We start from the raw sequence: 68,129 nt of genomic DNA, 5'->3' as shown, positions 1-68,129 counted from the left end.
AATTCTGCTCTGCACATCCTCCCACTCTAAGATCGTGAAAAGGGGCTTACCCTTGCCCATTCTAGGCTCGGCCTTGAAAAAATTGTTTTCATACCGTGAAGGCCAGTTGTCGATCTTAACTTGAACTCCTTAAGACATCCGGTTACCCTCACGCAGCTCTAACAGAGGTGATGGGGTCTTTGTTAAAGAAGGTTAAAGTAGCAGAAGGCAAAATATACAATAGAAGCACCCGGTCGTAGTCTCATATTTGCATAAATTGTCTCACAATTTAAAACAAATCGCTAGCAGGTATGATGTTCCCGTGGTGTTTTCGGCCCCCTAAAGGTTAGCAAAGATCTGTGCAAATGTGGATTTCGTCCTTGACAGTCGTTTACCAGCCGCATGCCACAAGACGCACAAGAATAAGTTCGTTACCTGCACGGACGGTGTGGTCTCCGAGATCTCTCTGACGTGTGGTCGATGCTATATAGGACAGACTGAACGATACGTCAACGACCGGCTTAGAGAACATTTCTATACACTTCCAAGCTACGGTAGGCGGGTGCCTGCCTACACACTGTCGCTCCTGCCAGTGCACACCGACTTTTGGTGAAACAACTGTTCTTGGAAGATTTCAAGACTGGACAACTCGAAAGATCTACGAGGCCTTTCAAATTCAGAAAATAGGACAGCAATGCGTCAGCCATCCGTCCCTGTCGCTGAGTGCTAAGGATGTGTCTTTTTTTGGCCAACGCCTTTGCGCAGTAACTTTGGCAGGCCAGGAGTGAAAGTGCCGCTTTCTACCTTTTTCTTTTAGAATACATTTTAGCGCTCAAAAAACAGGGACAAAGAGGCGAGAAACAGACAGCACAGTGCGCTACTAACAACTGATTTTATTACGTGAAACAACACTTTTATACCATCCGAGTTTCTGATTTTGCTCCACCACTAGCCAACCCGGTGCCAGGCCGCGTCATTGAGGAACGCACGCTCCTTGTCCAGTAAATCAATTGAGGCCACGCTGACACATGCTGCACCACCCTTCCTAATCTCATCTGCCTCGATTATCTCCCTCACAGTTTTTTCCTTGTCCCGTGCCAGAATCTTGCTCTCGGATTTTTTCAGTAGAGTCGATTGTTTTTTTTTTTTTCAGTAGAGTCGATTTTCAGTAGAGTCGATCCGAGAGCAAGATTCTGGCACGGCACAAGGAAAAAACTGTGAGGGAGATAATCGAGGCAGATGAGATTAGGAAGGGTGGTGCAGCATGTGTCAGCGTGGCCTCAATTGATTTACTGGACAAGGAGCGTGCGTTCCTCAATGACGCGGCCTGGCACCGGGTTGGCTAGTGGTGGAGCAAAATCAGAAACTCGGATGGTATAAAAGTGTTGTTTCACGTAATAAAATCAGTTGCTAGTAGCGCACTGTGCTGTCTGTTTCTCGCCTCTTTGTCCCTGTTTTTTGAGCGCTAAAATGTATTCCAAATTCCAAAACCAACTAGCCCAACAATCGACTCTACTGAAATTTTTTTCTTTTATTTGTCTTTTTTCTTCTTTTTTCCTTTTTTTCCTTTTTTAATTTTTTTTCTTCCTTCTTTCGTTCTTTTTTTTTCTCTTTTTCCTTTTTTCTCTTCTTTTATATTTCTTTAATTTTAAATTTTTCATTCTCTGGAGCCCTTCAGAGTTCTTGCTCCTTTCCCTTCTTCACTTAAATCTAACAATCGTGTCTGCACATATTTTCTTCCCTTTACTTTTTTTTTCTTTATTTTTTCTTCAGGTCCCGTGGGGTTGCATTTTCGTGGCTTCTTTTTTCTCATTCCCTCCTCTTCCTGAATAAATCAGTTGGGAGGCAGCGCTCTTTCGTTGAACTGCCCTTCCCTCTTCCTCCGACGTTTTGTGCGCTGTTCAATCTTAGTGATGCACCAAATAGCTCAAATTACCACTTTACTGCGGCCCGGCAGCCACGTGACCCCAATCCAGCAATTGGAAGCACTGAAATCTGGGCGCAAATACTAAGCAAAAGTATTTTAAGCAGGCACGAAACACAAGCAGTCGACGTCATTTTTTGTTTTCACGTCTTCTTGATACTCTAGAGCGATACAACTTTCACTGACATTTTTTAACCCTGGAGAGCGAGGAGACAAAAAGACAGGACAACTTGGAGATTTTTGTTGTTTTGTCCTTCTGTTTCCCAAAGCTCCGGGACTAAAAAATACAAGTTCTTAATCAGCTCTCCTGCATTATTGCATAAACAACTTTAACAAAGGGCTCGTGCTTGAACTGAGCGACAAAAAAGACCAATAACATACACCGCTATGTTCTACTAATTAAAGTGGCCCTGCTGCTGCCCGTCAACGTATACTAAACGTGTGAAACGTCGGGCTTAATCTGCCGGCGCTGAAATCCTTTTTCTGGCACAGGAATTTTTAGCTATAACCTGTAAGTCGCCGAGCCCCTCTATTCATGCATCGAAAAACTTGGATGATTTTTTGTTTCTATTCTTATGAGATATAAAGGAAACCCTTATAAAAGTGCTTCTGAGTTGGATACCTTGCCTTATAAAAGTGACTGTCTCCGAGGAAACCATGCGCACATCTCTCACCCGCGGACAGCCCTGTATATCTAAGATGTTTCACCAAAAACTGAAATAAACATACTTATTCGTTCGTGATGTCTTCATTGACCGCAGAGGATGTTAGGTTACGCGTTTGAACTGATAATCACTGAATTACTTATCTAGAACTAATGAATTACTCTTCTGAATGTTTGCTTAGGCTGGCACATTCCAAATAAAAACGTGTTGAATGTAATAAAAATATGCAATTCCTTATGATAAAATTCGCACAATCAATATCAACTAAACGTTATTCTCTCAAATTTAGGCTTTCTATACTTTACTTAATCTTAACTTTTAGCAGGGCGAATAGCTAGTTGCAACACAAGCACAAACGTGCAAAACCCTGTATAAAAAGCTACCGTGATTAAACATTTTCAGTCGTGCTCCTTTCGTCGAGGAATGTGGTATTACGCTTCTTGTTGTCTTAATACTTTTCAAGAGCTCAAATTATCTGCGATTACTGTCAGTATGATTTGTATAAATATACACTCAGGAGCGCGAATCATGCGAACAGAAGCCTAGGTATCCTTCAAGTAGTGATCATACCACACCAACTAATTGTCTTGAACTTCGGAATACTGACACGGTTGGTGTTCACGAAGACAATGGAGAACACGGTTTGATGATTCTGTTGCTGTAATTTTTTTACTCTTTTCTTTATTAATGGAAATTTGAATGTCCTCCGATAATATTCATAAAAATAGAAAAACGTCGCAGTTTTTTTTTCTATAGAAAGAATTTTATTACCTATCAACGACGTCGCGCAGACTGCTTATAATAAAAAGGTCAACTTTTCTGCTTCAAAATATCAACCTTCAACATTGTCATTTCCTGTGGCGAGTGTTCCCAGATGATACGTATGGCACTACGAAGGACATCATTTTCGTTTAATGGCCAAGTGTGCTTCGCTCGAAACCACTACCTTTTCAACAAAAGCGTGCGGTTAAAAACAATCTGAGAGATAAAGAAAACATCAATTTTGGTTGGGGGGAGCTTGGCAGCTGTGGAAACGGTAACAATACTTAAAAACAAGCTAGCTGGTGGTGATTCATGGTAATAAAACCCGAGACTCAAAAACACAGAAGAGGACGAACACAACACAGCATGCCACCTGTAAAGTCTATATGAAAAAAAAAAAAAAAAAACTATTTTTGGTACGAAATTATCAGCGCACACATTTTAAAGAACCACACAGGGCCGCTATTTAATTTATTGTTTTTGTTAAGTCCTGGTACATAGAGAAAGTACTTTTTTTGATACATGAATGAGCATTTTGTGACCACCCACTTAAAGGTCAAAATTAACTTAACACACTTAAATACATTTCGAAAATAAGTTTCACAATCTTGGACACTAATTTACACAAGAGTGTGGCTAGGTGGTGGATTTGTCTTGAGTACGTTAATCAAAAGTTATAAAAAAAAAAAAAAGTGGAAGGCGTTTACAACTCCGTGTAACGCCAAATTAGAGCGCAGCACTTGAGGAGGAAGATGGAAGGGTACTGAGAGGAGGGTATACCCCTCCTTCCTCCTTATCCTCCTCCTCCTCTCAATCTTTCATCTTTCCCGGGGGGTGGGTGACGTGACCTCGGGGGGTCACGGTACCTGGGGGGGGGGGAGTCAAGTGACCTGGGAAAGGGGAGTCAGGTGACGTCGGGGGGGGGGGGGGGGGTCACGTGACCTCGAGGGGTAGGGTCACGTAACCCCCCGGTCACGTTACCCCAGAGGGGGGGGGGGGGCTCGCGCGGTGCATTATGGGACATTTCCCATAATGCACCGCGCGGTAACGCCGACGGCGACGGCGACGCCGCTCAAGCCGGAAACGGACGCCTAAGAGCTGCGCCCCAAAAAGGAAACAGAGGATAACAACAGAGCGTCGCGGGCGTTGAAGTCGTCGTAAGATCAGGGTCGAACGCTGCGGCGAGACTGACCCTAGACCGCCACGCGGAGCACCTTTCGTACCCTCGTGGGTTTCTGGAATACTCCGCGCAGAACATTCGGCGCGTAGAAAATTCGTCACTCGACCAGACGAGAAGGTTTACGAGCTTACGAGAATGTCGAGTTGGAAGAATAAATCAAAGAGGATTCCGCTCACTGGAATCGAACCCGGAGCCTCCGCGTGAGAGCCAAGCGCGGAAGCCATTCGGCCACGCGCTCGCTCGGCAAAACCCGCGGCAATATGGCGTGTCGATAATACCTCAGAACTTAATCTTCTCATCGCTTTTTTTTTTTAACGGGCTAGAAAAGTAGAAGTTGTCAAGTATATAACTGCGTAATGTTATGGCGTTTCAAGTTCTAATTATATCCATTTTTTGACGTACCTACTGTAAACTAAACGAGGTAACATTTTTTTCAGTATTATTCTATTCTCACGCCTTTTAAGATGGCAGGTAACAAACACGCAACCGCAGACACATATTTTTTGTTTCGCGGCGGACTGCATTTAGCACGGTGCGGTTATCATTCCAAACAGTGTGTGCGGCAACAGGATCAAACAATTTTTCACCCGAGCCATCAGCACACACATTCCGGTAATTGCGACTTCAAAATTCTTTTATCTACTTCACTATATGGTCACCGAGAGCTTAAAAAGACGCAGAGCGCGGTGAGTCCCGACAATCTACTTATCGCTCCGCAGCAAAATGAGACTACGGCATGGGACAATAAGAACGCCGCAGAGCGAATAGTGAAGCAAGATGTGGGAGCATTTTATGCACCGCTCGGCCCTTCTATAAACTTTAGTGACTATAGTATCTTCCAGACTTGGGAATTAATCCGGTACAAGTACCGGATACCAATTGTAATCCGTTACTTTTTGAAGTAATTTTGTGATTGCCACGTTATTTTTTTTTTCGAAAGTAATTTGTAATGTAAATTTGTTAAACAATATGGGTAACGGATTACTTTAATTACTCGTTACCTTTTTTTAAAAAAATATGAGCATAATACAGTACCTAGAGCAATACGAGCAGAATATTCAGCAGCATAAAAAGAGCAAGTTCAACCAAATAGAAAACATCAAGAAGGGGAGAATAACCGTAAAGAGAACAGGATTTGTTTGTATGTCCGGCCATTAGAACCACTGGAAAAACGGGCAAGGCCTGTAAAAATATACGAAAAACAAATATCAAGTATGACAACGCCGAGTAGGCTCTTCGTCGCCTTCCATCGTGTTTTTCTTCTTCTCCCGGGAAGGAGAAAGTTCTTCGTGTTTATTTGATTTTTGTCCTTTAAACCGTTTCACCCTTTCCAACTTCTTCGACGTCTGCCGCCACCTGCACAGACATCAAACGTGGGCCGTACCCCCTCGATTTGCGGGTTCACAACTCGCGTAACAGAGGATGCAGCCTGGCGCGAGAGAGTCGAGTTCTCTTTGTCTCTGATGTGCGCTACTGTATTCTAGCACGCTCATGAGGCACGGCTGAAAAGCGCCCTGCGCGAGGCTAAGAGTATCGTCTTCGAGGATATGAACGATCCTTATTCTGGTTTACTTGTCTGAGCGTGGTAGTCGAGTCCATTCCTCACTTTACAGTCAACTGTGAACATAACGGGCTGGGGGTTAGGCCATCTAAGGTAACCTGACAGAGAGAGAGAGAGAGATTGAACGCCAAAAAGTGGTGTGATCCTCTATTGTTTTGTGAAACCGATGGCCACCGCTGCCCTCGCTCTCTCTGCCCTCCCTCCCCTGGCCTCCACGAATATTAGTATGAAAGTGAGAACCGATGACCGATCGATAACCCGTTACCGCCACTTTTTCTTTGACTGGTCGAGTTTTCAGTCATGGCCTTTAAAAGATGGCCACGTCTCCATGGCCATCTCTTAATGAGATGTTCAAAATTCAGTGGATTAAGAAGAACGGTAACCTAGAGTTTCACTGCATACTTTGCTTGCCGAAAAACCCATGCACAAATTGTAATCAGCAAGAACAACAAACTCTAATCTAGGGAAACTCATCAAGGTAAGCTGGGACACCTGTATTATGCCTTGGCTCTAATTGTATCGTTTGAACTGTTTTTTCTTTTCTTGTGAATAACAAAAGCGAAACACCCGAGTCAAAAGCGAGCTTTCGTAGATCGCTTCTTTAGCTCCGCACCTCGTAGCACAGGAAGACGCTGTAGCTGAGCATGCGCACCGATAGCTGCACAATTTCAGGGATCGTTTCCGGAGGCCGTAAGCTAGCACGATGGCGGGTGTGGTTGCAGCTTTCGGTGCCTAGTCAGCTTAGATGGTGAACGAAGTGCACCTACACTCTTTGCCATAAATACAATATTTTATTTTTACAAGGACTAACACAATACGGGCGTATAAGAAATGAAAAGTACTTTCGCAGAATATCTTTAAAAACTGACGAAATTGTTTCTATTATTTGCTGGACAAGTTAACGAAAAAAGTAATGTGAAAGTAATTTGTAACGTAACGAGTAAAGTAATCAGTTATTTTCCAGCAAAAGTAATTTGTAAACGTAATCCATTATATTTGAGGCTCGATAATTTGTAATTGTAATCCATTACATTTTTCAAGTAACGAGCACAAGTCTGGTATCTTCCAAAATTAGAACTTTAGGAAGCCCCGCTTACAAAAGAGAATGTCATCCTATTTGTTCAATTCACCAGAGTAGTACAGAGTTGGTACCAAAATGATCAGACAAAAAGCCGTTTAAGATTCAGGTCAGGCGAATGAAGCACTCAATTTTTAGATTTCACGAATCGAGTGACAGCCGTCATCATCATTGCTTCCCTATCGGGGGTGGCTAGATGTATTTTATTTAAACTAAATATGGTTTATATATGTTATAATCGCTAATAAAGATGTAACTGTTTTGAAGCTCTGAATAAGCTTAACTATTTCTGATAAAAAAGTATTTAGTTACTCCTTTCCCTTTTGCTTTCTGACTCATCGTGTGCCGTGGCGCCAACTGGTGCCGGCGCGTCGCCACGCCGGGAGCTATAATGAACATTTGAACTGTTGCGCGCGAGCGGGCAGTTTTGTCATGTTTGTCTGCTGCAGAGGAGAGCCTCGTGATCGGCCGGTGTCTCAGGGGTTTTGTGCCCCAAGGAAACTTGCCTATGTTTGGAATACTCTTTAAAAACAAATACTTCTCGTCGCCAAACCGCCTGCGGTGCCAAGTGGAAACGGTAATTCTTAGAAATGTGCGGTCAACTTTTGGATACCCGAACGAAAGGTAAGGTTCGGTTCTTTGATGTTTAAGTTAAAAGGCAGTAAAAAGATAGGATGACAAAGGGCGATCATTGCCGCAGGGAATTAAAAGCAGCTCATTTCTTTGAACAAGATATATAATACCGTCATGTCAAAAATATATTGCTATGCACCTTTACGCTTTTCTGTACATCGACAATTTTAAGATAGAAAAAACTTTTCAGTGGCGGTATTGCGAGACATTTCTTTTTATTGAATACTGAGCAGATAAACTTATCGTTATCGTTGACTCGTTGCAACATGAGATCTTAATTCGGTTCTATTTTCAAATTTACTCCGCTTCGTTTGGCATAGCCATGCCTGTTTGGGCAGTAGAACACGAACGAAAGACTTGGAAACCTCGCTTTTCACACTAATTGTTTGATTTCTTAACGTTTCCTGTAGTAACTCGTAAGACGCGTGACACATTCTGCAGTGATCACTGCTGTCAGCCGTGGAATTATTTGACTTGCTAGAAGTTATCGATACGAAAGCGTGGGGCACGGAAAGCTCATTACCTTTGTCAGCTGCTCGTTGATTAGCTAAGGGAGACTAGCGATGACTGACGATCATGACTTTTTTTTTATGTTGACAGAATTTGACGTAAAAAGTAAAATGTCATTTTTCTACAATTGAATTAGAATCTAATGTCGGTTCGTGTTTACAAAACTTAAGATAATTCAGATTAGTTAGCTGGCTGATATAGACACAATTTGCAGGCTCCTCACGAATTGCAGTCTGATGAACCGAGGTGATTTGCTTCTTTGGCAAGCTTGTGAAGGCAGCGACTGCTCAACCAAGACTGTGAAGACAGCGGCTTCACTCAGCCAAGCTCAACACATTGCAGAAGAATGGACCACGCTGAAAATAACACAGAAGATTTTGGAGAGTCACTGTACCAACACCCTGTCTAATAAAAGAAGCGCAAAATAACAACGATCGCGCCTTTCGTGCGTGCGAAGAAACGAAGAGCGAAACTGCATGAGCCTGGAAAACCCAGCAGCGAGCGGAACCGGGGGAAAGGGGGGGAGGGGGGGGAGGTGGATTAAAAGCATCCTGTTCAATATGGCGGCGCCCTACCTACTGGGCCCGTCGCAGGCCCAAACAAGATGGCGCCGCCCTATGGTTTCGGTGGGCCGCCGTCTTGATGTTAGCGCCGCCGCCGAACCTCAGGGGATTCAGTTGGTGCTGCGAACCACCATTTAATGACCCACAGGTCGTATAAAAAAATGCACTTCTCCGTTCAGTTCGTGTCCGCGGCACGCACCAGCCACTCGACCTTGTATGCCGGTCACGTAGGTTCCGGTGCGGTCCGACATCGTGACGTCATAGGGTGAAGCCTCGGTGCCTTTTTTTTTTTATTTCGCAAATTTAGGTGGGTCCGGTAATGCCAATTAGTCTTCAGGGTCCGAATTTGCACATGGCCACCGTCCTAGATTTGCGGGTGGAGCCACATACGCGTCAGGTGGTCTTTTGGTACTAAACTTTCGAGTGGGCAGCAAGCTAGGGGTGCCTATAGATGGGGGGTGCCCACATGACCATTTGACGTCTGGTCACGTGGTGTGCACTTCCTTGGAGAAACAAGTGGCGGTACATCGGTTGGAATCAAACAAGGGACGTTGAGATCAAAGGGAGGCATCTTTGCAACATGCAAACGGCATGCTGGTCCCGTAGCCAGTATACGTGTGACCTGAATCCTGTGGTTTGCTGAGCATTTCTGTTGCTATGGGTGGCATCTCGCCTTGCCATCTGTAAGTGCGAGCGTTACGCCATCCGTTGGTAAATAGTTTAAGTATGCGCCCAGGGTTGTCTTTTTTGTTATTACTTGGCTAAAAAGGATAACCGTAGAGTTTACGTGTGAGAAAGACTCGCAGGTACGGAGTGGTGATGCATTTACACGCTAGATACTCATATAAAAACAAAAGTAAAAATATATTTCTATTTTTTTATTTTTAGATAATTTTATGCTATATCACTCTTAATCCTGGTAAACCAAATTTTTTTTTCTTTTCAAAATAATTAACTACATCTTACCTAATTCTGGCGAGGAACGAGGTGACTACAGATGATTCCACCCTTTCCTTTTATAGCAAAAAAAGCTATCACCCTTTCCCTTCTGGTGAAGAAGGAAGAGCAGCGAAGCTGTACTATGGTGGGAATAAAGTAATGGCCGGCCGCAAGTTGGCAAGCCAGAGTAGAAGGGCTGGAAAGGTTGCCGCCGTCGCTTATAGATGGCGGTAGCTGTCCGGAGTTTTTTGTCGACATTTGTTTGACTCCGAATACGATACTGGGGAAACTAGCCCTTAACAGCTCCGATGGAAAAAGCTTCGTTGGTTTCAGGACCACCGAGCAACCGACATAACTGGACTGCATGCTAGGAGCGGGTTGGAATACAAGATTTATGTTCCAGAATAATTTCTTTTACATCTTGAAACTGTAGAGGTGCATACACAGTGCTCCCACTGTGAGAATAAAAGAAAAAGACGTGACCTATAATAGTCCTTCCTACATTTCTCTTGGTGTCCACCAGAAATAAAAAGGCAAACAATAATAATAGTTAGTCTTCAACACTTTTTCAGCAAAAGAAGACTGTATGGCCTTTTACAAAATTACTTTTCCCATACTGATGGGGAAGCGAGCCATGGTATCACTGATTGGAATCTTAGGCTAAAATAATTGTGGCTTTGAATGGAACATGTGCCTATGAATAAAGGTGATATTATAATACAGCATTGTTCCCTAGAACTGGCACACAGTTTAAGGTAATTTCAACGCTTAGCTTAGCTGCCAACAGTTACAACTTAAATTATAATATCAGCTTGGAGCAGGTGAGGGTGTTTAGTGAGCTTTGGGTAGGATATTTACTTTGTGATACTCGGGAAAATGTAATTTGGTATTTCAGCTCAAATCGTGAAGAAAAAATGATGGGTCATCAAATAATTCTGGAAAAAATATATGTTGGTGTAAAATGTGCGACTAGAACAAAATTGCTAATTAAAACTGCAGATATATGTATATATTTTTGTTTTTGTTCTTCGCTTTTGATCTTTGAAATGGCAGAAGGCAGGTATTGCGATTTTCGCAGTTTTCGCTTGAGGAACATTTGGAGTTTCGCAGCGTTTGAATTGTCTTCTTCACAACAATAATATTTTTTTTTACAGCTTTATTAAATTATTAAAAGGATCAAGAGAACTATAGCGTGTGTTTTATAATATTTTTTTTTTTAAATCTTGTATTTTTGTAAATAAAGTGCCAAGTTTCAATCAAGCTAGCTTGCAATGTGCAATCATTTAAGGCATAAGAAACATATCAAATAAAAGCTTGTGCTTAAACCGATTAAAGTATATTATTAATTTAAGTATAGGTTATATAAAAGAAACAGCATTGTAAACATACGAAGAGAGCTGAAAGTACAAATTCAACGTCATTTTAGGAAAATACATATTTCTTTATTTATTTTGTCATTTTGTTTAACTTTTTATCTGCATTTATAAATGCAATAAAATTTATTTGACATATATGGTCTCGTCATATTAATCAGTGCCTTTGAAAATAAGACATATTTATACCTGCATTCTAAGACGATATATATTTTATTTCGTTTTTCACCTAAATATTAGTCAGTTTCGAACATTTTCATAGTTTTTATTAATCCTGTTGCCTAAACACAGGAATTTCTGCACCGAATCGGAAAAGTGCACAATCCGAACTGTCCGGGATGTGATTGTGTGGAAACTATATCTCATTTATTATGTGAATGTTCACTTTACGATGAAGAAAAAAAACTCCTAAAGAGCATTCTTTCGCATCTAGACGACCGGCCATTTATTACGTCCAAAATACTAGGGGCCTGGGACTCAGCACTTAAAGAGGAGAAGGCCGCAAACGCCCTTCTGAGATTTTTATCAGAAACTCGCCTCCAGTTCTGTTTGTAAAAAGTTATCTACTGTTCATTATCTGTTATCATATAGAGGACTATCCGTTTATAATTCCTGTAAGTGTACATGTGCGCAACTGAGCTTCGCGCAGGCGCGTGCAAAAACTCGAGTGTTTTGGGTGAACACTGGCGACAATCCAACACGCACTTTCAGTCACTTAGTTTTAGTGCCATATTGGAAACTGCGACATTCTCTTAATTATTGATTCTTCCCTCACAGTGTTAAAGTGAGTGCTAGTATGTTACCTTTATTTCCTCTACTTTTTCTCTCCTCCTTCTTTTATCTCCTCGTCCCCTTCCCCATCTCAGTGTAGCCAACCGAGGCAGGCCACCTTGGTTAACCTCTCTGTTTTCGCCCCCTGCCCTTATCTTCTCCTTTGAAACTAAGACATATTTATAGCTGCATTCTAAGACGATATCTCTTTTATTTTGTTTTTCACTTAAATATTAGTTAGTTTAGAACATTATCATAGTTTTTATTAATCCTCGAGTAGACGCACTGTTCGGCAAAACTTATATACATCGATAGTATTTATAGTATAATAGGGTAAAGTGTTCTTCCGCACGTTCTGTTTGCTTACTTAGTAAACTACAAAACTCGAAACTGTCTTAAATAATGTTTCATCGTTGTCACATGAGATTAACAGAAATATATAGCACGTTTGGATTGTTTTCCGTGTCCTAATAAAGCACTTGTGGGGGAAAACATTTTAAAGCGACGGCCCGCCGAGCACGTCAATAAGCGTGCAGGAACTTTTTTTTCTTCAAACAACCTCCTTTACATGATAGCTAAGCTAGGCTTGTTGACACCTTCCAATCTCCGTCTTTACTACTGGCATTTCTATGTTTGCGAAACCAAACGTACGTTCCAAAGCTCGTAGAACGATATGAGGTGAAACTATCAGTTCAGATAGCATCGCGCCGCTTCGGCGCTTGCCTTCGCGTTTCACGCAATGTGCGCGTCTTTCCTAATGTCGCCTTTTCATGTGTTTTTTTTTTCTTGTTGAGATAAAAGTAACTTCAAGGTTCTCGTACGCCGCATCGGCTATTTTTCTTCGACGGAAAGTGGGAACGAAAGAGCAATCTACGAGCCGAGGGGGACATAGACATGCCGCCACCCTTTAAAAGTCTCGGAGTGTCGCATCGCCTTTTTAGATAACTGTCGTGGTTCTCTATTTCGTACAGACAAGGTAACTATAAACATTAGAAACGACTACCATATGACGATTCGTGCACGTAATAGAAAGGAAGAAGCTATAGACAATGTGCGATTCCCAGGAGGCGCTACCAGAGCTAAAGCTCAAGTGCCGCCGCCGTCGAGAGCGGCAGCTTTTCCCTTTCGTTTTGCTTCGCTGACAGGTTTTATGGTGTCCCCATATCTGGCATATCATCTTATTTTTTAACTGCTCTTTGCCTGGAAGCAGTATTAAATGTGGGCGACCAATAATTCACTCGTGAAGACATTAAGAGACATTGCTTGTGTGCTAACCAAACTAAGTAGTGCGTTTTGCTGACCTGTAAGGTGTGTCAAAAAGGGACGCTTTAACCCTAGAATCGTTGCCAATAAGAAACACGAATAAATCGAAGTATCTTTGTGAGAATCTAGCGAGCTGCTAAATAGAGAAATGGGAAGTAACACATTTTTCAATGAAGTCTGAAGGTGCGTAATAAAGTACTTCCTCTATTTCTTCATCCGACATGCTCAGCAGCATGCTATATGCTAAAAAAGTGGCATCTCAAGGCTCGTATTATCGTATTGCATTTGATTTTACGGAAAACTGAAGCGTCGTTCTTCCGCGAGCGGTACAATGCTTTCATTAGAAGAACCAAATCGTGTGTATCTTCACCTGTGTTGCTAGAACGGAGCACAAAATCTACAGCTTCGGAGTTGTCCGCGACGACATCGTGCACAATACAGCACACCCACAGTTCGCTCTGCGCGGAGTTGAAGGATAGCTGGAAGAAAACATTTCGATGTTTACAAAACTTTAACACATCTCTGACGGAGAGGCGAGAGAGTTGAACAATATGTTTCAATTGTACGAAATGGCGAAGAAACAAGAGGTGACCAAATTTATTTTTTTTTAAGATACGGGGCACGGAAAAAAGTGCGTGTTAGAGGGTGGGGAGAGTCCTCGAGCACCAAAGCCTTCTTCCAGAATCTCAGGTCGTCAAAACTGGAAACCACTGGAAGTGCTGATGATTTTTCTCGTGTATTGACCCCGCAAGTCCGTGGAATTGTAGTCCTCAAAAGTGAAGCAGCATGCCTCTCCCAATGCCATGACACACTAAAGAAATAATGGTATTTTCCGCCTTTTGTGAAAAGCATTAAATCCGGTCACTTGTAGATTAAAGTTCAAAATAGAGACGGGTCTCGCAGGGTTGTGATAAAAAGTTAAAAAGTGAATCCTTAAGAGTCATCTTAACCTCAATTAAAATCACTTTTTTAACACCGTAAACCTTACTGTGAGCTTATAATACTAGAAATGCTATGTATTGTTGTTTATTCCCCCGTTTATGTGTGCAATTTTTTATTGCCTCAAATACAAAGAAAGTCAAGAAGTCTTAAACGAGCCTCGCCGCTATACGTGAAATTGCGGCCGCCTAAAAGAAGCAAAATTTCGCACTCGGCCGGCTAGGTTTCTGAAAATAATGTATCTCGCCTTTCATTGCCCCTTCCGTGATACGCTGTTGATGAATAAATGCGTTTTGATGCCTGAATATGTCCCCCCCCCCCTTCCCCCCAAATGTAGCAGGTAAACTGAATTGTACATAGTTCACGTGACCTAAATGTTTCCGTTAAATTCAGCGGGGAACCTAAATTTCTCTGTAGGTCCCGTGACGTCAGACCACGTTATTTTATTTTCTCGCCATATTTAGCGGGAAATCGTTTCGTCTGCACTCACGCCGTCACGATACCGGGGGCGGGCGACTAACATCTACCGCGGTAGAAATGTTGTACAATGCTCAAGTTATGCCTCACAAAGCTTATTTCCATCTCACATGGGTGCAAGTACAATGCAAAAAAAACTTAGCCTTCTTCGTACAAAAAAAAAAAAAATCAATTAGAATATAGCTACTCTCAAATGGAACGAAAGCACAGCAAACTATTTTCGGCGGTACGCATCCTAAATATACTTTTTCCTGTACAAATTCAAACTCACCTGCCTTTACAGATCTGCTCTACTCACAAGCAACATGTTTCGGTACTTAAAATTCGGAATCTGAACAAGTATCGCACGCTTCATAATACACGACATACAGAAACATGGTTTGTCCCGACATCTCGCACAACGTACGGACATACACCAATAAAACTCAATCTACCTGAATTAACAAACGAATAGATCTCACTAAGCGTTCCACGCATGCGTGACATCGCCATGACTTGAGTTCACAAGAGGCAGGCGGCCGTGCACTAGACGGCTGGTGCCGTCTCGTGTTCTGCACGCGCAAGGCTTCAAAGGGGTTGTCCCGCGTGCAGAGAGACCGAAGTTCCCTCGATGCAGTGCGGCAGCGGCGGCGTAGAGGAAAGTGGCTGGTGGGATTGGTCTATTGGTAAAATATCATGTCATACATGAAGCTGTCTAAAGTGACGAATCATTTGAAACGGAGGAGGGAGAGAGGGAAGGCGGAGAGAGGAGAGGGGTGAAAGGAAGAGATGGATAAAGAGAGAGGGATTGAGGGCGGAGGCAGAGAAGGAGAGAGGGAGAAATATAGGAAGGAAGAAAGAGAAAGGGACGAGAGAAGGAAAGGAGGGGGAAGGAAGGGGGATTGGTGGAGTGGGGGGTTAGAGACGGGAGAGGAAAGAGAGAGGAAGGAGTGAGAGGGAGGAAAGGGGATAGGGGGAGAGGGAAAGAGGGGAGAGAGCCCAACCGCGCTCGAGGTTGCGTTATCAAGGGCTGTAGTAAAGAGTAGCTCGGTAAGCGCCTCACGCATAAGCGCATGACAAGCACTCTCCCATCAGCTTGTAAGCGCCGGTTGTGTAAGTGACGGTTGGTTACGCTCCGTTCGCCTAAGTGTCGGTCGCGTAAACTCGTAAGTGCTGGTAGTTGAAGCTGACATGATACGACGCCCTTGACGTCTTCCTTGACTTCGTCCTAGAGGTCGACCTAGACGCCATCCTGAACGTCTTGTTCGATATGTGCACGGCATATTACAAACATTTCATCATCGTACCATTTACTTTCCTGATAGTTTTCGGTATCGATATTCCTGTAAAGCAATTACATTTCCTCGCGTTTCGTAGAATCAACAAAGATGCATCAATTTCCAGCATTTGTAGTATGGACCGACTCGCCCGTCAACAACGTTGCTATCTTAAACCACCTCGCCTGTGCTCTCACTATAGCTTGAACACATCCTGCATCTCTCATTCATCAAATCACGAAAATATTCAAAAGTCTCTAATGCCTGCTGGGACATTCAGCAAATCGTTTCCAGACACATATCTACATTGAAATGTCCGTGCACCAAAATGTCCGTGCACTGACACGTCCCTGTATCGAAACGTTTGTGCACCAAAAAATGAGCACCGAAAAATCCCTAACCGACACGTCCTACACCGAAATGGTCAAATCCCTTATTCGATAGGAGCCTGGTTAAAATACATTTTTATTACATGATGATAGATCCCCAACTGACGTGAGGACGAAATACTTGGAGGAGCCCTGCCTGAAATGGACTCGCGAAGGCACCAAGCAAAAAAACAAACAGGTAAGAAAAAGTGGGCCAGTTCTGAAAGTTGCAGATAGGTGCCCGAGCCTTCCGCTAAACGGTGCGGTGGAAGACGGGGTTCAGGCTTGTAGTTTGGGTGTTTGTTAGATTAAATGTATATCTTGATACTCCTGATATCGTGTCATAATTCACTTCCAGAACTTCTCTTATCTAACAGGACTGCCGCCCGTTGCGAGCTCTGCCCAACAGGCTGTAGGACATAATAGCTGATGACGACGAATATTTTCGCAAAAATATCACGTGAGCCGTAGTCAAATTATATGTCACCTAAAGGTGGGTTATGTATATGTCGCATGTTATGCATCTATTTGCTTTCATTTTGTGACTAATACAGTTGTGCAGCCAATAAGACGTAGCCAATAATTGAGGCAAGCGCCCAATAGATGCATATATACCGGAGACCCAAAGGCTGAAGCAAATAATGACTACAGTGTACCTAAGAACTCTCTGGCTAAGCCATGGTCATCAGAAAATAATTCGCATCTAAAACTTGCGAACGTATTGCGTCATGTTGTGAACAAACAAAAAAGCAATAGTCAGCTCAATTACACTTGGCATGGCACCGCATTTACCCATATCCTCTAACATTTAGTGCTTGTTGGTGTAACGGTGTTCAGCACATCCCTATCCTCATTTTATATGAAACAAAATTATAAGGAATGATATTGTAATAAACAAAATAATTCTACTACGTCTATACAATTAACACTGCATTTTATTCCCATCACCGTAACACACCTCTGTGAAACACATCTATCGGTGTTCTAAATGAACTATCGGAACTGACGTCTCGACCTCGCTGGCCTCAGTCTGATGCTTTAGTCTGTGCAACTGTCGTCATAGGTGTAAAACTTCTGCTTTGCGCCGCAGAGAAGATCGAAGATGAAATCGCAGCACGTCGCGTTCTTTCCCAAGGCGCTCTCAGGGAGGTAGAGTGTGCACGCCTCATCTGCAACGTTCAAAAAACCGTAATTGGTATTTTAGTGTCATTTGAATAAAAAAATGAGCATAAATGCTATCCTAATTTCAAACACTTCTGTAATTTCGAATCAGTAGAATAATTCAACTTATTTGCGTCGATTTGCATTCATCATTCAAAATATCCTTCCACCAGAAGGAATGTGACAAGGCAATCACCGAGATCTCTGAGGTACATTAAAAAATACGGTAAAAAAAATTAAAAGCTTAACACGGTTTGCGCAAAAGAAGAAAAAAACCTTCCTATTCAGTGCATCGGTGCATATGGCGTTTTCCAGAAATAATTGGCTTCACAATCTCGTAATTCTTTTGTTCTTCGGGGGGTCACGTGACCTCGGGGGGGGGGGGGGGGTTCACGGGACCTCGGGGGAGAGGGAGTCACGTGACCTCGGGGAGGCGATCGCGTGACTTTGGGGGGAGGGGGGGGTCACGTAACCCCCTCTCCCCGAGGTCCTTCCGAAGGCATCCGAGGTCCCCCCGAGGTCCTCCCGAGGTCCTTGGGTGGGGGCGGGGGGGGGGGGGGGTGGGAGGGGTGGAGGTTTGCGGTTACGTTGACGCCGCTCAGGCCGGAAACGGACGCCTAAAGGCCTGTCCAAACAGGATACTACAAAACTCACGACTCCGGCAAATCGTGCCGCGCTCCGCTTCCGGCCGTCGGAGGGAAATTTCCCTCCGTCAAAGCTCCCGGGGGGAAACTTCCGTCCGTCAAATCTCCCCCTCGCTTCCTCCACGGCGGCCTTGCTCTGCTTATCACGTGGGTCCGGAGAGCCACTCACACGCTCTGTTGGCTGTCGGTGAATCGCTCAAGGCCTCCGCTCACAATACGGAACCGCGTCGGACGCCATCACGACGAAAGTGAATCTCGACAAAGAAAGCAGATCCGAGGCGGGCGAAACGCACCCTTAGACGCAGGAATGTCCCAAATCCACCCGAAGCCGGACCGCCTTGGCCTTTGAGCCGAGGCGACGGCGGTACGCGAGGTCGTTGGCGAGGTGAGCATGACGCAGGTGGCGTGTGATGTCAGAGAAAAGTGGAGGAGGCGTGGAGAGCAGTCGTGAACGTGAAAATTTTCACGACTCCTGCAAAAATTTTCACGACTCCGACAAATCGTAAAAATAAAAGCGTCCACTTCGATTTTCACGATTTGTCGAAGTCGTGCGTTTTGTAGTGTCCTGTTTGGACACCCCTTAAGAGTTGCGCTCTAAAATGACGACGTACGTGTTAAATATCGACGAAACCCGCAATACATGCGTTGCATGAAATGACATTCAGCAGAGCAAATCAACAGCTCAATAAAAGTCTTGTAGTTTCACTTTTCAACTCAGAACCTAAGCCTGACTTCAGGTGCCAATAAAAATTCATATGGGCTACGCCAAATTCGCAGCTTAAAGGGTAACTGCAAAAAAAAAAGTGTTTTTTATACAGCCTAAGTGGGACAAGCATGTCACAAAAACAAATGTTCCGCGAAAAAAATATTTTTTTTAGCAATATTTACGTCACAGGACGAAATTTAGTCGGAGTCAGAACATCTCCACATTTGAAACTCCCGCTCTTTCGACCCCCGCGGAGGAGAACTACGCCCCGCCCCTCACTCTTGGATTTGTTTTTTTGTGTTGACTGGGGCTGCTGAGTAGAACGACGCAGCGTCTGGACTTCTGGTAAGATCTGGCTACAACGCGCGCTAAACATGGCGCCGTTATTGTTTTGGTATGACGGTACACTAGAAGCTGCGGGGTTTGCGAGCACATAGCGAAGACGTGACCGGAGAAGTGCCCCTGTGATGTTCCCGGAAGACGAAAAATATCATTCGTAATCGTCGTGTGTGCTTTGAAAGCGAAGGGAGTCACAGGGTCCACGAGTGTCCAACGATAAGCCATCGTTCACGACAGCGCTGCGTTGACTTCGGCGATCTCGTTCTGTTCGGTGAAACACGGCGATGCGACAAAAAACTGAAACGTTCGTGGTGTGTGTGGTGCAGTGCTTGGAAGTAGACACCCAACACGGAGCGCAAATTGGCTGTTGTGGGGTTGAGGTTAAACGGGTTCAGTCCCGTGGTCGTCAGCTGATCCAGTCAAACTGGTCCAGGAGGACGCAGCTAGCGTTTTTAAAAGTAAATCTTCCTTCGTTCCGTTTCAAAATGTGGAAGATTCCCGACGCATACCGTGAGTAAAAAGCTGCAGGTGTTTTCAACGAAATTACGTCGTTTTAATTGAACAATGAACTCCGAATTGTTGTCCTAAATCTGCCGTTTTTATGCTTCGTGTTGGACTGCGTTCGCACAGTTACGTGTTGCGCTCATCGTGCGGTGGGAATAAATTTGGGCAAGATTCCCTACCTGCCCACAGATGCATGAACTGAGACCATTTTTTACGTAGTGAACATGGTGCTTTTTTTTGTTATTTTGGTAAGAGGCGTTGTGCATTTATTGCGGTACAATCACTTGAAAGTTCAGAAATTGAGGAAGGCGAGCAAGCTTCTCGAACTCTCTCTCCTTGCTCTCTGGCACTGTCCCTAGTTTCAAGTTTCAGTAGACATACCTACTAGCAGCTACAAACTGCTCTAAAGCAGGTTAAAGACTGGGAAGTCGGGACGGTGCGGACTCCGTGTTTCGCGCTTTTCGCAAGGTGACTGGGGAAGTGCTTTTGCAAGGTATGCGGAATATGCAACCGATTTTGCTATGCCCATCGTTTGCGTCTCTTGAGCAAAACGAATACGATAATCTACAAAGCCGCGATCACAAGCCAAGATTTACGATAACGGTACATATTCAATCAAACCATTTACGTAAGATGGTTCGAAAGCCGAGAAAAACAAATCTATTGGCTAACACAGAATTCGAACGTCCGAGGGCTTCTGCGGGCAGCTATTACGTAATCACCTGGCTATGCCAGGTTTTTTATGTAACAGCTGTGTCTGGTCGTGGACGTTTGATGCACCCGGGGCACCTGGTGCGAATCTCGACGGCCTCCGGAGCGATATGACAAGAATATAACTGGACACTTTTGTCGCTACGCGAACGCTCGATTGCCTCCAGCCAAATAGCATTCCTTTCGGGGCGATATAGCTGCTGGAAGGCTCGCTGTCGGGATCACTCATCTGACATCTCCGAAAAGTCAGCATTTGCACGCGCAACGACAAGAAAAACAAGAAAAAGAAAAAAAACAAAAAAAAAACACGCCAAGCAAGCTAAGAGGAAAACGAAAGAACCGCGCTATGAAAGCCAAAACCCCGCATCGCTTCCTATGACTAACACCTCCGACAGCTGCTAAACACACACTACTTCACTTCAAGAAGTCTCACTCGAGAACCTGGGTCAGCACGAAACACTGATCACTTCGGCGAAACGTTTAGTCGAGGTAGGCGAGACCAGCGTCAAGACAGGCGGGAGCAGAGACTTCGGCGGCCATTATAAAATGGCGAAGCTTTTGTTTGTTATGGTATGAATCCAAACGAAAGTGCCCGTCTTGTAAACCTTTTGTAAAGAATAATAACTTTCATTACATGGGTTATTCTTCCAACGTAAGAATATGCAGCTCAAAAAGAAATTGCAACATATAAAAATGTTTAATAACCAAGATCTCAGCTGCCAATCAAGCTCTTGGCCAATGAGAAGTATAGCTGCCGATTGGGATTCAACGTCACGGAATCCCAACTTCGTGGCGAGCGATTTAAAACGGGCGAAATAGCCGCAAACTAAAATCAGTTTCGCGCAATAAATATTGCTGTAAAAAATGTTTTTTCTCACTACAAAATGTTTTGACTTGCTTGTTCCAATTAGACTGTTAAAAAAAAAAAATCTTTTTTTTTTTTTTTTTTTTGCATTTACCCTTTAAGTCATCAAACACGCCGACGTTTTGAACAAGCTCAGCCTCTCCTCAAGACGTGAGCTTTTTTTTTTTCAGTCTTCTCGTCAGGCTTTTTATGTGAAGGTTTCTCGTAAAGGTATGAAACACTTAAATATTCACATTGTGAGCAGGGCACGCGCAAAGGTAATAACACATTAAAACTTTGGTTTGGGCTAGTTGGTCCATGGTAGGTATAAGGTTTAAAGGCGCAAACAGACAGGGACGATAGAAAATAACACAAACGACAGGGACAAGGTGCTTTTTAAAGGGCCTATAGTAGAATAAATATGCCTCATTAAAACTTGGTTTGGGCTAATTGGTTCATGGCAGGTATAATGTTTAAAAGAACAAAAAGACAGGGACGATAAAAAATAGCAGAAACGACAGGAAGAAGGCGCGACAGGGACAAGAAAAATAACACGAACGCACACTAATGAATCTCTGCGTAGATCTTCAAGCTAGAAACAAATAGCAAAGGCTGGGCTCTTGTTTCGACACAAACGCATTGCGTTTTAAGGGGCACTGATTCCTACATTTTATAGTTCGATCTCAAAATCACATCACATTTCCAGGGGCGCTGATTTATATATATATATATACTTTTCTAGAATGTCCAGGCGGAATCGTGAATTTGGGTAAAGAATTTGGGGCATCTTCATTCGCTTAATTTCACTTGTGCATATCCCACCAGATATCCTTTGTTCAACTCGTAAGAGATCTAGGATGTTCGGCAGTCATTATCTCATATCGATAGGGTGATACCCCGCGTATTATTCCCATGCGTTATCACTAATGCGAAAAGGATGCCCCGTTTAATTTAGTACAAGTGTGTGTAAAGCTAAGCAGTCGAATATACCGAGATTAACCAGGATATTGATTGATCACGATGCGAAGAGCAAGGAAATAAATTCAGCCTGAGTACACCCCCAACACACACACACACACATACACACACACACACACACACACACACTCATACACATTGTGGTAAATATCTATATCGGAATTACAGCCCAAAGATCTGAAGCAATTCACTCAGTTACATCCAATCGAATTTCTTAAATGTTCTTATTAGAGCCTCGTAGCAGAGGGCGACGTGTCATAGGTGCCTTAACTTTTTCGCTAAGAGATCGAGCTCGGATATTTCGACGTTTTCTTCGAGAAATGTGAGATGCCACTAAAAAAATTCTAGACACATTTTCAAAGTTACCCCTTCCAGTTCTAAGACTACTCCTTGATGCAGTCGGCACGCCAATCATTAGTATTATTTGTAGCGGTTCGATTAAAAATGGAACGATTGTATCATGCCTTCCAAAACATAATGTTGACATACTGTGCGATTAGTATAACTGTTTCAACAAAGAACCATCATTCACTTTTAAAGAGGATCTTCTTCAGTATGCAAACATACTGTAGCAGCATCCAGGACTGCATACTTTGCAAATTTTTTAGACTGTCATTTGATAAGCCAGTAACTAGGATTATTGAGACGATGTTGCTCTTTTTGGGGGGTTAGCAGGGTGTTTAGGTGTTGATGAAACCCGATACGATGTTAAATATCAGTTTTCATATAACTCCTTAACACGAAACTTAAAAACCATCAAAGCGAAAAAAGACACTATTGGTTCGCGTGCATTTACAATAATAATTTAGTTTTTTTTTTCTACACATGGATTCACGAGTATGCCATTCAGGTTCCAATAACTGCGGTGTTTTCAGATGTAGCATATTGCGAATTTACTTTGTTCACGATAAGGAGCCATAAAGCATATTAATTTATTGCTTTATTAGAGCAATTCGAATGTAGACAGCGATTGGACAGTACCTCTATTGGTCGAGAATACCATTTTCAGTACAGTTTAACATAAGCAAACGCCATGAAGTGCTATGGTGCTATATTGTCCTCGTAGGAATATTAGAGGAAATGTTACGTTTAATTTTTTTTTCCTGGGCAGAGTTTTTATTAGAAAAAAAAAACATTTAAAAAGTTTACGACCTCACAAAAAGACTTACCACTGATGTAGTTGTTTCTGAACACTAGACACTGTTGGTGGTGGCAATCTAAGTACGCGATGTACATAAGCAGTGAACCGTTTCCTGAAAAAAAAAAGAAGGAAAAATTGGCTGGTTTCCAAAAAACATATTTTTTAGAATGTGATTAGAATAAGTATTGCAAAACATTGGGTCTCCAATCCACGCTGTGAAGGAGGTTGGTCAGCGAAGCTGTGGGATCACCGGCAACGATTGCCTCCTGCCCTATACGAAATGCCGCCGCCGGTCACAGCACGCTGCCGCTGGTCGTATTGCCGTTTCTTTTCCTTTTGCCGCTCCTAGTATTCACGCTGCTCCTCGGGAATCCTAACAGCGTGTGTCCTATTCATCGCGGTGCTGCAGCATCAATGAAATCAGTAACTATACTCCTCGTCATCTTACGTTTTACCGCAGTGGATGTTTCGAGCCATCGGAGCCAATCGGAGGCCTTGTGAGTGTCATGTGACCTTAGAGAGGGGGCGCAGCGACGCCCGGAAAGCGCATCACGGGCCACGTCCACAGAACGGGATTGGTTAAGATAGCTCGTAGGCATCAGCTGCGCCCGGACGTAAGGTGAAACGGGCTATAGGCGGGTTCTTGTTTTATATATGAAAGGCTAATGACGTCACTCCCCACGTCGCAAGCTGCCGTCGCCGCGGCAGCTTAGGCAACAGTAATCTTCACCGGGTACGTATGCGGTGAGCGCTACGTGCTTCGCATTGTTTCCAGGAGCTCCTTATCATTCGTTATACGAAGTGTCTAGCTTCGCTCTAAAACGACTTTTAAATGTATCCTTTTTGGTAAGACATAGTAACCCTGGAGCTAAGGGACAAAAAGGGACGGACTTACACGATTTGGACGTAATCTGGGTTACGTCAGACGTAACGTCCGACCGTCCAAATCTCCGCCTTCCCTAGGTTCACGGGGGAGAGAGAGGAAGGTGGGGGGGGGGGGGGGGGATGGTTGGGTATACGGGTTTCAGTGCTCCTTCCGGACGTAACGCTAGCCACAGCGTTCATTATATGGTTAGGATGCTTGTTTTGTGCTCATTCTTTACTGAAACAAATGCTTTGCTGTATGTTGTATGCGTGCTGTCTGTACTTTTCGTTTCATTCTTCTCAAATCTTTTTTTCCGTGAGAACGCCGACATGAAAACACACGCGGGGAGAAGGAACGTGCTTCTTATTGTTCGCAGGTGCCGTTATCATTCATTATGCGGTTTTCACTTCACACGAGGGCTTCGAATGACGTCAACCCCAAAGCAGCTGCAAACCTAATCTTTACCGGAACGCGTGGGAGGGTGTTCCTGTTGTTTACATTCGCCTTATCATCCGACATGTGGTTTCGATGCTTTTTTTGTTAATGCTTCTTTTGTGTTTCGCTATTGAAACGGACACTGAGCTGTAGGCTTTTATGCCTAATTTTAAAGGAGATATGCTTTTTTGCCTTTAATTGTTTGCCGGGAGTTTTTTCTTACAACGCCAACGACGCGAAAATTTCCTTGGATGGTAGAGGTATACAGCTTCGCTCTAAAACGACTTTTAGATGTATCCTTTTTGGTAAGACATAGTAACCCTGGAGCCAAGTAACAAAAAGGGACGGACTTACTCGAAACTCTGTCGATAGTGCCTGTCCGTTCCTTTTTGTCCCCTAGTTCCAGGGTTAGTACGTCTATCCTTAACCAGCTCGCCTGCCTACTTGCTTTAACTTCCTTTCTGGTGACGTATTACACCCCAGTATTGCGTGTTGACATTCATACCTCACAAAACGGGCTGCAAAGACGAGCGATACGTTACGTAACATGTCCATGTAATATTTCAACGCTTAGCTGTCCGGGTTTTATCAGCCTAGGTACAACTTTATGAGGGCATACTTACCACCCTCGACTTGAAAGTATTCCAGATTATTTGTAGCATATCCTTCAGACGCCACTGGGGTTGAGATTACCTTCCTGCGGAGACAACGTAAGTAAACAAATGCATATTTTGAGTGTATATAACTCAGTTTGACAATATATTCGACGAAACGATATACAGATATAGTTTACGTGCTCCCCTTCTAAACACCTACGTGCGACATTGATCGTCGGCGTGTTGGTCTTCCAGCCGTCATCGGGCGGCTCCTTCGCCTTGAGCACAAAGCGATATTTTAAAAGAAACAGTTTTGTACTTGTATTTACCTCCAGGAGGACAAGACAAACAAAGCTGGTTCATTGATGTATTTAATACGTTGAATATCAAACTGCTTTAACTGTAAACCTGAGTCAGCACTTTGTGTGACCGAAATTTCACAAATATTATCCCAAAATCCTACGCCGTCAAAGGCTTGAAAAGACGACAAGCACAAACTTTAGTTGAATGCATTTGAGCATGTGCATCCGATTTGGTCATGCACACGGTATTTCACACCTTGGGAGGTCGCTTGTTGTCATCATCGCTTCTTGTTGCCCTCGTTTGTTGAAGTTTCTCATCGTTAAGTGCCGTCGTCGTCGCTATAGTCCATCAGAGCTTAAAAAACGCAGGGTCTGGCCAGTCCCGTCAATCTCATCATTGGTTCGCAGCCAATCAGAATATGGCATTAGCCAATAGGAACACCGAAGAAGAAGTCACGAAGAAGGATTGAGTGAAGTTAATGGGCCACACCCTGCATTTTTTTTCCAATGATTATAACATTGCTTGTCATTCTCGTCGGTTGTCCACGTCGTGTTTTGTCCTTGTCTTTTTCGTCGTCATCGTTACTTGTCGGCATTCGTCACCGCCTGTCATTGACATCTGTCGTTGTCGCCTTTGGTCGTCTGTCGTGGTCGTCGTCATCCGTCGTCATCATGTTCTGTCGTCGTGGCTCGTCATTGCTGTCGACACTCAGCACTTCCGCCGTAATTTCACAAAATAAAACGTTGGCTAGTGCACTAAAACTCCAAATGCATCCTTTTTATGAACTAGCGCCTACCAAGTCACAGAGGTACATCCGTTGTCGGAACAGGCAGAGCGACTGGCCCGAAGCTTCCAGCTGCTGCTTCCTTTAAACCACTTACACTCTCAAAAACATTCTCACTTTCACAGAACCAAAAAAGAAAAGTTTGCATGCATGCGTGATACCAAACGCCTGCATGCAAAAATGTTGCTGCGTGCATGATTGAAAAGATACGCATCACAGCTTATCTAGAAGCTTCGCGTAATCTCTTACCCCAAGCGTAACAGTTAAGGAAGCCAGAATCTCCTTTTCTAGTCAGTCTCGCCCTAGCTCTTTCCCAAACATTATAGGTCGAATATCCTAGATGCCGAGAATAGTAGATAAAGAGCCGAGCGCCATATTGCCGATTCGTTTACTGATTCTTTCTCGCGATAGCCAGTTGTTACGCCGACGCACCGTTGGTCGCTGCTGTCGCTATCGACGCTCGCTGCTTATTTCTCCGCGTGTATTCTTTCTTTGTTTCGGGCAGAAATTCGACAATTAAACCTTTATTTTCAAACTTTATTTATTGTCTCGTTGTTTTCATCTGTGACATTTCCTCGTGAAGGTGCAGGCTACCGCAACCCATGAAGCGCAGCTCTCTGATGTCCAGCAGTGCTAGACCGCTCCCCGCCTAAAGGTGACTTCTTGAGTAGGAAATCGTCACACGAGGAAGCCTCCGCATTCAAGGCAAACCCCCGGAGTTTAGTCTTCTGCCAGCCAAGAGCAACAGCAACCCGTCGACGAGACCAGCCATCAGCACCCAGTCGCCACGAAACTCGACCGTTCCATCCATCGTCTTCATGGCTGTCGTCCTAAGCAGTCCGATGCCATTCCATGGTGAGGCTGACGAGGATGCGGAGGACTGCCTCCAGCATTATGAACGTAGAGCCAGTCATAAGAGATGGGCCACAGAACAGTGCCTCCAAAATATATAGCTCTCCCGGGAGAAAACTCCGAGTCACTGGTTCGAGAACCACGAGGCTTCGCTTACGTCGTGGGAAAGCTGCGCTACCGAACTGAAGTCTACATTCACGAATCGGCATCGTAAGCAGCGGGCCAAAGACCTTCTACGCGTGAGGACTCAAGCACCCAAAAAAAGATCTTCACCAGCTTTCTCGAAGATGCCCGGCGGCTTAATACCCGTGCAGACCCTCTACCCACCGAAGAGAAAGTACTGAGCGCACTTATGAGAGGCGTGAAAAGTGACATCTTCGGCGGCCGCGCCCGCAACGCTACCAGCGAATGTCGAAGGGTTAGATGCCGAAGCAGCAAACATTGAGCGGGCGCTAACGGCCCGAGCTCGCCACTACTATCGGCTCAACGACGTCTCAACTTTGGCATTGGTGCGCTCCCAGTTCAGCGCCAGCGCCGACGAGCTTCGCGAGATCATCCGCGACGTTGTTGGCAAAGAACTCAAGAAGATGGTGTGTGGTGCCGACCCCCCGCATCACTCTCCATCGCCGAACTCGTGCGGAAGAGCTTCAGGGAGCCGTCGAACCACGGGCTCCTGTCAACCCTGTGCCGCTCGCTTACGGCACAGGGTTGACCGACTCGCTTACGTCACAACAACGACGTGAACCTCCGGTTCCGTAGTACGACCGTCCAGATCAACCTTCGCCAAGGAAGACGAACGTCTGGAGGATGGCCGACCGACGCTTGCTGGGTTTGCATTACTGGGAAGCCGACCATGTGTACCGACAATGCCCTTACCGGCAGGTCGGACTTCGTGGGCTCAGACCGGTCGCCCCTGCCCAAGGAACGGAGAGCGACCTCGTGAAATTGACGAATACCTCCGCCGGTCGCCATCTTCGGGACCGTCTCCCCGCCGCGGCTTCCGTTCGCCGTTACCCCCGCCGCCCAGCATCAACTCCAGGCAGTTCTCGCTGTGAAAGCCTGTCACCCATTTTTCGCCAAAAAAACAAAGAGCGCCAACCCCTGGAGGTGGAGTTGCCGTAGGCCGACGATCTAAAGATCCTCCAAGAACTCCAGAGGGTTCCCACTGTTGCGACCCCACGCATTGAAACGACACTTCTGCGACAGTGCTCAACAACCTCAAAACTGTCATCGACGGCCACGAAGCTTCGGCACTCGTGGACACCAGTGCGGTCTACTTTGTATTGAGGGAGACACTCTCCCGAGACATGCGGAAATTGACGACGCCATGGGACGCACCTCAAACACGAATCGCCAGAGGGCACCTCATTACACCAGTTGGATGGTACACCACTCGCGTCGAGATTCACGGCGAGAACTGCCTGGTGAAATTCGTCGTTCTAAAGGACTGCGCAAGGAACGTTGTCCTCGGGATAAACTTTTTATGCGAATAAATTGCTGTCATCGCCTTCGGAAAGAACAATTTGTAGCTCTGAAAACCTGCCCTAAGATCTGAGGACTCCCAAGTAACGGCAGTTGCGGTCCGAGTCCTCGCCGACCATGAAAACCTGCAAGCAGGTTTGGGCACTTTTGTACTTCCACTGATCAATGCAGCCACATGAAGGGAGGATTTTTTGGAAGGCAGCGTTGAACTGATCCTGGGAGGAGCAATTCGAGTTGCAAAAAGTATTGCGTATTTTCAAGAAAGACGTTCAGCAGCTCTTATAACGATCTTTAGACAGAAGTCGCAAAACCTAACGAAGGGTACCGCCGGGACCGTGGGCCACGTCAAGAAACTTCAAGCATCATTCGCCACCATTAGCCCTATCTCCGAGGAACCTTTGACGACACTGTCCAACAGCACACCGCCTTCGCAGGTTGACGTCAACCCCGAGCTGCCCGCTTCAGAACGGCGGTGCCATAGTGGAACTTCTCAGCAAGTTCAGCAAATGCTCTTCATAAAGAGCCGAGTCCCGTATTACCAATTTCGTATTGCCAGCAAGTGTCGTACCGCGTTCCACGGGGTGGCGTCCGCTTCCAGAATACCTCTGGTGGGATACATTCGTTTACTGTGCAATAATAGGACAGATAGGGAAGGTCAGAAAGCCAATGTGGAGTGGTGGAGTGGTCAGCTCACCCGACCGGACATTGGGAGGCCCAGAGTTTAAATCTTGGCTTCGCCGTTTAGTTTGGTTTTCGGAGGGTTCGTAAAACTTTGATTCTTTTATTCATATATATATATATATATATATATATATATATATATATATATATACATATTGGCACGGCTTATTTCCTGGCTTCTCCAAAGTTCTCTTCCTCGATCTCTGTCCCGAGCCCCGCTTCTTCCCTTTTTTATTTCGCCGTTATACTCGCGCCCCCCCCCCCCCCCTCCCCCCTATGAATAGATAAGAATCGATTTCATGGATCGAGTTAAGGTGCATGGTGTGTCTGTGCCGATCAACGCGGGACGTAGTGCTTAAGGTGCCTACGATGTGCCGTGAATGTTGCATTTTTATTATGGGGACTGCCAGTAGAATCACAAACTTCAAATGTCATGGGACTCAGCTGACGAAGAACCTCACAAGGACCTCTGTAGCATAGGAGGAACTTTTCAGCCCGGCCTTTCTTTCGAAGAGGTCGGCGTACCGAAACCCAGTCTCCACAACGTACAGGAAGGGGGGGGGGGGGGGGGGGGGATGATGGAGCAATGCGTTCCTGAGTGCGCACCGGAGCTCGCAACATGGAATCGCGAGCTGTCTTTTTCACGGTTTGGAAATGGCGTCGAGAGCTACTTGCAAAGCCCTCTGCTCTTAGCTTCCAAACGGCATTGTCACCGGATTCGCAGGGCAGAACTGGTGACCGTCCATACACTCCTTGGAAAGGGGTAAACTCGGTTGTTGATTGCTCAGCACTGTTCATTGCAAAGGCTGCTTATGACACGAGTTCGTCCCAGTTGTTCTGTTGTTCGTTCACGTAGCTCGCGAGTATGCCGCTGATGGTGCAGCTGGCCTGTTCAACAAGACCAAGACCATTTGTTTGCGGATGGTATGGCACTGCTTGCGCGTGATGGATACCATGAGCTTCCATTTCTCTCGCCAACCGACAGGAAATGAAAGATGAGGCGCGATCACTCACGATGATACGAGGTACATCATGCCGAAGAATGACTTCTCGTAAGAATTGTTGGATGTGGTCGACCGCGGTGCTTGGAACTGCACGTAACTCTACCCACCTACTTAAGCAATCGATGGCGACGAGAACATACTTGTAACCACTTGGAGTAGGGGGAAACGGGACGAGATGGTCAATGCCGAGAATTTCAAAGGGTGCTTTAGGCAGTGCTACACGCTGGACGCCACAGTTGACGGTCGGGTTCGCGATTTTTTGTGACTGACATTAATCACACGACGCTATGTATTCGGCAACGTCTGTGCGAACTCGTGGCCACCAGTAGTGCTCCAAGATCTTCTTTGTAGTTTTGTCTCTTCCTAAATGTCCAGCGGTTAGGTGGTCGTGAAACAGGTGGAGCACGCCGATACGTAACTGCGTGGGTACAAAGGGCAACCAACCTTGCGTTCCGCGGTGGCAGAGGAGCCTATGACAGACACGATAGGGGCGGCGAAGACGTCGTTCCGCTCTATAAGAAGGAGATCCCAATCGGGAAAAAATATCTTGAACTTCCGGATCTCAAGTTTGAGATCCAGCAAGGTACACACAAGGGTGCAAAACTGAACCTCTTCTTTATTCCGTTCTCCAGCCGGGGGCTATCGGATTGTGTGAGAGAAAAATGGCGTCCGTGTGACATTTTCGACCTCGATGACAGATATTCAACTGATACTTTTGGAGTAGTAAAGCCCAGCGAGCAAGCTTGGGGGTAAGGTCTCGTTTCGACAGTAGCCAAAGTAACGCAGAGTTGTCTGTAACGGCTGTAAAACGATGACCATACAAGTAGGGCCGAAAGTGTTGAACTGCCCAGATGACAGCTAGGCTTTCGATCTCCGATGAATGGTAGCGTTGTTCGGCATCGGTGAGGCGCCGACTGGCGTAAGCGATTACTCGTTGAGATTTGTCGGGGTGTTCTCTGGAGTAATACAGCTCCAAGGCCAGTTCCACTGGCGACGGTGTGAAGAAAAGACGGGAATTTCATGTTAAAATGGGCTAATATTTCTGCGCTGAGAAGGCTTTCCTTAATGCCGTTGAAGGCACGTTCCTCGTTTATCGTTCATCGCCAAAGGTTGTTTCTACAAAGTAGGGGTGTGAGGGGTGTTGCACAACTGGCGAATTGTGGTATAAACTCGCAAAAATAGGATGCAAAGCCGAGAAAGCTCTTGACCTCTGAAAGGTGGCTTGGTCTTGGATACTTTGACACCGCTTCCAGCTTTGCAGAGTCGGGTTTGATGCCATTCTTGGTGATAACATGACCAAGATAGAGAACTTCTTCAAAACCGAAGCAGCATTTTTGTGGTTTGATTCGTAAGTTCGCTCGTTGTACTGCGTCTAAAACAAGCTCGAGTCTGTGGTTGTGCTCTTCAAACGTCGTCCCGTATGCAATAATGCCGTCAAGATACACCAGTACCATAGTCCACTTGAGGTGGCCTAGAATTCTATCTATAAGGCGTTTAAATGTAGCCGGCGCGTTACAAAGGCCGTATGGTAATCTTGTAAATTGGTAAAGCCCGGCAGGACTTATGAACGCCGATTTCTCAGCATCGTCGGGGTTCAGAGGTACTTGCCAATATCCTGACAAGAGATCAAGGGTTGTGAAGTAACTGGTGCCTTGTAGTCTGTCTAGTGAATCATCAAGGCGAGGTAGGAAATATGCGTCCTGTTTCGGGATGCTGCAGGTTCACCTTCCTGTAATCAACACAAAACATACAGTCCCATCTTTCTTGCGTACCAAGACGACCGGTGACGACCATGGGCTGTTGCATCTATTAAGCATATCGTCAACCTGTGTTCGGATCACGGCAGGCTCTACTGGAGCAAGGCAACGTAAGGATTGGTGAATGGGGGCATGATCGCCTGTATTAGTGTTGTGTTCTGCAAGATGTGTGCATCCGAGTTCGTTGTCAGTTAGTGCCCCACATGCCCGGTAGGTTGTGATTAGTTCTTTGAGAGATTCAATCTGATGATTGCCGAGGGTTGGACTAAACTGGAAGATATCCCATGGTATTTGTGCGTATTTTTTAGGGTTGTTCTGTCAATCCTGGTTGATCGATCGCCGCTGTTAGAAGTTATGTTGGAGTGAGTGGAAACGACTTGCCGACATAGTGTCCTTGCTGCAGAATAATTGAGTTATGCCCGAGATTCATCATCAGGATGCTGAAATGACCTGCTATACTTGTAGTTAGCGTTTACGATACTGCCACTTTGTAGCCAGGTTTTGAAATACAATGTCACCGTTAAGATGGCGTGGGTTTGACCGCACTTTGATCCACATGGCTGTCCCTGGTTGTAGCACTGTTGTAGCTGCAGTATGAATATCTCAGGTTTCATGTTTTTGAACTGATGATGATCGGAGAGCACATGTGTAGTAGATTTCCCAATACACTTGCTCGGTGAGATGCAGACGATGCCCAGAGAAATATGAAGTTACTACAAAAGAGTCGAAACAGCAAGAAAAACGCATAAGATGCCCAGGAAGTCATAAAATACGACCATAACCGTCGAAGTAGCGCATACTCATGACATGCGCTTTGATCTGATGGCAGAGTTTCTTGACAGGCCGTAGGAGGTTCACAATAAAATAAGCCGGTTTTAGCACACCAGGTGTATCCATGAATTAAAGGACACACACAGTTTGGAATTACAACAAAGTCTTCAACTGATGTGCGACCAAATACTGTAATTTTAGTTTCACTTTTCCTATCGTTGGCATGCTTTCCCCCTGAGCAGTTAGTAGAACTGGGCAGTCTGGGAACACTTCAATAACCAAGGAAAGAAGGGTCATATCAATATCATTCACAGCTGCTCCAGTGTCAAAAAGTGCGTCCACAACCCCCAAGTTTTCAACCAGTACAGGATGGCGGGGAACCGACGTTAACTGGTCTGTAACTGATACGAGGGGCCTTTGAGGGGCTATAACTAGGGTCTGTACTTTCCGGTGTTTATTTGTGAGACAAATCGGCGGATGTTTTTCGGTGTTTATTTATTTTCAAAACACCGGTGTATTTCGGTGGAACGTCTCACGACGAGGCTAAAATCGGTGATTATCAATGAAAAAAAAAGCGAATGCTCACAGACAGAGAGTTCCAATTATATTCACATAGTTCATACACTTCTTCTCTAGGAAGCAACTATTTCTCACACTTGGTTATTATAGTAGATGCAAGCATACTTTCATGCTTGCATCTACACGCAAGGAACGTGCTGCCGTCATGGCAGCACGTTCCTTGCGGTTCGCAACCCGCAATTATGTAAACGCACGCTCTTGTACGACATGGACGTTGGCAGTGTCTTCCAGGAACCACAGCAACCTCTGAATACATGGCTTGCACCGACATCACTTGGCCAGACACAATGAGGAAAAGGCACGTGAGAGCCTACCCTCCACTGCGTTAATTTTTCCACAAAAGGGGGCCATGGGAGACACTATGGGGGAAAGGCGTATGACAGCTTAGCTTCCACTGCGTTCACTAGACGCTTTTGACCCCCAGAAAGGAGCGCGGACTGACGCCACCTGCAAGCCATGTATAAACACTGGAAGAATGCAGGATCCACGAGATAACACGTTTGACGAACCTCTACGGGGAAAGGGTTTCGCTAGGTCGGAAACTAGCAGCGACAGGTGTTTTTCGGTTTTAACCAGGGCGAAAATATCCAACCACCGGTGTTTTTCGGTTTTAACCGATTTTATATTTTCGTCACCGACGGATGTTTATCGGTGTTTTTCGGTTAAAACCGGAAAATGCACACCCTAGTTATAACCGGTGCGGCCCCCAAGGACCGGGAATAGCGTTTCCCGATTTAGCTTGAGCAGCTGAGCATTCGGATGCAAAATGACCATGGCGGCCTCATCGGTAGAACGAACCAGCGGTATTGTTCCGTGAGCGAGCAGACGCAAGCTGAGAGCGCGTGTGCTGTGGAATTCTCGATGGTTGTACTGTAACTCCAGAAAGTGCTGCTGGTTGCATGCGGTTGGTAGCCCATTGAGCAGCGCGTTCATCTCCATGGCATATCCGAGTGCGGCTCGCATTGTTTCTGGCCTTGCAGTCTTACAAACTTCTGGACCTCAGGGTTGCTTATGGCATCCACAAACGCGGCTGTCCCCACAAGATTCAGTGTATCGGACGTTGCCCCCGGGGAGGATTTGTAGGTCAAACGCTTTATACTTGCAGCGAGTTCTGGAAAACTCTCGCTTGCCTTTTGGCGCCGCGAACGCAATTCTGCATACAATGTTTGCTGCAGATGTTCATTACCGAAACGATCGCGCAAGCTCGCAATGAATGCTGCGTAAGTGAGCCGGGTTCGTTGGAGTACATGAAGAACACTGAGAGAAGGGCCATCTAGTTGGGCGATGACAGCTCGTGCCTTCTCGTCTTCAGTCCAGTGGTTTGCATCGGAAATTATGTCAACCTGTTGTAGGTATAAATCCAAGGGTGTTTCGCCATTAAATGGCTTTAACTTGAGACGAGGTTCACCAGAAGATGTAGTCGGGGGGCTTGTGAAAGGAGTCTGCTCAACTGCGAAGACAGTTGGTTGCGCTGTTTGCTGAAGTGTCTCCAGAGCAGCTACTCGACGGTAGATGTCGGCATGACTTACGGTTAGAAGGTCCGAAGATTGCTGCGTAGCAGCAATGATCGTTTGAGCCTGCAGTTCCAACAGTCTTTGCAGCGTCTTTAATGTCACCGCTGTCGTTGGAATGTCGGCTGGTGCGGCCACCGATTGTAAAGTGGCTTCCTCTCTGCTGGGCTTGGGAGGGCAGCTCACCGGAAGGCGTCCCTTGTACCGGCAAAGGACCTCGTCGGGTTTCGGTCGGCATCCCACCGGTGCCACCAATTCGTCACGGTTTATTTCCTGGCTTCTCCAACGTTTTCGTCCTCAATCTCTGTCCCAAGACCCGCTTCTTCATCTTCCCTTTTTACTTCGCCGTTACAATATGTATAGTCCGGCCTTCCTGACGAAGGCCGGACTCCGACCGAAACGTCAAAGAATTAGCCTTCCGTTGTTGCTGTTTTCACCAAGGGTTCTCTTTTCTTCTCAGTTATATACCCACGCCTTCGGCCACCCGCCACCATGCCCCGTTACATATATATATATATATATATATATATATATATATATATATATATATATATATATATATATATATATATATATATATATATATATATATATATATATATATTCCTACGAGGACGAAGACGTCGGGCTGTTTCGGCGCCACGGGCACAAGTCACCGACTTGTGCCGATGGTGGACATTTTCGAATTAAAAGCCGAACCTCAAAATGGACGTCTCCTTGCTTCGTCATCACGTTACTTCGCAGCATCAGCCAACTACCACCGTCCGGAATCGCCCAAGGTGAGCAGCAAGCCGCTCTACTTCGCACGGGATCCCATCCAACTTCGCCAAAGAACCCCCCCCCCCCCCCCCCCCAACTTTGCCGACTTCGAGACAGACGACGTCGAGGACTGGCTTCGTACATACCAAAGGGCAAGCTTCATGATGCCTGGGACGACACGTTTAAACTCGCTAACGTCGTGTTCTACCTCCGTGACACCACCAAGGTCAGGTTTGACAGCCACGAGGACCATTTCAGCACATGGGATGCCTTCAAGACCAAGCTCTCCGACGTGTTCGGTTGCCCGGTAAGCCGCAAGGAAAACACAAAACACGCGCTTGCCTCTCGTGCACAGACGGTGGGCGAGTCAGTAATCAGTTACATCGCGGCCATCCTAGCCCTCCGCAGACGCGTGGATTCTGCAATTCACGAGTCCGAGAAAGCAGCACATATAATGAAAGACATCGCCGAAGACGCGTTTACCATGCAGGTATCGCACAACCCAACTACGGTAGCTGAATTAAAGTACGAGTGTCGACGATGGGACGCACATAGGAACCGACGCATCGCTGGTCAAGCCACCGTTTTCAGGCTGCCAAACTGCGTACTCTTGGCATCAGCTCCAACTAGTGAACTGAAGACCCTCATCAGATACCTCATCAAAGAGGAACTCGTGCTCCTGTTGCCGTCGGCCAGCTTCCTTTCGCATCTGAGCAACAAACCACGACCAAAGACAGCCTCAGGCAGCTCATTCTCGAAGAATTATTGGCATCGACTCCAATCCTCACAGAAACTCTGTGCGCTGCCTCACCTGCACGTTACTACCAGAATTATTTCAATCAGCTTGTCGGGCAGCCAAAATCTCCTAGTCAGCGTATTAACAACGGGGATCGCGGTTGCCACCAACAGTATCTACAACCCACTTACCGCCCTGTTTGTTTCCATTGTAGCATCCGGGGACATGTTGCACGCGACTGTAACCGCCGCCAGTGGGACACACCTCGACGTGTCTACGCGTTACGACCGCCAGCTACATATGACCTCAACGAAAACCCTTACAACAACCGAGATCTCGGTGATCGGGACACGAGGTACCCCACCAGATTCAGCTGGCCACGACGTTCAGCGTCCCCCACCAACCGTGGTCGCCACAGCCGGACCCCGTTATCTGTCTATCGCTCATCCTTCATCACCCCTCCGGTCCGACCAGACCTTTCTTAAGTCATTCATTCTCGGGGAAAACTAAAATTGGCGGCTCAAGGGGGTACAGCTGCTTCTACATCAAATCAACATCCCCCGCGATCATTTCCATCTTCAAACCTGCTAGACATTATCATGAAGAAGGTGAGATTCACGGAATTAATCGACGCTGCTGCATCTATTTCAGTTATCAACAAAAACGTTCGAAAAAAAAGTTAAAGCTTGTTGGCCCACCCTGGGAAGGGGGTTGTATCCACACTGCTAACAGATCTCTGACTCATTCACAGGGCGTAGTTTCCATGTCGATAACAATTGGCACTGACTCGCATCGCCATTGTTTTGTCGTTTTACCTCACTGCAACCATGACATTTCCTCGGATGGGAGATTTAGCTACACGTCACGCCCTCATTGTTTGTAGTAGGAATGAAGTGCATTTAAGTGGCATTGAAATCTCGCCCGACTCCGCTCCTTGCCAAACCGTCGCTTTTCTTACCGCCTCCGACTATCGAATACAACCATTCACCACAAAACTCATATAGCTAGATGCAGATGTCAGTGGCTCTGATTACTTAATTAAACCCAACGGGAAAGTTCTTTTTCAAAAAAATATTTTTCCTTACCTACAGCACTTGCAGCCTCCTGCAGCGACCGAACTCCTGTTTGGATTACTTATACAGCGGATCTTGCTCAGGTTTTGTCCGCTGGCACATGCCTCGGCACGACAGACACTCGGGCAATCCAACACATGAATAGTGTTACCCTCACACCATCCCAACAAGAGTCACCACCTACCAAACCATGCGAACAGGAATCCGACGCATTCTTGACAATGATTTATCCTCATTTACTGCCTACACAGCGTGACAAGTGATCAAACCTTCTGCACGATTTCACCGATATATTTGACATCGATGCGGCATCTTTCGGTGCAATCTCCACTCCACAGCATATTATCAACACAGGAGACCACCGTACAAAGCGCTCCCCATCGCGTTTCCCAAACTAAACGCCAAGTTATTCAGAAGCGGGCAAATGACATGTTACAACAAGGATTAATCGAAGAATCCTCAAGCCCCTGGTCTTCACCAGTCGTCGTCGTGAGAAAAAAGCCGTCAGTTGGAGATTTTTGTCGAATACAGGCGTTTAAACAACATCACAAAAAAAGATGTCAAAATTTTGCGACGTCTAGATAATGCCCTTGATACACTATATGGCTCCGGGTGCTTTTCATTTATCGACATGCGCTCTGGTTATTGGCAGATTGTAGACGAAAAGCATAGAGAAAAAAAAATAGCATTGTGACACCTGATGGCCTCTAGCAGTTCCGCGTAATGAAGTTTGGGCTTTGCAATGCCCCTCCCACATTCGAAAGAATGATGGATACCTTATTACGTGGCCTAAGATGGACGACATATTTGTGCTATTTAGACAATGTGGCACTGTACTCCTCCACTTTCCATGAGCGTTTATCTCGACTGCGCGCAGTTATCTTGTGTTTCTGCAATGCTTCCCTGCAGTTGAATTTCAAGAAGTGCAAATTCCGCGCTTAGACACTCAAGATACTCGGTCATGTCGTCGATACTCAGAAGATAAAGCTAGACCCCCGACAAGCTCATTGCGGTATCTTATTTTCCTCGCCCGACAAACCCGCAAAATACTACGGCCTTTTCCAGGTCTGTGCTCGTACTTTCGTCGCTTCATCTGTGGTTTTGCTAACATCTCTGCGCCCCTCAACCACCTTCTTAAAAAGGATAACCATTTATTTGCTTCTAAGCTCAAGAGAAGGCATTTCTATCCTTAAAAGCAGCTTTAATAACGCAACCCGTGTTAGCCCATTTTGATCCGCAAGCCGATACCGAAATACACTCAGACGCGAGCGGTTTCAGACTAGGCGCCGTTCTTATTCAAAAGCGTCAAGGCCACGGCCATGTCATCGCATATGCCAGCCGATCATTGTCAAAAGCCGAAATTAACTATGCCATCTCAGAAAAAGAATGCCTAGCAGTAATCTGGGCCATAACAAAGTTTCGACCGTACATCTTTGGACGTCCATTTAAGAAAATCACCGGCCATCGTGCCATGTGTTGGTTGGCTAATTTAAAGGATCCCAGCGAACGCCTAGGCCGATGGGCGCTCAAGATGCAAGAGTGCGGCGCCTTTATTTGCTACAAATCTTGAAAGAAGCATGAAGCACCCGACTGGCTGTCTGGGAATCCAGTTGATACCTGTCCCGAAAAACATGGAGCACTTGCCGCCGCAGTGTCCCTAACATCCTCCGTTGATTTCGGCAGGGAACAGCAGAAGGACCCCAAACTACAGACGATTATTGCTACTCTTCGAAACCCTCACCTACCTCAGAGGGACAAACAAGGAACCCGCCTTTGCATATTCCAGAATAACATACTCTATCCCCGAAACTATCGTCCACACGCTTCTGATCTCTTGTTCGTCGTCCCCAGACACCTCCGATCGAATATTCTGTTGGCATTGCATGACGACCCTACTGACGGTCATATGGGTGTTTACAAGACGTGCCTGCGTGCCCGCACCATCTTTTATTGGAAAGGTATGTGTAATGCTGTCTTCAAATACGACACATCCTGCATCAAGTGACAGCGGCGGAAAAAGCCTACCCAGCTGCCAGCCGGTCTCCTTCAATCCCTGCCACCACCTCAATATATGTTTGAGCGAGTCGGCAGTGACTTGCTCGGTCAGTTTCCTAAATCGTTCTCAGGCAACCGCTGGGTGATTGTAGCAATCGACCATTTCTCGCGGTACGCTAAAACTTGCCATTTTCCTCAAGGTACAACCACAAAAAATTGCCACGTTTCTTCTCTCTCAGGTCATTTTACAGCATGGCCCACCTCGCTAGCGGATCAGCATCGTGGCCGCGCTTTCCTTTCTCAGATTATTCAAGATCGTTTGCATGTTTACGGCACTGTGCACACACCTACGACTGCGTACCACCCTAAAAAAAATGGCATGGTCGAACGATTCAATCACACACTTCCAGATATGCAGTCCATGGATATCCATGCCGACCAAGGCCGCTGGGACGCAGTACTTCCATTTTAAACCTAAGCTTTTAACACTGCAGTTCACGACAGGCACGGATATTCTCCTTTTTTTACTTCTTTATAACCGCTTCCAAGTATCCCAGCTAGACACACTTTTTTCTTCCCGCGATAATGTCACCTAGCTCTCCCCCAGCGTTGCCGAGATGATCTGTCGAGCGGAGGAAGCACGCCAACTAAGACGTGAACGTACCCGCGCTTCGCAGTAAAGACAATCCCTGCGGTACAACGCCACCCATCGGCCTGCAAGGTATTCTGCCGGCGACTTAGTTTGGATTTGGCTACCAACTAGACCACTAAGCAAAGAAACGAAGCTGCCTCATCGATATGTTGGGCCTTACAAAATCAGCGCCCAAATCTCCGACGTCACCTACAGAGTGGAACTCCACCAACGCCTCCACGATCGCCGTCGAACATCAACAGACATTGTTCACGTCAGCCGTATGAAACCGCACCATCCCCCCATTCACGCCATATCACCATTCTCCATCCCCCTCAATGCATGCACCCTTCGGTTGGGACGACCTACACTTTTTCCCGGGCAATTGCTACGAGGAAGAAGATGACGGGCGGTCTCGGCGCCACGGGCACGAGCCACCGGCTTCTGCCGGTTGCGGTTTGTTTCGAATTAAAAGCCGAACCGCGAACGGACATCTCTTTGCTTGGTGCCAGAACAACGTAACAATATATATATATATATATATATATATATATATATATATATATATATATATATATATATATATATATATATATATATATATATATATATATATATATATATATATATATATATATATATATATATATAATATATATAAAAATAATATATACGTATATATATATATATATATATATATATATAGGTATATATTAATTTTTCTACCTTGTGGAGTTGTTTACGTTCCCTCTATTCTCGAAATAAAAGAACTGGACACTAACGAACACTGGTTTCAATTCGCAATTCTAGACACAATTATGCCTTACTGTTTTGACACTTCCAAGCTTCTCACCAAGTTTCTCCTAAAAAAAACAATGTTTTCGATGCTGCTAATATTTCAGGCCATCGCTTACTATACCACACACAACTAGGTCATCGTTTCCTGTTTTTAATATGAGTTCATAGGAGAACTACACGCAGAACGCAGTATTCTATTAAGGAGGTTTGCAGCTGTCCCGAACTTTATGTTTGCCTTTAAAATACTAAAATGCGAGCTTTTTTTTCAATATTTTTTATCGCACTTAATTGTTTAATACTACTGGCCATCTGGTGAATCATCGCAACTACTGAATTGTATTGGTCATTTTCATGTTTTCACTGTGCTCATGTTCTACTATTATTTTTAAAAAAACACAATCGAAAGTAAAAGGATACGGAAACGTCTATCAATATTTTCGAAGACGTATTCGAAGTTTCCAAACTTATACTTACAATGAACTCTGCCCATGTTCGAATAACATTGGGAAGGACCCATTTTCGGCGGGACCAAGGCTGGAAAATCGGCCGCACTTTTCCTTGCCTCCGAATGCTGGGTCCCTCTCGTAGTTTCGGTACGCTGGATACCACGTCTCTTGAATTGGTAAGCACTGCATTAAAGGATTAAAAAAAAAAAAAGCTGTGGAATACGTTGCTTTTCTTTTTTTTTTTCTTTATTTGTTTTGCGGATATTTTTCCGCATGGAAATATATCTTATGGTACGTTTCAATTTTAGTAACAGTAATATTACAGTAGTATACTCTAGAGTATTATGGTGCTACTGTAATATCCTATAGGATATCCTACATTCTATAGTATGTTACAGTTTTAGAATATCATGACAAGCTCCTTCCACAAAACCAGTCTTGTGCGGAACGGCGTTGCAAAGAACCCGGTCCTTTCTGAACGCGGTCCTTTCTGGAGGAACGAGGGAGCGACGTCATTCCATCTGCTATCAGTTGAACTGAGCAGGAACTTGTCACGTTTTTTTCCAAAAACAACAAAAAAAGGCGTTTTTTTTTTTTAATTTGTGTAGTGATGGCATTTTTATTTAATTTCTAAGGGGGAAACTCTAAAGAAGTATCAAAACAATATATTTACGAAGAGCAGGATCTGTTCAGCTTTTTTGTTTGTTATTTTAGGTTTTATTTTGTGGGGTCCTGGTATGGTATAAGCCGGGAAAAGGCCCGCTGGTGGATATAAATTTATTTATCAGTGGCCTACATTGCGGCACAAAACACAATTCGAAGGAAAAAAACATTAGAAAAGACGTCCCAGACTCGGCTACTTTCTTTGCTTCCTAGAATGCGAATCTTCACACATCCAGAAATGTATGGCCGACTGTAGCCATTACTGAATTTTCACTAAGAGACCTATTGTTGCAGCAAAAGACCAGGTTACCGGACATTGAACGCAACCTTCTAGCTCGAATGATGGAAATACAAAGGACACACAAAAGTTAACCTTTATTTCCTCTCGGCTTCTCCCCCACCTTCACACTGAAAAACGAATGTGATATTCACGGAGAAGGACCGGTCGCTTTCAAGGCTGAGTTTCCAAAACCCTTAACCACTTCTCCACTTACTCTTGTTGCGGACAGCAATACCGAGAAGCAAATGTTGTTAAGTTGAAATAGGAGACTTTGTTAGATGGAAACGTGTGAAGTTGTTCTAAAACGCGTGTGCAATGTAGAGTAACCCCTTAATAAAGAGTAATAATTTAAATCCGCTCCTTCGTGGCTCACAGTACGTTCGTCAAGTTTGATTAGTTCACCACAAACATAATGATGAAAGGCTGAATTTAAAAGGCGAATAATCAACAAAAGGAACGTTGCTTCCGGTTGTTTTCTTTTCCTGACGTCCTTCCATCACGGCATCGATCTTCGTATATAGCCGTTTGATGATGATATACATATATATATAGACGCTTTACACACGCGCCAAATTACAGCCGCCATGGCTGACCTTCTCTTGTCTTACCGACATACCGAGCAACTGAAACGGTAGTTGACGATCTACAAAGGCCGATGCTTTAGAAAAAGACACAGTTGAATCTAAGATGGCAGTAACCTGGCCTGCTATGGTAATGATGAGGGGAAATAAACGGAATAAGAGGAAACAAAAACTGAAGGTCAGTTATGGCGGCGTCCATGCACAGCTGCTGCAAAGCGTCTATATATATATACTGTTACGAAGAAGACGACGATGACTGTCTTTATCGGGCCGCTGGCGGTGGGGCTCGCTCCAGCGCGAGCTGGAGCGGGCAGTTCGATTAAAAGATCGAGGCTGAAACGGACCGCTCCTGTCCTTGATCTTGATTTCCATCGTAACATCGTGGTGGAGGTGCGGGTCTTGGCTCTTCACCTATCCGCACGCTAATCACAACGCTTCTCCGAAGCCACCAACGGCCCCCTGCGCTGGCATGTCACAAGGTGAAGCGGCAGGCACTCCGGCACTCCGCCCTGGCTCAGTGCCCTATCGCCAACGGGACCCTCCGACGTTCGCCGGCTTCCGCACCGACGACGTTGACGACTGGCTGCGAAGCTTCGAACGAGTAAGCACCCACAACGGATGGGACGACACCCTCAAGCTCGCAAACGTGGTATTTTATCTACGAGACACAGCTAAAGTGTGGTTCGATAACTATAAAGACAAAATCTCCTCATGGGATGCCTTCAAAGCGAATCTGTCGGATGTTTTCGGATGTCCCGTTAGCCGCAAAGAAGAGAGACGCATAGACGTGCTACAAGAGCCCAGACTGCAAGCGAGTCGATTACCTCTTACACCGAAGACATCCTCGCGTTGTGCAAACGCGTTAACGCAACCATCCCCGAGTCAGAAAAGGTCGGCCATATAATGAAAGGAATCGCCTTCACCATGCTGACGTCAGGTATAAATATATATATATATATATATAACCCCTGCTGAAACAGCAGAAACCGACGGGTCCATTTCAACCTTTGGGGAGTCCGGCCTTCGTCACGAATCAAATATATATATATATATATATGAGGTTCGTTGGAACTAACCAAAGATGATAATTAGCAAGATACAAAAGTAATCTACGTGTAACGATACGTTCCAATTTTTAAACTGTAACGCGAACGCATTCCGAAAGTCGGAATGAAAAAGGTACGTGCTTTCATTCCTCTTCTTGAGGAACGTGTACAACACTGCTCAAAACCGCCCTGTTCGCCATATTACTAGTTTTCTTCTCTCAACTTTCCTCCCCCCCGCCTTTCACACCGCTACAGCGAAAAAAGTGGCGGGCTTTTCCAGGGGGAGCCCTGCTATTCTTAACCTTCAGCAAACTATATTTTACAGATATTAAGAAACAATACGTGAAGCCGTATCACAAAACTAATATATCATTGACCAAACGTCCGATAAAATTGGTCACGAGACGTCAACGCATATGTTTTATTGCATGTTATATATACCAAGCACATTGTTCAGTTTCGTCAACATTATCGGTAAAAGGCAATAGCCTGCTTGTTCTATGTTCTCACAAATCAAAGAACGTAGTGAAACCTAAGTGATGTATAATAGATTGTGCTTATTTAGGGCGACAACGTTTGTATAAGGCAGAGTTCTTAATACCATTTGGGAGCAAAATTAGAAAATGTGCATATGGCTTGTTCGTATCAACTGGAAAGCGCTGTACAAGCTAAAAAGTCTGGCACATCCGTTACTATCAGCATCAAAATAGAAATATGAGAAAAAAGCATTTCTACGTATATAACACCAGTATGACTTTTGATGCTCCATCATCGACCCTTCTCAAAAAGTTATCGACCCTAGTGGTGGCACAACGAACTTCACAATATTCTTCATTACTACGTCGCCAAATTCTAGAACGATGCGACCGGAGTGCTTACTTCTTAACATGTCGACGGACCGATACCGGGCCAAATGAGCTCGAAAAATACCAAAAGGCTAAAAAAACGTTCCTTATTATAAGCCTATCTATGGTGCCTGGAACGTGTCGCAAAATGATGCGTTTAGCGAATGCAAAAAAAAAAGTGTTTCCTTAATGTTTGTCTGATGAAAAGTATCATCCCGTCGCCGGCCGCGATAGTGCCGGTGTAACCGCAGCGGTGGTGGATATGGTGCAAACGCATGTTTTGCTGCATGTCACTGTTCAGCTTGGCATCCCACTGAAGCTTCGGCAGTCAGCACTTGGAACGCCGTGATGGACAACGACAATGGTGTTCTCCCGTGCTGTTGGGCCGGGATTTCTGGCATAAGCCAGCAGGATCGCAACATCCGACGGCCTAGCACTATGCGGCTGTTATGCCGTCATTTGCTGCCACTTCGCGTCCACCTTCGATGCATGGGTGGAATAGGACGCTCAACCCACCAGTCGGAAACGCGCTCCAGGCACCGTACTCACAATAAGGTCGAATATGGCAAAGGCTGAATAACAGCGCCGTGTCCGCGCTTGGCTAGGACTCGTATCAAGTCAGCAGCGTCGTCGGGCACGCGAAAATTGACGTGCCCTTGCCGTCGTACTGCGATGATATTTCACGGAGTAAAAGGAGGGTGCGAGACGGCTTTGTATTGCCTAGGTTGAGTTCCTCTGTTCCGAAGATTGACTTAATTAGTGTTTGCTTTGACACAGTAGATAAGAATGGTTTCCAGACTACCTCCTTTCTATTGACTGCGAAGAGCTCCTCACTCCCCCCCCCCCCCCTCACTCCCTTCCCTATATCAAATGGCATGAGAAAATATGCAACATGGCCCGATATTTTCTAGGAGGTGTTCCCTGCAATTCGGAGTAAACTAATGTAACAAAGCTTAAGAAAAACCAAGGCATAACGAGTACCGAGCTTGTCATATGTTCTCGGCAGCCGAAGAGATTTCAGAATTAACCGATAGTGACGCCGACGAACAAATGAAAACAAAAACAAGAAGTATTTGAACATAATAAGCCACGCCCTGCGTTTCACAAGCTGTCATTAACTATAGTAAACACAGCCAGAGCGGTGAAGTGTTATGTGCCATTTCTGTTTGCCCAGTATAGTTCCCCATACTTGGACATTCCGCCGCACTATAGTTCTTATGATAATCTTTTAGCTTCAGGAAAAAAAATAACTAAGCATGGTTGCAGGAAATGCGGCGCGATGTTTACCTGAGCTCTAGTCAACTTAAATTGATTACGCCAAGTCTCTAATTCTACCCAGCAGAAAATAAAGTTTCATATTTTTTTTAAAGCATCATCAAAGCAATCACACCCTTGTTCACCCTAATTGTTTTTCAGTGTCTCAAACACACCCTATAAGAATTCCTAAAGGGAAACAGATAGCGACGTCAAACACCAATAGTTGGCATCTGCATTATCACTTCTACCAATGGAAGATGACTGATTGATGCCATATTCCAAACGTCGTGCAGCGTCAGTTAAAAAAAAAAAGAAGAAGGAAACGACGTCCAGTCGCTTTCGCAAGGGATACCGCATGGCTATCAGAACATGACACCAATCGCCCTCCTGATTGATTGAACGATTTAAAGAAAGACCAGTTATTTTCGACCCGACCGCATAATCCTATAGCAGACATGCAGGAGTCTACGAGAGATCAGGTATGAGGGAGACGTAACGTTGGACTATACGTACATCCATAGCGTTCTGGTACTTGCCCAGTGCTGGGTTCAGTTCTGGATAGGGTGGGAGAACTCCACTGAACAAAGAGGTCAGAAGAGCGGCGGCAGCAATACTACCGATGAAAAGAGCTTTTGCCATGGTGGAGTCTCTCCAAAGCGGCCGTCTACGATGCTTTCCCTGGAAATGCCACAACCACGTTAGCGTTGGGCTTTATAACTAAACTTTTATCTCGAATCTATCGTGGATATTATTTGTTCGCATGACGCTCATTGACAGATACATATAAAAAAAGAAACGTTATTAACTCGAAGGACTTTTTTTTTATTTCAGAATTTCGCCATTGTTAGTTTTTGCTTTTAACTTCAGGGGTTTGCAGAACTAAGTTATAAAAAACATTCTGTAATAAGCTACCACCAAGTAATTTCCTGTGCATGCGATTCATTTTCGACGATATAAACTCTATGCAGTCGGTTTAAAAAAACAAGTACTTTGCTGGGAATTAGGGCTTAGGATTTTTTTTCTTCTTTTTTCAAGACCACCGTAGTAAGGCGGTACGTACCGCTCGTTCCCAAACAAGCCATACCTCCAGCTGGTAACTTATGAAGCTTACCCTACCGAAGAACGCAGTATATTCTTTCACTCTCTGGATTAGAGAGTTAGAAATTTAACTCGAACTGTTTGTGGAAACCTAAAATCCAGTTTGCAGAGAAACGGAAAAATTATGAACACGTGAAATCCAGATAGAACTCAGATAGATTTTCAGTTCTATATTCCAGATGGCGAAAAATGTCTACAGTCTATTTTTTTTCGTTTGGGTTGCCGCCTCCCCGATGGTGTGCGTGTCCTTCCGAAGGAAGCGGTAAGCAGTATTCGCAACTTTCACGAACTATAGGGGGCGCCACTGAAAAATCCAAAATGGCGGTCAACTGGATGATCGATGGCCACGACGGGGTGCAGTAGGACGTGTTTGCGTGGTGTTTGCTGCTGTTTCTGAGCTCGTGCTAAATAGTGGCATGGCTGAAGCTTTCGTTTTAACTTTAGAGACATTGCTAAAGCACATTGGAGGTGAAGGCGACCGTCGCATACGGTGCATCGTTGAAGGCGAAGCGGTGTTGAACGCCGGTCACCTTCTGTGTTGTGGCATCAGCGCGCACTCCGTGTCTTCGCTCACAATACAAGCGTTGTGCGTACAGACAAGCAGCCCGAAACAAAAGCCACACGAGCTGCGATGCGTGGTCTTTCAAGACGGCAAGGTAGAGGTAAGTCGTACATTTACTGTTGACCGATTCGTTATCGTAGCACCGACGCTGGAAACTTGTGCGCGTTACTAAAATAACCTAAATGAGGCATGAGAATGAACAGTGTCGCCAGTCTTATCAGTCTTGTGTGATATGCTCTAATACGCTGTATGTGCGCCATTCATAGATGTGCAAGCGCGTATATCGGCATGATGCGGTGTTCATACGAGCGTGCTCGCACGTTCCTACGACGCCGTACAAGTACCTCGTTGGGAGCTTTGCAGACGTCGATCGCACATATTTTTGTTGCTGTTACATATTTCCTGTTTGGAATTTCAGCTACAATAACAACAAATAGTCACCGTGAAAGCTTGCTCACGAGCTAGACACAAATATGTCCTACCAAATTTTATATTTGACTTAATCTGGTTCTTTTTTTGGGGGGGTGGGGGATTTCAGGCACTCTGCTCTTGCAAGGCAGGCGCATCTCAACGGTGCAAACATGCAGTTGCTCTGATGCTGTTTGTAAACCGGTGAGACCATTGTTTTAAGTTCCTTTCCTATGTTTTGCAAACACCATCTTTGCTGCTATGTGCACATTTCAGAGATATCATTGTGATATTTAGAACTGAGGCAAAAAGCAAACAAAAATATGGATTACTTCATTTCGTATTTGAGAGGTACTGGCTACGACTTAGTTATGCCTTTTGTGTTTGGCGTAAAATCTTTCAGGGCACCAAGCAGTTATGCTGTTATGGGAAACATGAATATCTTGTAAAAGGGTCAACAGGTAGATTTTTATCACTTCAGTAGTGTGGTAAGTCATGGGCATCCAGTATGCCGCCTGCTTGATTCAATGAACACAGCAGTCACTGAAACAAGTCTGTGCGAAAGCAATGGCTGGCAAAGGTGTCTGCCTATTGCAATTCTTTCTTGGGATTTTTAAGACTCACTGTACGAGGGTAATTCTTAGCATAAATGTGGTGCCTGAAATGTGTCCAACTGGTCTGTCTGCCGTATCCTCACTGTTGGTTCCTCGATTTCTGCCTGACAAGCCACTACTGGGGCATTTAGTTACCAGCAGCAATCCTTGCGGTCTCGCACGAGCACAGGTGGATGTAGGACAAGCCTGTTCCGTCGTTGGTGACCTTACATCCCGACAGTCGACACAAACAACGCAAGCAATATTGTATTTCTTTGCCAGCAGCAGTCCCGGCAATGTCACGCCAGCACACTTGGATACAGGACAAGCCTGTTCTGTTGTTGGTCGCCTTGCATCCCGACAGTCGACACAAACAACAGAAGCAATATTGGGATGTTGTGACAACAGCGACCTTTTTGCCGACAATCCTGGAACTAACTGCCAGGATTACAATGGTTGACTAAATGTCCCAATGGCTCCAGTGACGTATTATGTTGTGACTTCCAGACCGCTTGCAATGCATGGACAGTATCAGACATCGAGAATTCTGAGATGCGTCCCAGGCACTGTAATATGACAAAAAGGAACAGAGAGAGACCATAATTACTTTATTTATTTTATTCATCTGGACTATCCGTTATCTGCCAGAGACTCTGGAATTCTGCTTGTATCCGGAGCCGAGAGCTTTACAAAACGTACAAGTGAAGCCGCAGATTATGACAGGATTTACTCATCTGGTCCGTTCAGCCTAAGGTCGACTGGAAGTTGAAGAGAGACGGCAGACCACAAAATATTTATCTCGTAGAGGAGGCCTGAAGTTGCCTGGCTTCGATGTGGAGCATTCACAGTCTTGCCTAAATTCTGATGAAAAGAATGGCATGAAACATATATGAACAAATCAAAGTAAATATACACAATACTGACATGCATGCACACGAAAGCCTAAAAATGGAATAGAAGATTAACCAATCAAACAGATTTCAATGAAGTGATGTGTGTGCACAACTTAATTTTTCTTGTGTATGTTTTTCATGTGTTTTGTCAAAATATATGTAGCCCAACTACACGCCTTGCTGCACTCATCTTAATTCTCATGCTCATACTGACTTTGTTTTTAGTGTTGGGACATCAAACCTCGAGCAACTCTCTCCAACGGACCTGAAGCAAGCCTGGGGTCATTTACGGACAACGCAGTTGTACGAGCCGAAGATGTTGCAAGAGCTCTGCCACGTACACGCCGTGCCGGAGGTACAAGTGGACGACATGGTGCTGGAGGACATACGTAGCGATCTCCTTTCGTGTGCCACGGAATCTGCTCTTGCCCTTCACCTGAAAGGCAGGAAAACAAGTGAGGTCAGCAACCATGGCAAAAGTCCAGGAGGCAGCTCCGGCGCTGTAAGTGCTGCCGACACTGATTTCTTCCTCGGCATAAGTCGCAGCACCTGTGTAAAACAGTATGAACAAGTTAGTTTTCACACCGTTGCTTTTCTTGATGTTGGGCACTTTAGAATCAACAAGTTCATGTGGGAAGATCTGTCACCTCAAGAGCAGCAATTTTACGAAAAACATGTTGCCGTGACAGCTGACGAGGCAGCAGCCATTTGCCACGACACACTCTTACAAGAGGGCGGTCGTTGGCAGCGCGAGCGCAAGCTGCGCATTACTGCTAGCAGGTGTCGTGCCTACTTCACCTTTCTCCCTACGGAACACCGGTCGTGGGCAGAAAAGGTCCAGCTGATGTACTGCGAAAGCTTCCGAGGAAATAAGGCGACCCGGCATGGGAAACGGTGCGAAGGACCTGCCTTGGAAAAATACACAGAAATGACGGGAAGCAGTGTCCGAAGGTTCGGACTCGTTGTAAACCCACTTGTACCCTGGCTCGGGTGCAGCCCTGATGGTGTTGCAGAGGCAAATGGTGTGCCGTCGATCCTGGTCGAGGTTAAAAGCCCTGAGGCGGGAATAAACACCTCAGCAAGGGAGCTGATCGCTGCGAAGAAGGTTGGGTACATGATCAAAGAGGGCGAGAATTACCACCTGCGAAAAAAACATTCACATTACTCTCAGTGCCAGCTGGGAATGTTTTTGTTAGATCTCAAGATGGCTCACCTTATGGTGTACTGTGAGAAGGGCTCCCTAATCATCCCTGTGAGCCGAGATAGTGCACACATTGACGAGCTCGTTAGGAAGCTTGAATTTGTATACTTCAAACATATTTTATGCAAGCTAGCGCAGTAAGTCTTGCTGTGAACATTGGTGCTGTCGGCTTGCTTTACATGTTTTTAGTGCACAAATTCTCCCTAGTCTGACATCTGTTTTGCATGTACTCTGTCTTGGTGGCTTTTAGAACCTGAATCTGTTTTTTATGCTCCTGTGCAATACTGATGTCTTTCACCTAAACATGCCAATGCAGATAATGTGATAGTTTCGTATGCCTTGTTTTCGTTTCAGTGTGCAATTTTATTTTCATATGTACATTATATCATTTTCATCTCATGCTCCACACAATGTCCAGAGGTTTCTGGCCACAGCAAATAAAGTATGATTATTATTTCTCATGTGTTTATTGTAGAAAACAGGCTGGTTAGGACAGTTTTGACTAATTGTGTTAAAGGGGCCCTGCAATCCTATTTAAGCGTCTACCTTTTTTGCGGTTTCCACGTCTCTTGGGGTTCGGGCAAGCCAGCAGGCACGGAGAGAGTAACTAAACATCAGTGCATCATATTTTAACTAAACGACGCGGAAACCTCTTCCACCTACGGGGGCGACCCGCGGTGCCGAAAGTGTGCGATATGCGACGTCTTTGGTCCTGGGCTTACTACTAGTCAGAGCTGCTAAAAGCGTCTTTTTAGTCGAAATACAAAATATAAGTGGCACGAACCGTCTCAATTATACATGAAAGTAGTTTTTGTTCAGTATATTAGATCAGAAAAGAAACAAATGCTGTTCAGAAAGCATGGAAACAAGGAATGACCCGTCAGCAGAACCGCCACCAAGCAAAGGAAGAGGCGGCGCATACTAGAAAGGGGTAGTGAGATCAGGCGCCGACGAGCGGCGAGCGTAGAAAGGTCCTGGATGTACGCCACTGCGCTGCGGTCGTATGGGCTAGAGGATCCTACCAGATTCCGACCGCCTTCGGCGAGCAGGATTGGCTTGCGGTTCGGCCGTTTGGTGGTATGGCAGCAATGGCCCCTGTTGTGAACTGATCTTTACCCCGTGTTTGCTGTCGTTTGTGGTCAATGAAGTGCCATGCCGAATTGCTGTTTTGTCGAACAGCAAATTCAATGCGAGCCGCCCTGGCTGCCCGCTTCATCCCGCCTATCCAGCACATGCTTTAGTGGCACCCTCTCGAGCTGTCGACACAGAGTGCAGCAGCCGTGAGCGCTCGCTGGGCTCACTATGCGTCCTCTAGTTCACGGTCACTCAAGCACCTACGCAAACCTATACAGTGAAAGAATTGGTGCGGAGAGATTAACAATGCCCGCAACCACGGTCATTGCGTTATCAACTGCTTGCAGCATTTCCCAAGAAATTGGCCCCTTAAATACCTTGAAAACCTTCAGGCGCTGTATTGCCCTCTCCACGTGAACCCTTGCTTGGGCGACACTCACAGTCCTTTTCGCATCAGCAGTTGAAAACTCCTGTTGCTGGCGAAGAAATAATGGCGGCACGACGCCTAGGCCTAGCTTATTGCATTCTGCGTCGACGCGAAACCCTTTGTCCACCATTACATCATCTCTGAACTGCTCTATAAGCGACTTTTAAACACCGGCCTTGTCGGAAGCTCTTCCACCGAAACCCTTAATAGCAAATGTAATTAGGCCAGCTGGGGACACTCCAATCAAAAATTCTGCAGTGTGGCGGCCCCTGTAATACGAGTATGTAAAAAGTCGGCACGCCAGACAGTGCGATTTTTCAATTTCTACCTCTGTGCAATCGAGTACAATTTGCACCTCGCCATAGTCCTTAAAAATTATTCTTGTTCTCTTCTCTGGGTGGCCAGTACATTGCACTTTTCAGCACAGCAGCTACAGAAGGTAGCGTCCCGGAAAATTATCTGTGCACCGTGGCCTCACTCGCATTAAACAGAGTGCCTATGCATTTAAAAGAACGAAAAGTTTTGAGCCTCACAAGCACAACAACACGCTCATGTACAGACGCGTCGGCACGCATAGTGTTGAACCGCTCTGCATTTCTAGATATACTTTGTAGAAGCTGGATTGACTCCACTCCCATGAACGCTTCGACTGCTGCATTAGTCTTCAGGAAACTGACAAGTGTCTTTCTTTTGTACCAAGGATCTTGTGTCCACTTGGACACTCCAATCTCTCGTTTGTCTGTTAAGAACACTACCGTTTGCCAAGATTTCACAAGTTTCTGCGACATGTCGTGTTGGCTTGCGGATGCAAGTGATTTTGTGAGTGACGAGACAAGCGACGGCAAAACGCCTCGCTGTCGCTCGGTCAGTCGCGCGGCGAGGCAAGCCGCATGGAAGCGACGGGAGCAAGCGACCTAGGCGGTGAGCTACGTTTTCTAGAAATCCAGAAACCGAGCGACGCAACGGGCGACAGTGAGAAATCTTCGTCGCTCATCGCAGACTCTCGTCGTTGTCGCCGTCGCTCGCTAAATTGCTTACATGCGGTTCGGAGATGTCACGTTGACTTGCGGCCGTAGCTTGACCTCACGTAAGGATCAAATGATTAACAAAACTTGCCAGTCGTGCTCCAAAAGTAGTCTTTTTTCGTAAAATGGAAGCTGCATACTTGCATCGTAGCTGTGATGGGCTTTCCAATCCGCAACTTTATTATCCAGGCCTTCTTCAACCGTTTGTCGAGTGTAAATAAGTGAAGGCTGATTTTTCCCTTCACTGCGCGGTTTGTACATTGGGGAACGCAGCACATACGATTGCTGTAATATTTTAATCTAATTTTGTTTGCAGCCATCGTAGAAATAAACTGGAGAAGTCCAGAAATGCGCAAGCTCACAACAGACAGCACGAAAACCGACGAGTGAGATGAGCCAGGCGAGCGCGATCATCCAGTAGCTAGGGCAAGCGTTCGCGGCGCCACCGTCGCAGAAATTTGCGAATTGTCTCAAAGATTTGTCCACGCTAGGAACACCACGTGCGCAGACTTCTGCCGCAGTTGTGCAGACGTCGTTGAATGTCGTAGACACCAAAACGTAGTAAAGAGTGCGGTGCAGACGACACTTACGCCTGGCACACGCCCGCCCCAATCCCGCCTGTCATTGCGTAGAGGATCACGTGACATCTCGTACCACTAGAGTGCCATGCACTTGGCGGTCCGAGGCCAACGTTGCCGGACGGAGCCTAAGTTTCGGTTTCTGCTCGTGTTTAAAATTAATTTAAAAATATGTATCCGATTTTTCGAGAAGCAAACGACGTAGCGTCTTTTACTAGGGCTTTTTAATGCGAAATCACCGATTATGCCGAAATATTCGGAATTGAGCGGAGTTGCCCTTTAAGTTTCCCTGCCATGTGGTAGTTTAAAAGGCCGGTGACTGTCATTTAGAGCAAGTAGAGTTAATAGTAATATGTTTTCTCATTGTTACGTGTCAGTATGCATAAAACACCAATGTGCAATTTGTTTATTGTTTCTCCAATAAATACATATATTCAATCTGACTTTATTTTTCAGAGCATTGTCCGCAATCAATAAACAAATGTATCTGCATGCTGCTATCTGGGCACATAAAAGTGGTAAAACAACTTTCAAAACAAAGAGTGGTTCAATTGGATTTTACCTGAAGAAAAAAATAATAGCTTCTTTGAACTGAAGGTAGACTCGATAATTCAAACTCGAAGGGACCTCAGGGGTTTTGTTTGGATTATCAGCTCTCATAAATATGGCACCAAAAAGCAAAATTACATTAAAAAAAAAAAAGTTGTGATTGGTTAACTGCTTTATTGCTGCATGTGACTTTAAAACAAAGTTTAAGACCCAAGAGCAGCCAGTTTATTTATGGGAGTCATCTGTTGGGGTCATGGATTTGTGGCAAGCGATTGGCTTTATTATCGACTGTTAAAGCGATTAAAGAACGCAAATGTTCAGCCAGTGGCAGAAAAGGCAGCAGACATTTCTCGGTGCAGACAAGCAAATAGTATGAATGAACTGAATGGTGTAGTTTGAATTAAACAACTTTTAAATACATTAAAAACATACCGAAACAACCAAACATTTAATTTTTGTTTGAATTAGCCAGAATTTTTAAATATTAGCATTTGAATTATCAAGAGACTACTGTAAAGGTTCATGAGGAAACTATCCAAATTTGTTCTCCGACAGAATGGGTGCAGAGAGATTTACGATAGCTGCAACCACGGTGATTGCATGATCAGCTACTTTAAGCATTTCCCAAGGAATTGGCCCCTTAAAAATCTTAAAAACTTTTATGCGCTGTATCGCTCGCTCAACATGGACTCTAGCCTGTGCAACACTAACAGTCTTCATTGCATCAGCGACAGAGAATTGCTGTTGCTGGCGCAGAAACGGCGGCTGCACAACGCCTAGCCCCAGTTTGTTGCACTCTGCGTCAACATGAAATCCCTTGTCGACCATGACATCATCTCTGAATGGCTGCAGCCTACTTAGGACAAGAGACCTCTCCACGCAGGCTTTGTCGGATGCCCTCCCTCCAAAACCCTGGCTGACGAATGTAATTAGGCCAGCTGGTGACACTCCAATTAAAAACTTCACTGTGTGGCGTCCCTTATAATAAGAGTAGGTGAACAACCGGCATGCCAGGCAGTGAGATTTTTCAATTTCCACCTCTGTGCAGTCTAACACAACTCTCACCTCGCAATAGTCTCGAAAACAGTGGGGGATGTTCTTTTCGATTTCTCCCTTGGTGGGCCAATATATGGCACTTTTGAGAACAGCAGCTAGGGTAGGCAATGTGCCATAAAAATACCTGTGTACAGTGGCCTCGCTTACTCGAAATAAAGTGCCGATGCACTTGAACGAAAGGAACGTTTTCAGCCTTACTAGGACGAGCATGACACGCTCGTGTACGGATAGCTCGGTATTCATTGTGTCAAACCGCTGTACATTCTTTGATATTCTTTGCAGCAGCTGGATAGATTCTACACCAGTGAAGGCTTTTACTTCTCCATCTGTCTTGAGAAGATTGTCAAGCGTCTCTCTCTTTCGCACTAAGGACCTTGTGTCCACTTGGGTACTCTCGTCCTTGGTTTGCAGAGGACCACCTCCTTGTAGTATCAGGAGGGCTCTTGCTACAGTCAGCTCATCATCCACATGGTGATGTCTGCCGTTGTCTGCAGCCAGGCCTTCTTCAGCACAAGTCTCTCCAGTCACCTGAAAAATGTGATTAATTTAAGCTTTGCGGTATACTTCTGAGAAAATAGACAATTTCCAATTCTCGCTGCATATTGAAGTGCAAAAGTGTCTGCCCCTTATAATCAGTTTATGTAGACTATCTGTTCATCGGTTTCTTACTTAGGCTTGGCACATGCAGTCTGTAGGTACCACCATAGCGGCCATGACCTAGACAATGCCGTATGCCTTCTGGGAACTACTCGTTTCCCTCCGTGGTGAGCCTGCCACCGGTACAGCTTTCAAGAACAATCGTAAATGCGTCCCACATTCGTGCGGACGTGATACCAACAGCCATGGATGTGTATTTTCTGCACGCTACAGGAGCCAGTTTCAAATACTAGCTTGGCTGCCGCAATAGGCAGACTCACGGGGACCGGACAAGCCACAAAAAGAAGCCGAGAGCTTGAGGGAGCAATGCACTCGAAAGCTCCCTGCCAGTGTTTGGGCTGGGCTTATGTAGCCTACGTGAAATGGACGTATCCATGGCTGTCACTATCGGGTTCACCCGAAAGCGGGCGCACCCAGGATCGTTCGCGGAAGCTGTGCCGGACACCCAATTTCCCTCCAAGCACTCTCGGAACTACTCGGCTCAGCTGAGTGTCATGGCAAAGAATTCAGCTTGAAGCATCTCCATGGTAACAAAAGGATTACTAGTCTTTAAACATGTGGATCCTTGTTCTGGCTGTGAATTAAGATTAACCTTGCTCACATTTTGTCTAGTTGATTCTGGAACAGCTAACACGCGACGAAAAACCCCACGTCAAAGAGAAGAGACACTGGCCTCCTGCTTTGCCAAGGAGACGCTGCAGAAAAAAGAGCTGGCAATGCCCCCTACGATTTGTTTATCGGTATTGAGTAGTATAAACTTGCACATTTGAACTTGTCGAGCATAAAAACGTTAGCCGGCGGTATGAATTCCCCCCTTGCAATGGTCATACGGCACGGAATTGAGCCAATTTCTAACGTGGACAGCTTCTTTCGTTCCTCAACAGTTTGCAAAGAGAATAAACTCAGCGATGTAAGCTACGTCTATGCTGCTGTACAAGATGCCGCAAATTTAGTGTCGGTGCGGTCACTTGCAAAAACAGCGAGCTTCTTATGATGTCGAGCTTGAGGCGAGCATTACGAGATACGTTAACGCGTCTTGTAAGCAAAAACTCCCAAACTGCAGCCCCTCCGTACAGCCAATGCTACCAGCTGATGAAAAATTTTGGAAATGCGCGAAACCAGATGCAAGCGAAGAAGCGTCGGCCGAGCACATCGTTCTTACTACTACTATTACTACTACTACTATAATAATAATAACATTCATAATCTTTATTTGCAGAGAAATTTTACCCCGAGTTGCTCGGCTAGAACAGAAAGGCGAAAGCCCGTACGCTCGTGCATCTGCTAGCCAACCACCCAGGGCAGGAGAAAAACAAAGGACTGCACGCTGCCTCTCAAGCTCTTGCAGCTTTTCTTGCATATCTGCGATGTAAGCTTTGTGCAACATAAGATCAGCAGTAGGAGCTCCGCCTTCAGCAGATGCTTGTTGCTTTCTGTGGTGCGTTAGTATGAGCACATGCTTAATGTAGTTCAATCGAATCGCTTCACTGGTCGTTCGTAAAATTCACATGATGCACATTTCGATGCTAACCACGGCCGCTTGATAGAGTGGCCGTGCCATAGCAGAAAAACATGGAGGGCGTGAAAAACGAGTCTCGCTTTCTCAGTGTGCTGAGCGGCTAGTATCGTTCCCTCCGCTCGACTTCGCACGGCTTTGAAGGGAATCTGTAGAAGTTCACTCAGGGGTTAATACATTCCCGATTTTGACAGTTGACAACGCAACAGTACTGTCGACGGCAACGTTTCGAACGCATCGAGGCCACACTGCTGGCTCCCGGTTTCGACATGCTTGAACGAAGAAAAAATCGCTCGTTTGCAGCAACTTTGGGTCTTCGGGGTAACATTGTGTGGTGACAGCTGCGGGTGACCTATTTTGAGTCGTGACCACGCTAACACACAAATTACAGCAGCATGCAGAGGTAAACAGCAGCTTGAACAGGTTTGTTATTGTGCGGGGCCATGGATCTTGTACTACTCAGACACTCTACTGCCCGCCACCAAAGGGCGCCACAATACATTCAAAGCTTTGGCGCAGGAGGCCTATTATGTATGCCCTGATCCACCACTAAAAAGAACAAAACCTACAGCAGAGTGCACAACTTCTGCCCGTGGCGAACTTGGCTGGGTCTCAGCTGTCTCGTTTGCACCAGACGAACATGATGGCAATCCTGTAAGATAGTAAAATCTGTCTCATGAGAAAATCAATATATTGGTGTAGCTCGTCAAAACGAGGCAACTACGTGAGACAATATGGTCCCGGTGTGACATTTAATTTGGATGTAACAGACGCTTATTAAATTTTACTTTACATCCAACACATTATTTTTATTTACTCAGTACTCACACCACCTTTTGGCATAGAGTGTGTGTGGTGGGGCAAAACAAACAAAAATATATATTCCAGTCTCTTTTGAGGCATTTATTTACTTTTTAGTAGGATGTATCTCTCATTTTCTCACCCACTTAAAGGGAGGGTCACTGCTTTCATTGCAGGGAAGATTGCAGATGAGCAATAGTATATACCTGCTTCTAATTTTCCGTTCAAAGGACGTACCAGATGCACTCCCAGGCGTTCGGTCACATCGTTGACTTCTCGGCATCGGGGCTGGCCTGTCATGCACCCTCACGGGCAGGCGCAGAGATGGCATGGTGCCTTGCTTGAGCCTTTTTAAGGTCGGGGTCCACACGTTTGGATCTGATTGCGGGACGACGTCAATGCACAGAAGCGCATGTTTACATTTCAGTTCAACCCGGTAGGGCGACAATGTCGCGTTGACTTACGGCCACACGGCAACGTAAAGTAGGGATCAAATGTGTAAAAAAACTCACCGATTGTGTTCCACAAGAAGTCTTCGTTAGCGAAATGGGCGCTACATACCCGCATCGTAGGCGTGACAGCCTTGCCTATTCGTAACTTAATCACCCAGGCCTTTTTTATCCGCTGGTCGAGTGGGAACGAGTGTAGGCTGATCTTTCCTTCCACCGTGCGGTTTCAACATTGCGGAACACAGCACATGCGATTACTGCGATACTTCACTTTACTCCGGGTCGATGCCATTAAAAATTTGCGCAGAAACGCCTGCAAAAACACGACTTTAAAACAGCACGGACAGCACGGGTACGAAGAAGCGAAAAACGATCATCCAGGAAGAAGAGCGAACGTTCGCCGCGGTGCGGCGCCACCGTCTGTGAAAGTTGCGAATAGAAGAGGCAAGCATCGAGTGCTTGCGCGACCCGTAAGCAACACCACGACCAATAAAATAACTTGGCGGACTCGTTTTGGTCAAAAAATGTTACTTGGCGTTGCACGAATGGTAAAATATAAACGTTAATAAGCGTGACTACGTTCTACAATTTCTACTACGCCTCTTCATAATTAGTTTTAAATCGCAACAAAAAGTAGTAGTAATACAACGACCAGTGTAAGAAAACAAATCTTCGCGGGTACCCAAAATACACCAGGGAACAAATATTTTAACTGCTGCGAATGCTTTCGAGTGAAGTTTTCGACGCTGCCGTAAATATGGTGAAAAAATCAGAAGCTCGCTCCGTCAACACTTGAACTGAAAGCGAACATCTCTAACAAATTCACTGATGTGCTATTGTTTCTTATTTCTATTAAAGAAAAGTTTCGCTTGCTCTAGGCAATATCTGGTAAACCTTCAAGTGTTCCTGGCCCTGTATTGCACTGTGATTCACTCTTTGAGGCACACCAGATAGCGATAATAGAATATATCTGAAACCAGAAGCACCAAAGGACTATCCCGTATCTGGCATGTATTATCACGCATATCATCACCCTAGCAAAAATCAAAGGGCGGCCTGATGCCATATGTCTTCGAGGATAATTGTTAGGAGTGCATTAACGTAAAGGCCTTTGGCGAATCACAATCGCCACATGCATTAAATACATGGCATGGGGCATGAAACCAGTAAGATGCCACGCTCACCGTTCTGCTGTTCTAAGAAATAAACTGTCTGGGTGTTTGTAAAAATCGCAAACTTGCACAAGTGATTAATAAGCCCACACGAGGAAATACTATTTTCGATTTAGTTCTGACAACTATTACGGAATCTGTTATCTCCACACCCTTCCTGAGTGGTTTCATCTGTTACCAAAAATAAGCATCGGAATAAATATTCAAATAGAAAACAAACAAGCGACCTCTAAAGTAACTCGCGATTATAACAAAGCCGACTCTTCTTCAATTAAAAAAATAAAAACATTTTGTTTTTCTTTTTCTGGCCGATACTGATGGATTTCAAGATTAAACAGTCGAGCAAAATTGGCAACTATTCAAGACAAAACTTTCAGAACTTATTTGGAGCTTCGCTCCACTCGTTCTTATCTGATTCGTTCGTAATCAACTATGGTTCACAAAAACAAATAAAACTCTAACAAAAAAACAAACAAAAATCAGAGTCTAGTGTTTCTTGCTGAAATAGCCAATGCTTCGGTGCCCTGAACAAGGTATAGAATTTCTGAGAAAGATTTCAATTTCTTCATTGTCGAAGCCAAGGAAACGTACTTTAACTGCGATCAGCTTGCCTTTCTTCTAAATAATAACCATAAGAAATTAAAAAAAGTAATGTTACCGCAGGATTCTCATTCAGCAATTTCTTTCTGAGGTGAGGCAGGAAACCCTGTTCCCGACGCCCTTTGACTGACAAATTTTTAATTTACTTTTTACCTGATTATTCAACAAGGAAGACCACTTTAATATTTCCACAGTAACAGACATCGGCTATGCATTCATGGCAGCTGTTTTAATCACTAGTTCCGAGATCAATAGATTTATAACTAATCTTGATATCTCGACGTCACCCGGTGCCAATAGCCTTTGTTCTAAAATTTCACAATATAACAGTGAAATATTTTTAGATATATTATGCCTGATATTAAAACAGTTCCTATAATCTTGTTCTATCCCCACAGTCTAGAAACATGCTCCAGTTTCTGGAAAGTTGTCCCAGTTTGTAGATCTCACAATAAATCATTTGCAGCCAACTATCGCCCCATGTCCCTCACCGCTGTTGTGTCGAAAGTGTCAGAACGAATCGCATTTTCTCATTCCGTGAGTCATCTTGAAGATAACAACTTGTTTAACATATATAAATACGGTTTAAGCAAGATGTACGCATGCGAAGCACAGCTGATAGACTGTCCTACGATATTCACATTATTATCTAAAACTTCGTAATTTAATTTTTTTTTTCTTTTGACTTCTCCAGAACGCTTTATCGCGTTCCCCGTGCTCGCCTAATATCCAAACGTTCCGATCTTAGTTTAGATTCCTTAAAACATTCATGAACCCGTAATTTTGTAACCCTCAGACAGCAATTTAAAGCTATTAGTGACTTTTAATCTACTATCAAATATATAGGTTCCCGAGTCCCACAGGGTGCAGTTCTCTGCCTCCTTCTCCTCCCTATTTACATTGACGATTTTGATACAGATATCATTTAACATGCAACTTCTTGCTGAAGATTGTGTTTTATACAGAAAAATTAAGAGACCGCCGAAAATGAAATTCTTCAGAGTAATAAATAGGAGCTTTTTGACTGGTGTACCAAATCACAAATGCAACTAAGCTACTTTACGTGTAACTTGCTTTCATTCACCAGAAAACACTCCGTTATTCATTTTCATATTTTTTTTAAACAATATGCCTTTCGCATCTGTTTCCTCGTAAAAATGCCTTAGCATGCACCTTAGCCTCATACTCTCCTGGCTTATTCATATTAAAATTATCACCGCTGAATCACCACGTACGCTCGGTTACCTAAAACAAAACTTAAATATGAAAGACATCTACAAATCTATGTAATGCGAAATTGGAGCGTAGCTCTTGAGGAGGAGGAGGGGAGGGTACGAATGGAGGGTATGCCCTTCCTCTACCTCCGTACTCTCTCCTCATACCCCTCCCCCTGCCTTTCCCTTCTTCTTCCAATTCAGTTTCCCCGCTCAATTCAGTGGAGAAAATGGCGTCACATGACTTGGTGTTACGGAACCTATGAACAAATACAGGTTTTCCGCTAGATTTAGCGGGAAAATTGACGTCACGTGACCTCAACACCAATTCAATTCCCCGCTAAATTTAGCGAAGAACTAAATTGATGTTGAGGTCACGTGATGTTAATTTTCTCACTAAATTTAGCGCGGTTACGCCGACGCCGCGAAACACGGAAACGGGCGCCTGAGAGTGCTCTAAGAGCCGCATCTGCACATCTACGCAAACTTGCTTACACTTCTTATGTAAGCCCGAACCTCATACATGCTTCACCTCTTCTGCACCCCCTCAGAAGTAGCTAATTAATCATTAGGCAAAGTTACACTATTCATTCCCTAGGAGCCCGTCGACTGATCTCAATTCTGTATTTACTTAATCGGTTAGATAACACCCCAGCTCAATCCGGCGCATAACTTTTAGAAGAGTATGGTAAAATATCCCATCATCAAAATAACAGGTAGGTTCTAAACGTATTTTCGGCTCAACATCTGATTTTAATAACCCAACCCTTCCTCTTGCAATAGACACTGCAATGGTCTTCCCGAAACCGTCGTCACCATATCAGATCCTAAAACATTCCGTAGTGTTCAATGTAATCATTTTTGCCACCATGATAGCGCTCCGCAAACTGACTATTTTATATATGGCAACATGCTGCTATTTTTGTTTTATCAGCTTGTGACTCAGTGGCTGAGTTCCATGCGCTTGTGGATTAGTCAAGTCTTTGAACCAGTCAAAGCGTGCTTTGTACTTAGTGTTAATAAGGTTAAAATCGGCTTGTCATAATTTGAGGCTTGATAATTTTATGTAAAATTCATTGGAATGCCCGTTTTATTCTACTGTGGCGTTTTACTTAAAATATATTTTGTTGTTACCCCTCTCGTGTAATGTCCCTGAACGGGTTTTGAGGAATTGTAAATACATAAATTATTAATTAATGTAAAGGCGTTTAGTGCATTCCTATCTTGATATATATTGAAAAGAAAAAAATAATCTATCATACTCCACGATAATCTGAAAGGAAATATATTTTCGGAAATTGTCAACTGCCTTCATACCACTTGCTTTCGGTTGATCTGTTCCACAAACCACCACAGCTGCAGCACCAGACATCGAAGGCGGCCTCGCTTTCTAAAAAATATATACCCACGGACGCACGTGTGCGCAGTCAGGGAAAAATAGCGAATGAAAAGGAAACGTTGTGATTTTGCGCACTGGAGTGGAGGCGTGTTTATTTGGCATGGGACTGAACAGCCATACCCCTACCGGATCAATTCATCTCTAGGACAACAAACAAAATCACTTTGTTTCTGCCGCTGCGTTTTACCGACGCAACTGAAAGCCACATCATCGTATGGAAACTAACTTGGGATCATTTTAAACAGGAGTGCCAGCCAAATGCTGATGCACCCCTTGGTGTGCAATCTGTGCCCAACGCGCAATCTAGCTAGATGTTGCTAAACATCTAATATACATGCCTATAATCGTGAAGGTAAGAAGCTTCTGGAAATGACATTACCCTGGCTTCACCTCTGGTGGCGTCATGTCGCCTCTAGATGCTCCTTACCCCCGTGTATATAGTGTTGGGTAAACATTCATCTGGGTGAACAACAAGATGCCAAAGGCGCTCCTATAGTTGCAGCTTCTCGCTCATAAACCTTTTTGTCGCATATCATCCAGGCTCAAAAAGGTTATCCACTGGGCCGTGAACGCAAGCACAACGTCTCACATCCCTCAGAAGAGAGCTATTGCGCACGCTCCTAGCGGTGTTCCACAGCCCAGCAGACAAAGATGGCAGCGCCCAGAAGGCGATCATTGGAATGTCTGTAGGGCGCGCTTTGTCCAGCCGGTTTGCCACGCGGCTCGGTGTTTTCCCAAAACAAGTCCCGTGACTTGGATTCCCTATGTCGCACTTCGAGGGACACAAATATGACACGATTTCTGCATCAGCTTTTGGGTTGAATTCGTGTTCAATCGATGATCCTCTCATTGAGCACGAGCCACAATGAAGGACGTTTACAAATCTCTGCAACGCGAAACTAGAGCCCAGCCCTCCAGGAGGAAGAGGGGAGGAAACACCCCTTCTCCTCCTCCGTACCCTCCCGTCCCCCTCTCCTTCTCTCAACCTCCTTACCTTCTCGTCCCTTCCTCCTCTTCTTCTCCCGTCCTTTTCCTCCTACTCTCCTCCTGCCGCTGAATTTGTTCATGGGTGACGTGACACAAAATCATGACGTCATTTTGCCCGCTAAATTTAGCGTTAAAACTGAATTGGTATTGAGCTCACCTGTCGTCAATTTCACCGCTAAATTTAGCATAGAAACTTAACCCGCTAATGTCAGCGAGAAAATGTTCCCGCTAAATTTAGCAGGGAAATTATCGCTAAATTTTGCAGGAAATTCAGTGAAAATATTCCGCTAAATGGGAGCAGAGGAAGAAAGGAGGAGGCAATGATGCGAAGGGGGAGGAAAGGCATACCCTTTCTTCCTCCTTTGCAAGAGCTGGGTTCTAATTTCGCATTAGAGGACATTATAAACGTTTTTCATTTCTTGAACCCCCTCAGAAGTGGCTAATTAATCATTTAAAATGCGCTTAAAACCTTTTTTAAGGTTTTAAGCGGTAATAATCCACTAGGGACCCGTCGACTAATCTCACTTCTGTGCTTACTTCATCGGTTACACTACAACCCAGCTTAATCCGGCACATCACTTTTAGAAGAACCTAATCAAATATCCCATCGTCAAAATAACAGGAAAAGTTTGCAAATTCATTTTTGGCTCAACATCAGATTTTAATAACCCAGCCCTTCCTCTTGCCACCAAACACTGGATTGATCTTCGTGAAACCATTGTCACCATATATGATACTAAAATATTCCGTAGTGCTCTATGTAATCAATTTTTAATACCATGATAGCGCTCCGCACGCTGACTATTTTATATCTTTCAAGCAGCTGTCATTTGTTGTGTCTTGTTGTGACTCAGTGGCTGAGTTTCATGAGCTTGACGATTAGTCAACTCTTCAACATATCTGGTTTTTGTGCGTAATCACACTAATGCCAATTTTTTTCGGTGCATTGTAAAAGCGTGTTTTGTACATAGTGTAAATTACGTTAAAATCGTCATGTCATGATTTGTTAGTATGTTCATTTTATGTATAAGCCAATTGAAAGTGAATTTTTAGTCTAGTGATGCATTTTACTTAAAATATGTTTTGTAATTAGCCCCCTCATGTAATGCCCTTGAATGTGTTTTCATCATAGTGCAGGAAAACTTGAAAGAAAATATATACTTGCCAATTCTAAACTCCCGTTACACCGCTTGCTTTCGGTTGATCTGTTCCAGGAACCACCACAGCTGCAGCACCAGACAGCAATGGAGGTCTCGATTTTTAAAAAATATTTACACATGAACGCACGTGTGCATTGTCAGATAAAAATATCGGATAAAAAGGAAATGGTAGGATTTTCCGCACTGGCCTTGAAGAGAAGAGTTTATTTGGCATGAGATTGAACAGCCAGGCTGTCATGCATGTGGCATGCACGAGGCAGCGGATTCAGCGCGCGCCGTCGCCGACGGGTTATCGTGCTTTGTGATTGTTATATTTTTGTTACCCGTGGTGTGCGCTGATTGGTGCGACGAGAAAAAGACGAAGTGACGACGAAAGGACCGAGGCTGGAGACTGTGCACGCGGAGAGAAAAGGAACGCGGTGCGCTGGAGCTGGTGCAAGCACGACTTCGAACCGGAATAAAACGCTTTCCCCCCAAAAGGCTGGCTCCCTGCCTTCCCGGGTCTCACGGCGCCCAAACCACAAGCCGTGACTGGCGCAGTCGACAGGACTGCGCCAGTCATTCATTAGGGAGTCCCTCCCTAATGAAATAAAAGCATATGTTGCCTTGAACGAAACGGGGGAGTGGCTGCGTCCTGAGGCGATAGCTAAGCTCGCTGAATGCCATCAGGAGAGTAATGCACAGAGGGTCCCAAAACCCTATCACAAGACAGACACTACTGGTGACTCTAGTCAGAGCGAGTCTATGACGCCTCCGAAAGAGAGAGGTCATACTGAGTATGTCGGCGACACTCGACGCTGTTTCGCTTGTGGGAAACAGGGTCATCTGGCAAGAAATTGCCCTGAGACCAATCCTAAGCTAACGGCACGAGTAAAAAGACCTTTAGACTGCGAACACGCCGAGCAATCAATCGAGGTACATGATGAACTAGTATCACTGACTGAACAAGACGAAGTGCTTGACGAAGAACGATTTGTGCAACTCCGCTCAGGAGACAAGCGCTTGAATGCTAGGGTCGATTCGGGGGCAGACATTACAGTGGTTCGAAGGTCGATGGCCACCATTTTGGACGAGAATCAAAAAGGGAAGGTTCGGTTGAAGGGCGCTTTCGGCCACGAGGTGGAGGCCGATCTCATGTATGTCCCGTTTCGACTTGGTAGCAGGGCGTTTGATACTGGAGTGGATACTTTACTGCTCTGTGCTGTAACCGAGCAGCTTGCCGGAGAAGTTGACGCGCTACTCACACCTGAGGATTTAGTAGCTTTAAGAGAAGTAGAACAGAAAGTGCCCTTAGTAGATCAGGTGGATCTTCCCTGTGACGCTGCAGTATTGAAGGAAGGGCTGGTGATAGAGGCATGCGTGGCGAGCACACAGTCGGAGGGTGAAAACGGGATTGTAGAGTCTGTGGACGAGCGAAGTGACGTAAACGAAATAGAATCTGAAGGTTGCCTTCAGTTTCGAACAGAGCAAAAGAACGACGAGTCGCTGAAGCCCTTGTGGCTACAGGCAAAAAAAGGGACTCATGGAATGCAAGTGGTTGATGGAATGCTGTTCCATAAAGAAAAAATAAATGGCAGAATTGTCAAGCAGCTAGTTTTACCGGAAAGCAGGCGGAAGACAGTGTTAGAAGTAGTCCACGACAAACCAGTTGGCGGGCATTTCGCTGGAAAGAAAACGCAACAGCGAATTAAGAATTCATTTTACTGGCCGAACATGCAGGAGCAGATTAGTAAATACTGCAAAGATTGCCATTACTGCCAGTTGAACGCGAGACCTAGAACCAGAGACCGTGTGCCTATTACCCCGCTAGTAAGACCAGATGTTCCATTCCAGACAGTTGTAATGGATTGTATTGGACCGTTAGACCCGGCGTCCTCGAGGGGGCACAAATATGCCTTGTGTCTGGTTGATGTGTGCACGAGATGGCCAGAAGTGGTTTGTATCAGATCGCTAACGGCGAAGGCAGTGTGTGACGCGCTGGTTGAAATATTCGCGCGAATGGGAGTGCCAGAAACAGTCTCGTCCGATCAGGGCACAAACTTCACGGCCGAGCTCACACAGGAGTTGCTGCGTAGGTTGGGGTCGTCACCCAGGTTCTCTACACCAGAACACCCAGAGAGCAATGGGCTAGTTGAGCGATGGAATGGTACGCTGAAGCGGATGTTGAGGCAAGTGATAGCGGAACATGGGCGGGGCTGGGATCGCCTAGTTCCTTGTCTACTTTGGGCCTACCGCGAAATCCCGAATGAAACTACGGGGATGTCGCCATTTGAACTCATGTATGGACGTGCGCCGAATGGTCCACTGTCCATCCTAAAAAAATCATGGACTGGTGATTGGACGCCCCCGTCCACGCTCATTGAGTCGGCGGACAAATATCAGGTTAGATTAAGAAAACAAATGGCCGACATGACGCGAGTAGTAAAGGAACAGGCAGAGCACAAACAGAGGTCGTACGCCACGCGTTACAATCTCCGTGCGAAAGAGAAGGCCTTTTGTAGGGGCGATCTAGTGCTACTAAGGGACACGAGTGGTAAAAAGATGAACTTTCCTTGGTTGGGACCAGCGAAGATACTAGAGGTTAGGAGAAAGAACAGCTACGTAGTTGAGATGCCTGACGGTGGCCGTAAGTGGATCCACGCCAACAAACTTAGGCCATATGTGGCAAGCGTTGACGCTGTTTGTGTTATCTTTGATGATCCGGACTTCGG

The 68,129-nt window shown here is 45.2% G+C and overlaps 3 protein-coding genes across 3 annotated transcripts; 1 reads left to right on the top strand and 2 right to left on the bottom strand.

Moving 5' to 3' along the window:
• Nucleotides 1–17,279: 17,279 nt before the first annotated feature.
• Nucleotides 17,280–46,638, bottom strand: LOC8050677. Its single transcript, XM_040213668.2, has 5 exons — nt 46,513–46,638; nt 41,356–41,510; nt 25,193–25,266; nt 23,298–23,381; nt 17,280–17,410 (listed from the first exon to the last, which is right to left on the bottom strand). The coding sequence occupies exons 1-5, from the start codon at nt 46,636–46,638 to the stop codon at nt 17,280–17,282; spliced, it is 570 nt and encodes a 189-aa protein (XP_040069602.1).
• An 831-nt stretch (nt 46,639–47,469) lies between these two features.
• LOC121834246 lies at nt 47,470–50,933 on the top strand. Its single transcript, XM_042287995.1, has 3 exons — nt 47,470–47,759; nt 48,198–48,271; nt 49,779–50,933. Exons 1-3 carry the CDS (start codon nt 47,514–47,516, stop codon nt 50,893–50,895), a joined length of 1,437 nt encoding a protein of 478 aa, XP_042143929.1. The 5' UTR covers nt 47,470–47,513; the 3' UTR covers nt 50,896–50,933.
• A 4,005-nt stretch (nt 50,934–54,938) lies between these two features.
• On the bottom strand, nt 54,939–59,079 carry LOC121834245. Its single transcript, XM_042287994.1, has 4 exons — nt 58,950–59,079; nt 58,675–58,815; nt 58,206–58,288; nt 54,939–55,991 (listed from the first exon to the last, which is right to left on the bottom strand). Exons 1-4 carry the CDS (start codon nt 59,002–59,004, stop codon nt 54,939–54,941), a joined length of 1,332 nt encoding a protein of 443 aa, XP_042143928.1. The 5' UTR covers nt 59,005–59,079.
• Between the last annotated feature and the right edge of the window lie 9,050 nt (nt 59,080–68,129).

This window comes from Ixodes scapularis, unplaced genomic scaffold (assembly GCF_016920785.2).
Source record: "Ixodes scapularis isolate PalLabHiFi unplaced genomic scaffold, ASM1692078v2 ptg000830l_1__unscaffolded, whole genome shotgun sequence".
Taxonomy (NCBI): Eukaryota; Metazoa; Arthropoda; class Arachnida; order Ixodida; family Ixodidae; genus Ixodes; species Ixodes scapularis.
This window is presented reverse-complemented; position numbering and strand designations above follow the sequence as displayed.

What these genes read in the sequence shown, in the direction of transcription:
- LOC121834246 (XM_042287995.1), top strand. Translation starts at nt 47,514, where the DNA reads ATGGCTGAAGCTTTCGTTTTAACTTTAGAGACATTGCTAAAGCACATT. An exon ending in TTCAAGACGGCAAGGTAGAG is followed by an intron (nt 47,760 to 48,197) that starts GTAAGTCGTACA and finishes GGGGGATTTCAG; the next exon opens with GCACTCTGCTCTTGCAAGGC. An exon ending in CTGATGCTGTTTGTAAACCG is followed by an intron (nt 48,272 to 49,778) that starts GTGAGACCATTG and finishes CTTTGTTTTTAG; the next exon opens with TGTTGGGACATCAAACCTCG.
- LOC121834245 (XM_042287994.1), bottom strand. Translation starts at nt 59,004, where the DNA reads ATGCGGGTATGTAGCGCCCATTTCGCTAACGAAGACTTCTTGTGGAAC. An exon ending in CTTCTTGTGGAACACAATCG is followed by an intron (nt 58,816 to 58,949) that starts GTGAGTTTTTTT and finishes TCCCGCAATCAG; the next exon opens with ATCCAAACGTGTGGACCCCG. An exon ending in CAGAAGTTGTGCACTCTGCT is followed by an intron (nt 55,992 to 58,205) that starts GTAGGTTTTGTT and finishes CACATTTTTCAG; the next exon opens with GTGACTGGAGAGACTTGTGC.
- LOC8050677 (XM_040213668.2), bottom strand. Translation starts at nt 46,638, where the DNA reads ATGGCAAAAGCTCTTTTCATCGGTAGTATTGCTGCCGCCGCTCTTCTG. An exon ending in AGTACCAGAACGCTATGGAT is followed by an intron (nt 41,511 to 46,512) that starts GTACGTATAGTC and finishes CCTTTAATGCAG; the next exon opens with TGCTTACCAATTCAAGAGAC. An exon ending in CAGAAACAACTACATCAGTG is followed by an intron (nt 17,411 to 23,297) that starts GTAAGTCTTTTT and finishes TGAACGTTGCAG; the next exon opens with ATGAGGCGTGCACACTCTAC.